Source organism: Neovison vison, chromosome 4 (genome assembly GCF_020171115.1).
Source record: "Neovison vison isolate M4711 chromosome 4, ASM_NN_V1, whole genome shotgun sequence".
NCBI lineage: Eukaryota > Metazoa > Chordata > Mammalia > Carnivora > Mustelidae > Neogale > Neogale vison.
The window spans coordinates 195,140,347-195,212,435 of NC_058094.1; the positions used below are offsets into that span (position 1 = coordinate 195,140,347).

Here is a 72,089-nt window from a genome sequence, read left to right on the forward strand (position 1 = left end):
AAAGATGTATGAAGTTACAGGACATAAAGTTTACAGAAAGAGAAACATATATAAATGTTTACCAAGAGCTTTGGGTAAAGCTCTTGGGTCTTTGGGTCTTACCCAAGCCAGAACTTTGGGTAATCAAACTTTAGCTAGTTAAGACGATTTTTTTTTTTTTTTAAGATTCCGTTCATTTATTTGACAGACAGAGATCACAAGCAGGCAGAGAAGCAGGCAGAGAGAGAGAGGGAAGCAGGCTCCCCGCGGAGCAGAGAGCGTGATGCGGGGCTCGATTCCAGGACCCTGGGATCATGACCCGAGCTGAAGGCAGAGGCTTTAACCCACTGAGCCACCCAGGCGCCCCAGTTAAGACGATTTTATATGGCTTTCTCCACATCCTTTCTTTTCCCTTTATAATTTCTATTAACAGCCACTCAACCTTGGCTTGATATCTAGCCATCAGCTCTGCAGTCCTGGAGCCATTTGATTCTCTTGGAAGGCTCAGTTCAGCCTGGCATTCCCCTTCCCTTCATAGACATTGCCCCCAGTCCATCTACCCCTCAACCCAACTTGACTGGCCCCTACTAGTATTGGTTATGTCCAGGGCTGCAGGAAGGATTCAAGTCTCTTTCCTGTAGTTCAGAACTGAGAAACTCTATTTCAATTCACCCTTGTTAATCATGCGGCCCTAACCCAGGACCTCTCTGCTGGTAAAGATTAATTTTTTGGAGGAGGAGAGCATAAGCATTTGGGCTTTGGAGACAAGACTTAGATTTAAAATCCGGCTCCAATTCTTATTACCTGCTTAACATTAAGCAAGTACTTTTCTATATTTCAACTTTAACCTGTTAGAGCTATAGGGAGGTCTACATGAGATAATTAATGCAATTAACATGGTAGAGACTAAGCACCAATGTACAGTGTTTATTCTGATGCAAGGCAAAAGAGCTGGAGAGTAAGAGTTTGAGCTTTGAATCTAAAAAACCGCCCATCAGTAGTAAGCTATTTTCTTCTCATAGTCTCACTTTTCTTACCTGCAAAAAGGAATGAATAATAGTGCCTACTCCATGGAAGTTTTAGTGAGATAATAGCTCTAAATCATTTGATATTATATGTTATATCTGGAGAGAAGATGCAAGAAAGCAAGTTCACACTGTACTCTATTACTTCCCATGACTTTTTTACTATCCAGTCAGCTTTTCTGTCAGAAGATTGTGTTACTGTCTTGTGGGCCTCCCAGAAGGTGAGTGCATTACCCAGAGCACTGGAGGAAATCTGCACTCATTCATCCATCCACTTATTTATTCTTCAACAATTATCTATTATTAACTATTGTTGTCCTTTCTTTTACCTCTGTGTTAGACTTCCTCCCAGAACTGACAACCCCAAAGTCTCCCATTTCTTACTGGTCAGGCTTAATTTGAAATCACCAACAACTTTCAGTCTGTACTGTCCCGTTATGATTCCTGGAGCCCTATCCCACGGCTACTGGTACCCGCTTAGCTTGTCCTCTCTGCTTATGCCTGACTGATACGACCTTTAATCCAGAACTTTCTGCTTTTAAACAAATGCTCAACCCTTTCCTCCTCCTGAAACTTATTTCTGCCTTATTTCCTTCTTTTAGGTCCAAATTCTTATGCAATCCAACAGGACAATGAATTAATTTGATAACTATTCTGAACTGATGGGGAAAAGTTATTTATCCAACCAATATTCTGAGGATCTACCATGTGCCAGGTGCCGTAGAAGCTTCTGTGGAAGTCAGTGGTGAATTAGATGCATGCAATAGTTGTCTCCATAGATCTTACAGTCAAGCGGAGAAGATGGGCAAATACATAGACAATTAAAATACTGTGTGCTAAAGATTTCTGTAGCCAAGCAAGCCCATAGAATGCATACTTAATCCAGACTTGAGGATTCAGGAATGGCTTCTTGGAAGGAGAAATGTCCTAACCAAGAGAAAGGGGTGGTTGGAAGTCTGTGTTTTGGGCCAAAGACATTAGAAAAGCTCTGAGTAAAGAGAAGGCATGACTTGCTCGTGGTAGTAGGAAACATTTGGCATGGCTGGAGAATGAAGTGTAAATAGGGCTTGAAAGTAGATTAGGTGAAAGAAGTATGCAGCACCCAGTTGAAAGTAGCTTTATAAACTATATCAAGGAATTTAGGCTTTATCCGAAGCATTACGGAGCCATTTAAGGGTTTTAAATAGAGCAGACACACCATCAAGTTTGATTTAAGAAAGCTCATTTGGCTGAAGTTCAGAAAACCATCTGGAAGGAGGGCAATTCTAGAAAGGGTCTATCCAATTAGAAAGTTTCTGCTGTGATTCACGTGAGCAATAAGGTTGTTTGAGCCAGAGAGGTGGAGGAAATAGGCAGGCATTCATGTGTCCATTTATTTATTAATTCAACAAATACATATTGATCCTGTGCCAGGCACTATGCTGGGTTTGGGGCGCTAAATGGTGAATGGAAGAGACTAGAGGTCCCTGGGCTCTTGTCAAGGATTCTGACTGTTTATAATAGGAGCTAGAGCTGAGCACTGAGGCAGCACAAGACATATATATGGCTGAGACCTGGAGAAGTCAACTGAAAGGCAAGTAAAATAAGCAAAAGGCGAACTCAGATCTGCATCCAGTTATTCCAAAAATATTTATTAAATATTTTATTGTGTGCTAAAAACTTTTCTTGGCGTGGAGGATATAGCCATAAAGAAGACAAATTCTCTAGGTCACTGGGCTTACATTTTAGTGTGAAGCTTCCTTTCTAGTCTTCTGATTCATGAGTACCAGTAGGAAGCTAGAACAGGGGATGGAGATAGAGAAATTTTATGAGATAGATTGATAATCAAAGTGAAAAAGATAAAACAAGATGATTGTCTAGAAAATTCAGAAGAAAGAACAGGTCTGGGTAAGAAATGAGAAGCTTTGTACATGAAGAGTCTTTGTACATGAAGAGTTTTGTACATGAAGAGTCTAAGGTACGAAAGAGATGTCAAATAAGAATTTGTCATGTAAAAAAAAGAATTCCTTAGTAAATAGTATTGTAAGATGGTTATACATTTGGGCTCTGTAGGCAGATTGCCTGGGTTCAAATATTGACTCCACTACTTTCAGGCTCCATTATTACTTTAGACAAATTACTCAACCTTCTTGTACCTCAGTTTTCTCATCTGTACAATGGGGGAGAACAATAGTCCCAATCTCATATAATTTTCAAGAGGATTAAATGAGCTACTATATGTTAAATGTATAGAACAGTACATTTCTCACAGTAATTCCTAAATAAGTGTTAGCTATTGTTATGTCTGAAGCTAGAGTTGCATATACAGGAATCATACCCATATATTTGTATGAGTTGTGCATGACACAAATGTGCCACATCCAAGTTGACACCATTAGTATCATAGGTGCTATAGATTTGTATATATGTTATAACAGCTTTCTGCAGAGGTAAGCATGCGAGTATATTTTTCTAGTCTGTACAAGGGTGCTGAAATAGTTAGCTATGCCCTTTACACAGTTGATCATCAGCAGTATTTATGTTATGAGATTGCCAAAGGAGAGAGTGTCCAGAGACAAGCAGGCATGAATGGTCTAGGATAGCACCTTAAGGCTAAATAACAATATTTAAGCAAGAAGTGGAGCCAACAAAGGAGACTGAAAGAGTCCAGCCAGAGAAGAAGGAGGAACACAATTTGCTCATGTTATTGTGAAAGAAACAGAATGTAACATGAAGGACAGAGAGGCAAACTGTGCCGATGGTGCTGAGAAATAAGGCAACCTAAGGATCAAGAAGTGCCACTGGATTAGCAGTCAAGATATTACTGGTGGTGAGTAATACCCTCCTCAAATCTCTAATGGTCCTCATGTACGCCTTAAGAGTGTCCTTCTGGAGGCTACTCCTCTTGTAAGGACAAGTAAGTGAAAATATTATTTTGAGGGAAAGAATCTTGTGGCCCCTCAAATTATACACTGTAGATGGTCATCTACCTTGTGTAAGGTTAGTCGTACTCAGTAGCTGTCCAGATTATAAGCTGACTCCTTGCCTGTAATAAATAGTTCTGCTCTCGGTGGTTGGATGAGTAACATGACTTTTTTTTTTCTTTTTGCTACAGATGATTGATTTTAAGCTTCAAGTCCCATATAAACCTGAAATTGTTTAAGAATTAAGTTACCTAAATTCTCCTATGCCTTCATTGTACAGTTTCTGCTACTCTTTGGTTACTATAACCACAAATAAGATAATAACTGGCTTCCACCACCCAAGTCACCATGGGATCTGAATCTGGATGTGTCACATGTCCCATTCATCTGATATTTTCTTTTAGTCTATCCTTAAAAATGTCAAAGTGACATGATTCACTATCTGCTTCCTAATATAAAGAATATTTCCTCTTCAGTCATTTTATAACTTGAATAACTTCCAGAATATATGTATATAAAATTGTTTTAAGTTCTTTTCTAGGGGCCCCTGGGCAGCTTAGTTGGTTAAGCATCTGACTCTTGATTTCAGCTCAGGTCACGATCTCAGCGTGGTGAGATAGAGCCCTGGGTCAGGCTCTGCCCTGGTGGTGGAGCAGGGATTCTCTCTCTCCCTCTTCTTTTGTCCCTCCCCACCACTCATGCATGTGCTCGCTCTCTCTCTCAAAAAAATAAAATAAAAATAAATTTCTTTTCTTTTCCATACATGGAAGGCTTTATATGTGTAATGTGCATCCTTTATCACATTTAGAATCCCCATAATTTCTTTTAGACCATTCAGATACTAGTTATGGAAATAGAGTTCATTGTTATTACATGGTTCCATTTTTTTTCTTTAATCTAGTTGAAGGAAATAATGCAGTGTATGTGAATTAAATTTCATCATGACAGTCTTAGTAAAATAAAAAAGCATAGTTGAAACCGTGACAGAAACTGGTTAAGTGTCACACCAGAAAGAGTTTGTCTCAGAGGCTATTTTAAGAATGATAAAACAGAACTCCAGTTTCAATAGGTTAGTGGCAGCATCTGAATTAGAATTCATGTCTTTTGACTTACAGATCTGTATTTTTTATCATATTATATTTTGAAACACCTATTCTGATTATTTCTAAAATATGCCTGTATAGCCAATTTAAAAGTAAAAAATATAAATAATAAACATACATTTCTGGCCACATAGTTAACATAGGTTAACTAACATTTTTTTCCCCGTAGAAATTTTTTGTTCTGTGTTAACACGCAAACCAGTGACTTACTGTCCTTTGGTACCATACAGACACTAGATGACATAAATACTTTCAGGGAAGGCTTCTGGGATGACCAACAAAACACTTCCTGCTCCCCTGAAATGTCACTCTATCCAAATGCCTTTGTAATTCATTTTATTTCACTGAAACAATGTGATGTGCTATAATAAGAATTCAATCTGTTGTGGTATTTTTGCCTGGGAATATTCATCAGATTCATAAGCTTAGAACGATTAGGTCTGTCTTCAGAGCCTTTCAGGCTCCCTTTTCCTATTAATTTATCTCTGATGTGGTATTTACTCTTTAGAAATGCCGTTTTATTTCATAGACTTAAAATAGCTATTTGTATTATTCATCCCACTGTGCCATTTATTTCATCAGCAGGAATCACGACCTTTGTTTTGTATTTTTTCTTCTATTATTTTGGTGGGTGCATGAGACTGAGTCTTTGGGCTTTTGAGGGCACTGTTGGGTGAGCAGCCTTGGTTTTTTGGCCTCTGATTTGCCCTTCTATGGGCATCCAGTCACGAATGGATTTATTCAAATTCCTTATACCACAATAACCTGGAAAATCTCAATTTTATGGCATATCCCTTATAGAGAGAATGCATGTAACAATTCCAAATCTGTACAGTGACGATGAGGAAACAGAAATAGAAAATTACACTTTCATTTGTCTTCTTTTAAAGTGAATGCAGCATAATTGTATCAGAATTTCTCAAAAATAATGCTCATTAGTAGTTTATTCAAATAATAAAGAAATTTAAAGTGAAAGCAATACAAATTTAGATGCATGCAATTTTTAAAAAGCAAAATCAATAGAGAAATATCTATATTGGTCATGGTCATTCAAAACATTCATTTGAATCTCGATGTGTTTGGCATTGACCTGATGGAGTCAGGTTAGTATCAGCCTTTAGCCCTTTTATGAAAGGATGGCAGGTGAATTGTAGAATGAAGAGGTAGAGCTAGCCCTAGAGAAATAACAGGTGTTTATAAATTTATTCTGTTTTCCGAAGAGGCTACTTTCTCCCTCATCTTATTGCCATTTCAGTGTTGGCTCATTTGAGTTTCAAAAATGAAAGCTCACCTATCAAGTAGGATAGAAGCCACCAGTGGGTCATTCTCAGTCTCCCTGACCCATTGTACCATAATACCATTCTCAGTGAATTCTTTCCACCCATAGGTCTGTTCCTCTCCGATGCTTGTCCAGCACTGCTCATAATTACGGAAAATGTGGCTTTTGGGGTAAATATTTCTAAACCAAAAGAAAGAAAGAAAGAAACCCATGCAGTCCTTTTTGGCAGCTGTCCTTGCAATTTAAAAACTAATACTAATCAAATCAATAATAATTCTTTTCTTTCCTACTAAGTATAGAATATACCAAATCACACAACCCTGACTGATGAATACTCTTGCTATTTTGCTGAAACTTGACTTGTACCAGGAAGCCTGGGGAGCTGGTCAGCAAAATGACTTCACTGAATCACTGCACAGAAATCATATTCCCACCTGTTGGGAACCACTCTAAGCTTAGAAGCTAATGGTCTCTTCCCCCCAGCAGTGCCTGTTATCTGTGAAATGCAGTTTTATGATAGGACTGATCTTTTGCTAAAGTTAAGAGACACAGAATTCAATGCTTTCTGGTAGGATGGGTCATTTGATTTCTTGATTTGGGAAATAAGCTACTTCAGGTATAAATCTGTGGGGTGATTTTGTTTTTAATTATTAACATTTTAAAGTGAGGGTGAGGGTTGCTTGGGTGGCTTAGTTGGTTAAGTGTTTGCCTTCAGCTAGGGTCATGATCTTGGGGTCCTGGGATCAAGCCCAGCATCAGGTTCCCTGCTCACCAGGAAGTCTGATTTCCCTCTCCCTCTGCCGCTCTCCCGCTTCTGCTCTCTCTCTCTCTCAAATAAATAAATAAAATCTTCTTTAAAAGTGAGGGCGAAAACATTAGTCATGACAATAATTTTTAAGTGGTAAAATTATTTTTGAAGTTGAGATAATCAATTTTTCAGATTAGAAAAACATGTACAAAAACTACTATGTATTTATAAAAAGTGTTCTGTATGAAACATACTGCGTTTGGGTTTTATTCATTATTATGTCATTACACTGAACATGTAGAATGGAACGTAGTGGTGCATAAGTATTTGTTGAATGAATGAATCAATGAATGAATTCTCTTGAAAATGGAATGTCAATAATTAAAACATTCTTTTTATGATCCCTCTTTAAGAAGTAAACCACAAGTCAAGTTCAGTTAGCTAAAAAGAGAAAGACATTAACTTTTGGTTATTCCAGGTTAATAAAGTCAAGGGTTGTAATTATTTGTCTCTGACTCTTAGAATTATTTAACTCTCAAAAGAACCTTTAAACTAAAGGTTTTAGGTTTTTTGTTTGTTTGTTTTTAGTATGAGCTGTAGAAATGGGCTTCTGTAGACATATGCCCATTTTTTCCTTTTTCTTAAATAACTGTAAATCGAGAAATATAGTCATTCAGTTTCATTTATCTTCTCTGAGAAACTAATGAGATTTAAAGGCTCTCTTACTCCCATGCCCAAATGATGCACAAAGTGTCCTCATTTATTTTGATTTAAAACTATTATTTTGATTTAAAACTATTCAAACTATTTGATTTAAAACTATTCAAACTATTCAAAACTGTTATTTTGATTTAAAACTATTAAAACAACTATGATCATGATAACAATAATTTGACAAACTGGGTGCCCTCCCATACCAAATTCAAAAACATTTATGCTATTGTTAACAATCTATTATACATTTGAAATGAAACAAAATTATTCTAAAGTATATTTGAATATACATTAAAATTCAGTTGTTATTAGAAGGTTAATATTCTTAGCACATAAAAAATAGAAATAAAATTATAGGGTTATATTCTTTTTTTTTTTTTAAAGATTTTATTTATTTATTTATTTGACAGACAGAGATCACAAGTAGGCAGAGAGGCAGGCAGAGAGAGAGGAGGAAGCAGGCTCCCTGTTGAGCAGAGAGCCTGATGCGGGGCTCGATCCCAGGACCCTGGGATCATGACCTGAGTTGAAAGCAGAGACTTTAACCCACTGAGCCACCCAGGCGCCTCTATAGGGTTATATTCTTAATGGTATTTCAGAAAGATTTATAATCTCTGCATTTTAATCATCTGATAAAAAATATGTTATTCTAGAATACATTTTACAAATTTATTTTAATTATTGGGGAAGTATACCAATGTTAAAACAATATTTATTTGCACTTGATAAGCCTAACTCTTGTTCCTGATCTTGTTCGTAGTGATGTAAAATGCATTAGATTAGTGTTCAAAAATAAATTTCATTACACTTTAAGTAATTTCAAAATGATGATGTTTTTAAAGTTGTGATGAGTTAGATAACTCATTCTAATTTGAATCCTTATTGAAGCATAGATTAAGAGATATCATTGATTAATACAATATATTCAGCTGTGAATATTGTCCAATGTGAAGAATATTTCAAAATAAAAACGTCTTTAAAAATTTGCAGATATAGGGGTGCCTGGGTGGCTCAGTTGACTAAGCATTTGCTTTTGGCTTTTGGAATATGATCCCAGGGTCCAGGAATGGAACCCCCACATTCCCATATCAGGCCCCCTGCTCAACAGGAGTCTGCTTCTCCATCTTCCTCTCCCTCTGTACCCTCCCCTAACTCGTGTGTACACACGCACATGCTCTCTCTCTCTCAAATAAATGAAGAAAATCTTTTTAAAATTTTGCAGATAGGGACACCTGTGTGGCTCAGTTGGTTAAGTGACTGCCTTCAGCTCAGGTCTTGATCCTGGAGTCCCGGAATCAAGTCCAGCATTGGCATTGGGCTTCCTGCTCAGCGGGGAGTCTGCTACTCCTTCAGATCCTCCCCCTTCTGCTTTCTCTCTCTTTCAAATAAATAAATAAAATCCTAAAAAAAAAAAAAAAAAAAGAAACCTGTACAGATACAGGTTCAATATTGTTAAGCATGTTTATCTTAAAATTATAGAGCTAATATAATAGCTATAATAATATAGAGCTATTATATTAGCTCTATAATTTTAAGATATGTAGAGTTTATATTAAAATTATAGAGCTATATATATAAAACATCACCTAGCCTTTCCGATTAAATGGGCCATTTGTGTGAAACTTATCACAAGGAAGACAAGTGAGAAAGTGTCAATGGTTCAAAATTCATCTCCACTAAAGAAAACTTTAAAGTTCATTGGCTTTTAGAAGATTAGTAGTATATTCAAGTGCAAAGGAAAGAACAAGATTATCTAGATTTGATTACAGATTTTTTCTCTCTCTCTCTCTTCCTGTTTTGGAAATTACATTTGAATTTACATCTCAACTTGGACAAGGACAGAGAGATTTCTAACAAAAAAATTCTAAAATTAATATTTTTGCTCCTCTGTTCTTTTATGTAAATAATATTTCTACTTTTTAAGCAGTTTATTTACTGCCTAGTAGTAAGATAGAGTTCTTTGTGGGGATATAAATTAGATAGATGAAAAAGCCCAGGAGATTCCAATCTTACTAGAAAAATCTGAAACAGTCAGAAAACACCATTATATCAAGTAAAACCACACAGAGATTAAATATAATTGAGGCATGCAGAGGATTGAGGAATTAATGTGGGTCAAAGTGATCAAAGGTGAAGTTTGAGTGGATCTATGGATTGAGTTGGATAGTCTGTGGTGGAAGTATATGTCTATATATTGGGAGAGGTGTCTGTATTTATGTGGCATTTATAAGGAATGGAAAATGGAAAAGAATGAGAGAAGAATGTGGATAGATGAGAACACTGCTGTATCATAAAATGTCTTAATAAATAGTTTTCAGTTTGATCTTATGCACACAATAGAGAGATGTTGCAAGTTCTTGAACAGTGGGGTCAATTTCTAAACCACATGAAATATTAGCCCCATTCTTTCTTCCTATTACTTTCAAACTTTCCTATTAATGAAACCTTTTTTTCTGGTGTCACCTATTCCCAGCATTGGAACCACCTTACCATTTCCTCTCAATTCCTTATGTGGCTTCCCTTTGGTCATTACATACATGTGTCCCTGTTGTATCTTGGTTTCTGCTACTAATGAAGAAATGATTTAACTGTCTTCCGCCATATCGAAACATCTAAGGAGGAACTTCAGTCTGTAATTTCCTTCATATTTCCTCTCTGTACAGTATAATGAATACTCATTAATATCAATAGAAGTATAGTTTTAGCTGGTTGAAAACAGAATAGTTCTTAGTTGAATATTTATGAGGATGTTTTATCCTGTACATATGATTTAAGTCTGTCTTAAAATTACAACAAAGAGCAAATATTCTCCAGCAAATCTCAATACACTAGAAAACATCTTTCTCTTTCATTTTTTTTCTTCTTGAAAATGACATTTTCTCATGCCTATAATGGAAATACAAAGCATTAGAGCTCTGACACTGCAGAAAATGCTCGAGACCTTCCAGGCATAACAAATAATAGCACCACTGAGAAGAACACAGGTTCTTTCTGCATCAGGGAACTGAGTGGCATCATATCTAAAAGCACCGATGCAATAATTGTCCAGAATTCCCAATGCACTGTGGGTATATGAGGGCCACGTAAACATGGGAACATTTGTTTCCTTGAATTATGTATTCTAGGATGCATGAGTATTTCCCCACATTATCTACCAAATTCTTTATTAGTAGCTAAAAAGTTACTACCATGATAAAAAATATTATCTTTTCTAGTTCATGCTTTTAAAAGTCAACAAGCCACCAAATTCAAAATATATTTAAAAAGGGTGTTTTATGGTAACTAAATATTTTTGTTGCTGCAAATCAGAAATTGTAAATAAAAAATGCACCATTAATTATAGCCATTTAAATCTAAGCATAGGGTGTGATTAAAAATAATAGGAAACACTTTTGTACTGGGTGGAATTTTAAAAACCAATGTCTTCACTCATGTGAAGCATAACAAAAACAACTGCAGAAAGAAAACCAGATTTGTGTTCATTTTACAAGTCTTTAAGACTAAAACCTCAGCCAAACCAGTTTTAATAAGATTTATTAAGCACCCAGTACAACTCCTTGCACACAGTAGGTGTTTCTTAAATATCTATTCAAAGATGGATCATCCTATAATTACAACTGTGTGGTACTAAAATATCTTCCTAAATTTTATCTCTCATATATTTGCTACAGGAACTTGAAATACATTTGGTGCCCTCTAAAAGAAGCCATGAATTATTTATAATTAAGACTAGAACATAAAAAGGAATAACAGGGCACAAATATCTATAATTTGATCATTTGAAATGGAAGCAGAGCATCAAGTCTGTCTGATTAAAATTAAAAGTGCTATTACGAACTTAGCACATGAATAAAGCAAGAACCCTGTGAAAGAGTACTTTGATATGCTACAGATATTCTCTCCTGCAGATGTCAACAAGCTCAGTTCAGGTTGGGTCTACAACTGCTTAGGTAAGATCCTAGCTCACTGAAATATTGTATATAGGAAGTGGATCTCTGTGGGCCATAGTCATCCATGGGTCACGGTCATCTGTGGGGAAGCTGTGTTTGTTAGAAATAACCATGTCAAAAAAAAAAAAAAAAAAAAGAAAAAGAAAAAGAAAGAAGGAAAGAAAGAAATAACCATGCCATTAATTTCCTTAGGGCATCAGTGACCCAGATGGACAAACCATAGATTTTTCCAAGCTGGAGGAATTTTAGAGATCAACCCCTTCATTATACTGTTGAGGGAACTAAGAGGTCAAGTGCATTGACAGCAGCCTGTAGCTGGTCAGCAGCTTAGCTCCCGACACTGAGGCTGGCACCCTTTTTCATGCTACACAAGATAATTAAATAAAAATTGTGTTTACTGAGATCACAAACAGCATCAAACTGGAGTTGGGGGGATGACAGCAGCTGTCACTTCAGTAGATGAAATCACTTTGGTACAATTACTGGTAAAGTAAGAGGTCAAATAAAAAGAGTGAAGCTCAGTGGGGACGAACATCGCAGGGGTTCAAGGGGCCAAGCAACAGTTAAAAAAAAAAAAAAAAGCAACAGTGAAGGATGGCCAGATGTGTAGACAACTGACACTGAGTCGATAGTTAGAGAAGTGTGAGGACCACAGGTATGCCTGAATACCACAGGATTTATGAGGTAGTCCTGCCATCGTAGAGTTATGAATACAGAAGCTACGGAAGCCGCCGGAGGAATTTCCAGAGTAGGGAAGTAAATGTCGGTAGTGGGAAAATGGCTGGGAACAGCAATCCTGAAAGGTGGATCTTTAAAGTGGACTTGACCACTGGGCACACCAGGAAAGGCTTTTACCCAGCCTCCAGTAACCATCCACTTAAAATCTCCACGTAGTGTAGACTGGGACAAAACCAATTTAGGACTGAAGAATATGAGCCAGATCTAGGAGAAATTCTCCACTCAGCAGGAGTTGTGTCACCCACTTTGAAAATGTGAGTGATGTAATTTGAGCCCTGTCCTTCTAAAAAGTCATTTGAAAGATGAGATGGGTTCTCCTATTTCTGCAGTAACATGATCCTCTGTGAAAGCAATCAGCTATTGTTCTTTGCTTCCTTTAGATTCTTTGTGGGAAAGTGGGGGGAAGAGGAAGGTGAACCTATGGGGCTGAAGCTGCAGCTGTTTCTGCTGTCCCTTCGGCTCTCATTAGTCAGTGTGTCTAACCTTCCCAATGACTGCGTGAAAATCAACAGTAGCAGCAGCAGCAGCAATAGCCAACATTAATTGAACGCTCACTCGGGCCTGGGTACTATGCTGATGCTTTACATCACCCATGTTTGCTTATTACTAACCTGTGTCAGTTACTTAACTTCTCTGGGCTTCAGTTTCTTCTTTTGTAAAGTATGAATTATAATGGCATCTACTCATTGTGATATCCAAATGAATTAATATATGAAAAGTGTTTAGAACAACCTTTGGCGCATAATAAGCACTTAATAATATCATTATTTAATCTATTTTTAAAAGATTTTATCTTTAAATAATCTCTTTACCCAACGTGGGGTTTGAACTCACAATCCCGAGATCAAGAGTTGCTTGCTCCATCACTGAGCCAGCCAGGCACCCCTACCCTATTTCACCTATTTTTATTATATTATCTCATTTAATCTTCAAGCAACTCTTTAGAAGTAATGATTGCCACTACTTACCATCCCCACCCCTGCCATGACAGATAAGCAAATTGAGACTCAAAGAGTTTAATTAACTTGTTCAAAAGCATAAAGCTAGTAAAAGACAGAAGAAAGACTTAAACTTTCAAGTCTTGTGCGTTTTAACCTCTCTACCACATGGGCCCTCCTCTTACAGGAACAAAAGCTCCAGCCACACAACATTAAACTTCTCTGATTGTGAATTCCTAGGTTGAACACATCATGAGCTTTAGAATCTCTTTGCCTTTTGCTTGTTTTACTATTTCCTCTGTCTGAAATGGCTTTGCCAACTTTGTCAGGCAGAGGAAATTAAAATGGTCCTTCAAGACTGAGTTTAGTTGCCACCTTTTCTGTCTCACCTTCCTTCTGCCATCTTCACAGAGTTAATTGCATTTCTGTGCTTTTTTAATGCTAATCTCTCACAGCACTTATCACATTGTCTCATCATTTGTTTGTATCTCTGCTGCTAGATGGTGAACTATGAGAGAGCCAGTAAAATGTAAAATTTATTTAAGATGCCAGACTCTGTCCTAAGGCCTTCACAAGGACGCACTCGCTGCATCCTCTCAATAACCCCAGGATGTTTGTGCCGTCATCTCCTTTTTTTGGTGAAGCATAGAAAAGTTAAGTAACTTGCCCAAGATCATACATGCAGTAAGCACATAATAAGCGACTGCTGAATTGCATTATGTCTAAAGAAAATGCTTACTAAAAATAACCCAAATTCCTTTTTTTCCCTGGAGAAAATGAATTGTCTCAATTCAACATCCCCCCCCCACCCGCAATGGAGGAGAAACAAACACTTCCTTCATCTACTCAGATTTTTGCTTTCTTAAAGCTTTGAAAAGAAACAACTAATTAACTTTAAACTCGTTGAAGCTTGACTGTTAATTCAGCTTTAAAGTTTTTTTAATATGATAATAACTTTTTCCAAGTATTATAGTAATTTTCCTCCTCATCCCATGATCTTGAATACCCACGTTAGTTAAACATTATTTTAAAACCAAATAAACCAAGATGTATATTATAATATCAATTTTAATATTTGTGTCAAGAATCTATTATTTTTCTAAACACACAGAGGGAGGAAAAAAAAAAAAAAGAACTGCTTTCTGCCTCCAAGCCAAGCTTGAAAACCTGTCTCTGAGGATGATGTTGCCCAGTGGCACCAAAAGGAACTAGGGGCTGGTTGTGAATGTCAAGTGTGAGTAATTCTGAGCCCCACACCACGTGTGGCTTTTTTGAGGCCTTTTTCTACAATCACTCAGAGATAAACACATTCTCTTTGCTCTCTTCCGGAGCTTTTATAGGATTCCAGCCCTTATATTAACAGCCTGATCTGGTGGGAGAAAACCTGGCTTTAAAAAGCCTTTTAATCCAAAGGGTTTGAGCAACTAATGGACATCATCCCTTTGGCAAAAGGAGATGATATAAAAGCTCCTTTTCCATTTTAAAAACTAGGTTTTATTTATATAATCCTTTTATAAAGTTAAAGCCTCTTGGTCTTAATATATTTTTTGGGACCTGTTACATTGCAGTATAAGGCAGTTAGCCAAAAAAAAAAAAAAAAAAAGAAATTGTCCCTCCGTTGCATGAGTTCTCTATAACTTTAACTTACTTGACTAATGGCCAAAAGGAAAAAAAAAAAAGAAAGAAAATCCAGTCATCTACAAATGATACCTTCATTTTCACCACTATTCAGACTAATTATGAGCTTGTGCCTCAAAAATGAAACAATTCTATCATTTTAATATGGTGTAAAAAAGAGTTTCCAAGGGAATTGGGGAAATCACAGAACACTAGCATGCCCAGATTTGAGAACAACAGTAAAAAAAAAAAAAGTCAGCAATAAACAATTATCCTAGTAGACCCTGCAATCTCCTTTCAAAACATTTAGAAAAGAATATTCACAAACATGAAAATGATGTGTTTTTTACATTGAAGAACAAACTGACAAGGTTTTGGAATTGTAAAGAACCCATAATTCCGGCAACCATCTACCTCAATAAATGGGTTTAACCAGTATTTGAAACATTAATATTTATCGTCTTATTTTCTTTCTTTCCTTTTAAATATGGAATCAGTATAAATTGGTTTTTGTTTGTTTAGATAACAATGTGGAGTAAAATAAAGAATGGAACAAAATAAATTTATCTAATGGTGAATACAGAGAAGTGAAGTTTGGGTTGTGTTTACAAACTTTCCTATAGGAATCCCCATTGCAACACAACTCACTATTACATGGAGGATCTTTGCAATATAAATAAATTTTGGAGGCCAAACAAACTTTTCAGATTATGGGCTTACGGAGTTTTATGGTGTCTACCACAAGGGGCATTAAAAACTTTGCAGTGGCATGCTTTAACAGTAAAAGATAGGAACACTGTTTCACAGGTTATTCCCATCTTTGCTTGAGCACCATGGGAAGACCCCAGGAGTTGGCTTCTCAGTTTCTTCTTTGATGACACTTTACCCATTCTCCTGCTACCTTGTAGAAACGTATGAGTATGTAAGAAAAGACATCTCCAAGTTTCTTGAAGGAACTGAAATACTGCTCACATGGAAGTAGAAAATCGGGACATAACAGATTATGCTGTTATTTTTTGTATAGCATTAACAACATGGGAACTTCTGTTCCCAAATGTAATGTGGTGATTCATCTAAATGAAGTGTGAGCAGAATGGGAGGTTCCCTCTGAATTGAGGCAGTATGACATATAAAAGATCCCGAGGAGTACTGGGAAAGATATACGGTAAGGCACTGAAGGAAAAATGGAGAATAGTCCACTTATGGCCATTAATACCAAGTCCATCTTAGAAATGTTTACTGTCATAACATTTGTAACTTGATGTTACTACGTATTTAATTGATTGAATTGTCATTCCCACTAGACTAAAAAAACCTTCATGAAAGAATGTTCTGTCTTGTTTTTCACTGTGTTCTCAGTCCAGGCCCAGGACCCAATACACATTTTTTGAATGGATAAATAAATTAATAAGCAATTCAGGTAGCAGTCACAGAGGTAGAAGTAAATGAAACATATCCACCTGTTAGCAATGACAAGTCAGCTAACCTCTAAAAAATGCTGGTATATAAATATATATTTAATGTTGCTATTGAAATCCAACCAGCTAACACTTGAAGAAGGTGATTCAGTCAATAGGCTGTCCTACAAATAATCTTTTTCTAATGACTATGGTTAATTTTGTTATTTAAAGGGGGCCTCTGTGGGAAACTAGGCAAATTACTCACCGTCTTTTACCTCAGTTATTATCTGCATAGGATTCCACAGTCACAGACTGAATGCCTAGCTCCAGCCAGACATCTCATAAATAAATCCACTCTGCACCAAAGGAACCAGATGAGGCAGGATAGACACATCCATGCGAACATATCATCATTATTAAGGGAAACAATTTAAGGACTGCTCAGCTCAGATGTAATTAGTCCAGGAGGGACACATTATTACTGATAATGGATCTTTCTCACTGGGAAGTTGGACTCGCCAGTGGGAATATTTTCAGGGGTTGAAAATTAATAACATTTTCAAGTTGAATTAGTTACCAACTGTTTTTAAATATTGAATATTGGAATGGGTGCCAAAATAGATAATGCCATTTGGTCATTAAGACACGGAAGCAGACTTTTACATGATTGCTACCATTACTCATTGATTTATAAATGACATAAATGACATCCATTAACACTGGGATGTATCTCACCCAGTGCTTGCCCCTTGACCTGAAATGCCAAGTTAGTCAAAAGTAAGATTCAACAAAATTTACAACAGTTCTGCCTTATTCACTGGTCACTTACCAAGCTGTTGGAATCTGTTATTCCAAATAGCTAGGGAGAGTCAGGCAATCTCACTTTGTTCTTGCTCTTGACTCCTTATTCCCCTACCTTTAATCTATGCCTCAGTTTTCTTGTCTGTATTATGGAGACTAGTGTTGATAATAGCTGATCTGGCAGCAAGACTTGCTGAATGTTCCACTGATTGCTGGTGATATCTGAAGCTCTAAGCCAAGTTCTCTGTAATCATTGTAATTATGCCTCTACTATAACTTTTTTTTGAGTTGGAAACCATGTTATCAGAATAGCTTTTGATAACATTTTTTATTGCATTTTGGAGAATGATTTTTGTACCAACAAGGGACCTTTATTGCTAGATTCAACTCCTATTGTACATTAAACTTTGTCTCAGATCCAGTCAACTTTGGTATAAAGTAAAATGAGGTTAAACACAGTGCTCACTAAATCATGGCTTGAGCTGTCCTTATATGAGCAAAACTGAATAGTTGCATATATCATTGAGACATTCCAGTGATTTATTTTTCCTTATTTATATTTATATTGATAGTCTCTTTACAGAAGTACTGTAGCAGTAAAGAATTCTGTTCCATTAGATTCCTAATCTTATTTTTCAAGTACCAAACAAAACAAAACAAAACAAACAAACAAAAAACAAATGAAAACAATAGAAAACAAAAACAATAACTTTTCTGGTTTTGTCATGTTATTTGTAAACCATTCTTCCTAGATGTTATATATTTAGAATCCAAAATTTCTTCAGTGCTCCAAATTAAAATGTGATATTTATATTAAAATTCTGAACCAATTAAATAAGCAGGTATGTATCTCTAAACATTACTGGTTTGTAAAAATAAATAGAGGGATAACTATGATAAGCTACCAAATAATGCTTTTGTAGATAATATTATTTGTCAGTTTATCATCTTTAAGTTCCCTATCATTTGTGCATTTCCAGTATCAAAATACAGTAGCTACAAAAAAGTCAAAAGCAAAACCATAATAAAGCTAGACTTCCTAGTTTGTGCTTGCCTCCCAGGTCAAAAGAAATTGTTAATTGCCAAAAAAGTAAAATTTATTCCAAGAAAAGTAACAGGCTACACGGGTAAATTTTGGCAAATGCAACTTTATATTGAAATTCACACATCTGTATCTTAAAGAATGAGACTCACAGACTCTAATGTATTTCTAAAATACCAGAAATCATATGATAAGCTTTCACAAGGTAAAACTGAAATAATTTAAACGACCAATACACTGAATGTGCAGAAAGTATAAACAAGACTGTGCCGTCAGTAGAATAAATACTTCTCAAATTGTGCAGGATGTCTTACTAAGGCTGTGGTCTCCCCTTGACAGCTGATTTAAAATATAAACATACATCAACTGCCTGCTTCTTAGAACACACTAGAATGGGAAGCACACCTCAGAAGAAAATCTCATTATCCCAGTGATGTGCACCTTAAATTTCAAACCATGTGAGGAAAAAGGAAAAAGAGTATTAAATGATCGTCCATGCACTTCCAGATGCATGACCATGACCAGTTACTGATTCGATTTCCCTTGACTATTTGCTCCAATGCTAAATAAGATGAAAGATACTAGATAACCCTTTAAGGCAACATGTGTTTATTCTGCATTATTAGAACTGCTCAGTTGTGACCATTTGGTACCATTAATGTTGCCTCCTAGACCAATATCTAGCATTTGTAAAATATAAATGAATTGGAAAAACTTTATACCAAATCAACAAAAACCACATTAATACACTTCAATGCTAGCAATTTCACTAGTAGGTAAGGAAAGTGGTATTTAGAAATAGTAACGTATTAATAAAAAAAAAAAAAAAGAGTAAACTCTAATTGAAACCAATATACTGCTTTGGAATGCTCCCCCAAACTTACAAGGCGAATTTTTAAGTGTGATAATCCAATAATTCATGGCACGTCTTTAGTGGCTTACAGTACTTTAAGTCCCCAAATATTTTAGTTTTTGCAAAACAATAATAGTATGAAATGTTTTAAAGTCTTCAAACTTCTAAAATTAGTTTTTATCAACACATTTACCTCATGTCAACTTAATTTATTAAGATGTCCAATGCTAATTGTTTTTTTGATGTTTTTTCTTTTTTCATAAGTAGTGATATACACAGCATTTAGCACTGATACTTAGCACCTGCTACTTTCATTATCTAGTTTTCAACCACAGAAAGAAACTTAGGGCAGTGGTTCAGTCCTTTCTTAATTACAAACCTTCGCCGGCAGTCAGCAGGATCACTCTGAGATTTAAAATAGGATTATAGGTGAACTATTGCAAATACTGCAGAATGTTGCCCAAATCCTTATAACCGCTGATCCCATTCTTGATTTTCTTCTCAAAATATGGCTACAAGCCACGATTGCTTAGCAGAGAAGGTTAGTGTTTCACAAGGCTAAAGATTTCCAGATGCTCCTTCATATAACACAGTAAGGTTCCCTTGGTAACCTGGATTTTCTGCAGTAAAGGAGGGTTGTGCTGAAACAGCGCCTCAGCTCCCTGTTGGAGAAAATGCAGACAAAAGGATTGATTCCTGCTTGGGCAAAACTCATCCAGACAGCGGCTGTTAGAAATCCCCCTGGTACTACAGGCCCTCTTGCAAAAACTCTCCAATAACAGGCCACCAGGTATGGGCCCCACAAGGTTAGGAAGAGAAAAGTCATTATATAGAACATTCTGCTGATTCTTTTCTCCATTTTGAACTCATCTAGGACCAAGAGCCTTCTTCTGCCCGTGGTGTTTGCATTTTGCCGGATGCCCAGCAAGGTGGGTGGTGTGGGACCCCTTCCAAATCCTGCTAGCCAATTGGCGGCTGCCTGGCCACTGGCTCCAGGGCCATGAAAAGTCCAGTTCTGGCTTACTGCTGCTACAAACTGGACTGGCTTCATTTTCCTTCGGTCGTGGACAAAAAATATCAGCTTGAGGTAGACAAGCTGTGTGGCTAGGAGGATGAGAGCAAGGAGCAGCATAAATCCTAAGGAATCATTAGCCCTGAAGGAGCGGTGTTGGAAGGTACATTGATCTTCCTCCCTAATGAATGAGTAAGTACCCACATCTAAAACTGGGGGGAATGCCATGGCCACAGACAGAGTCCACACCATGCAGATCACAGCCAGACACGTCCAAAAGGTCAGCCTCTTTGTATAGAAGCGGTGATGGGCGATAGCTAAGTATCTGGTGACGCTGATGCAGAAGAGCATGAAAGCAGTGTGGAAACAGGACAAAACCCCCAGAAAGGCAATCACTTTGCAAGTCAGAGTCCCATAAGTCCAGGTAGAGCCATTTTTGACCGAGTTGAATACGAATGGGAAACAAATTGCAGATCTGAGGATATCTGAACAGCAAAGATCCAACAGGAAGTAGTAAGGTGCTCTATGCAAGGTCTTATCTTTCACTAGCAAAATGGAGATCAGAAGGTTGCCCACCACGCTGACTCCTATTATGAAACCCAAGGAAGTCAGTTTCAGAAAGGCTGTTAGAGGAGAGAGATTTTGCAAAATGTTGTCAGCTGCATGGCTATAGTTCGCCATAGATGGATGGAGGATAAAGATACAGCCTCAGTCAAGTCTCATGATCTAGATATAAGAACAAGGATAAGATAGATCCATACATTTTACTGAAAATGTAATCCACAAAGAGAACTGATGTGATCTGCAGTCATGCTTCCTCTTTTCTTCCATTTGATTTGCCATCAGAATATCTGGAAAAAAAATGAGCTATCAGTTCTTAAGTTAACAAGTAATGATGTCAGGCAGTGCTAACATAAAGCTGTTCATTTACGGGGAAGCAAATAAAGTTTTAATTTTGAATAATAATATTTGCTTTAGTAAGTATTTTTGTTTGAGATTTCAGAAAATTGGCTTGTTTAGTTTTCTGAACTAGATGAATTGTAAAATGCCCTTATATTTTCGTAAATTTGATTGGGTACTTTTAGGACAGAAGGAATAAAATGTTCCACAGTCATAAAATATGCCAATCCAGGAATTAATCACTAATGTTACAATGGAATCCACAAGATTGCTGGTAGGTGACAGAGATGAGATTGCCTACATTATCTGAGTTCTGTTAGTATCTGTCAGTGTTTTACAGGCAGCTTTCCTGCTGATATGGATTCAAAGAGCCCTTGCAAAATATGTCTTTTAACTTAAGTGGCACTATTCATGCTGCATATTGCAAGAAGAGTATTTGTTGATTCATCTTAAAGCACAATTTCAACATTAGACTCCGAAATTAATAGGAAGTTATCCCGTATTTGATGTGATTTAATCTTTTGTCTTTCCCTCCGCACCCCACCCCCCATTTTTGGTAAATCTTTTCTCTTTTAAACCCACATGATTATTAAAAACGGTTAATGTAAATATTGGCCAGGGAAACACACCCAGAGGAATAATGCACTTCCATTTGTAGACCTTGGCTGCCTGGATTCAAATGAATTTAACATGAACCTGTATTTCTCCGGCAATTAAGCCTTTCCTATTTACACTGATAATCTTTGTTGCAAATCGCCAGTGGCTTCATTTTAAAACAAAATGCACACTGTCTCCTGGGTGCCTGAGAGCCACACACCAGGAAAATCGGCTTCCTCTGTTATTCCCACGAAGCATGTTTCCTTTGCCACTTCTCACTAGCCCGGAATATACCGATGGAAGCCCAGGCAAAACTGCGTTCGACGATTTTAATTTCCCCACCAGTACATCGCCGGGTAAATACCGATCACATCATGCAACATTACGAAACCTGAAATCCGCCACCCCTGGATTTATAATGTGGGGTGGAGGAGGGGGAGGGGAGAGAGAGACATGCATTACATACGCGAAGATGGGGAGAGAGATTGCTTCTGTGCTGCAAGGGAACTGTTCCCGGTGATTCGCAGTCTGATATTCCTCAGTCTTGCAACGCTTTCCAGAAATGGAGCTCTCAATAAGCCCTACTGAAGATGCATTGTCTGAATGTACTTCCATTATGCAGTTTATTGTCAAAAAAACAAAAAACAAAAAACCTCAGGGAGGGCTCGGTGCCGGTGAACCTGCAGTTTCATCAACACTGTGCGCCCCCCTCCCCCCAAACTTAACCGAGAGTATATCCTCCTACCTGTTGGTGTTGGATATCCCGACAGACTATAGCTTCTTCTTTCTATAAATTGCTGATTTTTTTTTTGCCTTAGTGCCTTGACTGAGCATCCAGGCAAGGCTCGGCGGCGCCTGCGCGCTGGAGCCTCCTTGAGCTCCAGCCGCGTCCTCCCCTGTCGCAGCGGCACCGTCTCCCCCAGTAACGCAGGGGCCGCGGCGGCGGCGGCGGCGGCGGCAGGCGGCGGCGGCGGCGGCGGCGGCGGCAGCGACGAGGGCGGCGGCGAGGGCTGCTTCAGCCTCTGTGGAGCCAACAGGAGCCTCGACCCGTTTCCAGAGCTGGCAGGGTTTATTGACTCTGTTGTCCTGTTGAACTGGCAAAATTAGGCTTTTGTCCCCTTCTGGCTGCCACTGAACTTTTCCCTCCCCACAACTGAAGTGGGGGCTTGGAAAGGCTTTTTCAGGACCTCAGGCCCACCCTCTTCCCTTAGGGCAACGCCAGAAGAAGCCGCCGTGTTGGGGGCGCTCGCCCCCTCTTCAGCTTCCCGGAACCCTAGTCTTCCCCGAACATTTCCTTCCTTTCTCTTTTGGGTGGTCCAGTGCATTGGAAGCTTCTTTTAGATTTCCTTTTTAATGATTTCCTCAGCTGACCTTTGCATTTGCAGGTTAGCCTGGGCGTGGGGGAAGGGGGAGGAAAAAGAAAGAAAGAAAAAGAAATTAAATTAAAAAAAAATTATATATATATATATATATATATATATATATATATATATATATTAAAAAGTGCCGTCAAGAAAACCTTGTCAATGGGGAAAAAGGGAAAGCAGGTTAGGGCAGCCTTGTCTTTGTTAGTCATCTTCTATTCTCAAATGCACGCAAATATATGTTAACTAGGGAGAAGCTAAGTTCGGAGGACAACTGCAAAATGATTTACATCCATTTTACTTTAACGACTATGACTATAGAATCAGGCTTAGAAAAATTTTAAATGACTATTCCTTGCATTCCACCCCACCGAGCAACAGCCTTTCTCTTTCCTTCTTGCAAGTACAGCTGACCGATACATTGGTAATGTCAAAGCGGTTGTGTGTGTGAGTTTCCTTTCCCTCCCCCTCTGTTTTCACGGAAGAAAAATACTAGGAATATAACGAATTCATAAAACTTACACCCATCCAAAAGGTCCGATGATATCACAAGACACCACATAGCCTGACAACTGGGTGCTTAGGGATGCCTCTGGAATCATGCATTTCCTTATTTTACCATTTCCGAAGAGTTTTGTTTATGGGGGTGGTATAAGATTTTAAACAACTCCCCATCTCCAAAAAACAAGCAGACATGCTTTCATTAGCTCCCAATGTAAAACGTCTGCTTCTCCTCCTGCATGCTTATTGCTTTATAATAATCTGTTAATGAAACAGAAAAAATAAAGATCTTCTCTACAGTAATAATTTGATCTCCAGACAGCAGTAAAATACCTCATTGCTGGGTGGTGAGATTGTGACATTCGGGCGAACTCAAACCAATCAGCATACAGATAATATGGGTTAATTTACATATTGTATTTCTATTGGACACACTGAGGTAAAGCTTTGTCTGTTTAAAGCTTAAAAATGAATACTTCACTGTCATGGTGTCACAGTCATTACACAAAGCCCTATGTTGGTAATAGTGAAATGATGTTCCGTATTCCTGATTTGTTTTGGGATATCCTAAACCCATGTAAAAGATAATTATTTGTTTAAAAAAACAGAAACAAAAAAATGAAAAAGAATACATACAAAGCACCTAACTTTTGCATTCCCTTAACCTAGAAAAATCAATCCTACAGCAATACTGGAAGTAACTTGAGGGCATATCATTCAAGTGAGACATTCCACTTTTTTGCAAAACTAATTCAGAAGATCTCAAAACTGTATGATGTTTTGCAAATTCCAAGTTCATTTTTGTGAAACTACAAATCAATTCAATTTGTTCTGTTTTACTTCCCAATTAGGGTCTCAATGTACTTTGCAAAGTTATTATTTCCTGAAATTTTACAGTTTAAAAATCTACAGAATAACTGATTTAAATAAGTTTGCTTAGGATTCATGATTGGCCAGATCTTAGGTTGTACGGATTAGGGAAAAACTACTTAAAAGTAAATTAAAAGGGTGACTGCACTGCCAGGCTGTGAGGCAATAATTTACTCTGCCAAAAGGTATAGGGCCAAGATCCAAGGGTTTAACTCTCCTCATACTTTAAGATGCAGGTATTGATTCCTTAAAAAATAAGAGGGGAATGTGTGTTTCTGCAATATTATTTCATATCTACTTCCTTGGGTATTAGAGTATTATTTTCCTTTGCAATTGAGTGCAGTTACATTCACTAGTTCTTCAGTTTTCCAGCTGTTAGATGAGAATGTCATTTTCTTGCCTCACAAGGAGGCTCAAGAAATTAATGAGATATTTTCCCTTCAGTTCATTAACTCTTCTGGAGAAAACATTGAAGCCTGCAACTTAAATGAACAGGAATTTTTAAAAAAATATATTTAATAGCTGACAAAAATTACCATCCTTAAGTTAATGTAAAGGTATTGCTTCAAATGGGTCAGATTATAACCTTATTTGATCTTAACTAATTTCTTTTTGATTCCTTATATCACCAAACCTATCAAAACTGATTGTAGGGTTAGGACTAAAGGGACAAAGCAAACAACAGCAAAATACTGGACATCCTGGGTTTGAAGGAGTCTAAAGTTTTTCAAGTTCTTTGCATATTACATTAACTTTATTGATCAGTGGATTAGGAAGACCAGTGTAATTTGCTTAATATGGTTCTTATAATAAATAAATACAACTTTATTTAAAGCAGCAATTATCTTCTTTTCAAAATTAATCAGACAGACACATCAGATTTTTGCCAAGTGATGCACATCTCATGATAGGTAAATGCAGTATTTTCATTCTATGCATTGTTTATGTAAAAATATGTGTCAGGAAATAAATAATCCTTGGCAAATGCAGAGAAAGATAGGCTAGGACGAAAATGTTCTAAGAAAAGATCTTTTAGTCATTCATTTAAAGTGCTGTCTCTTCTGCTTTAAGCTTTCTCTAAAACTTTAAAAACACATATCTTTGATATTCTCAATTCTTAACAAAATCTAAAACTATGTATGAAAAAGAGACTTTTTATAAATGTTCTGGAAGTTATTTTGATAAGAAAGCTCTCATCAGGGACTAACATGGAAACATTTTCCAAGAACTTATTTAAAAAATTCATTAACCTGGAACAAGTGGCCAACAGAAAGAGAGATTTTGCATTTATTTTTATTTTTTTAAAGGATTTTATTTATTTGAGAGAAAGAGTGTGCCTGTACAGAGGGGTGGTGTTGGGGGGCGGGAGGGGAAGGACAGAAGGAGTGGGAGAAGCAGCAGACTTTCTGCTGAGCAGGGAGCCTGATCCCAGGACCCTGAAATCATGGCCTGAGCCCAAGGCAGACGCTTAACTGACTGAGTCACCTAAGCTCCCCAATGCATTTATTTTTGATAATGTTTTTCACTCCTTAGTCTGTTGCAAAAAGTAACCTTTTTCACTGTGACATCTAAGTAACTGAGAGTTTCTAGGGCTCTACCTGCTTGAGGAACAACAAAGTGAAAGAATGCTCTAGACCCAAAAACTGCCACTGGGTTTAAAAAATTGTGCCTTAGGAGCCAGGAATCACCGTAATTGTGAACACCTCAAATAGTGAGAGTTCTTCAGAATTTTAATGAGTTCTAAAAAGATAAAGAATCTGGCATGTTCCTTTCCAAAATGCTAAAAGATTGATTTGTTAGATTTTTCTCTCTACTCTGTCACAAAGCCGGTTTCAAAGCGTTGATATAATTCACTTTTTAATTTTAAGGCTAGCATCTCTAAGAACTTCTCTCTCAATTTAAGATCCAGGCTTTTAAAAATATAGTTATTTACCATCTCTAACCTTTATGTTGACAATTTCCTTCTCTCTGAAAACGTGTTCCTTTATTGAATTCATTTAACAAATATTTGTTGAAGTTCTCCTCCGAAGGAGTTATTGAGCTAGATCTCATGAGAAATGAAAAATGAAGAGAAAGGACCCGTGTGCTGGCAGCGACAGCAATGTAGGGAGAGCGTAATTGGATAGAAGCCGAGGGGCTGGGATGACAAGAAACAAAGGGATGGATTTGATTGTTAAGAGGAAGTAGAAGCCACATTTTTTCTTTTTTAAATCAAGTGATTAAATAAGGGAAGCAAGGGAGATGGAAGAGTAAGAGTTGACTCTAAGGTTTGGAGCTTGAGTAACTGGGAGGTAGAAGACATCATTAACTGAGGCAGCAAAAGTAAAAAAAGAGAGGGTTGGTTCAGTAAATAAGATTCTGAGTTAATTTTAGACATATTGAATGTAAAATGCTGGTGGAACATTCCAGTATTGATGTATACGCTGTTGGAAGTAAAAAGCCCAAATTCAGGAAGTACCCATGGATGACAGTAGACCTACGATAAGGGTTGGATGACACTACCAAGGGAGATATTGTTGAGAGAAGAGGAGGCTGAGGTTAAAAACAAAACCAAAACCAAAAACCCGTTCCGCTCCCTCTGGGCAAACTGAAAAATGAAAGGAATGCCTCCATTTAAGAAATAGGAAGGAAAATGGAAGAACCAGAAATAGAACAAACTGAAATGAAGGAGGACAACCAGAGTCACAGACTCTGAGGAAGGAGAGAATTTCAAGGAGGCAGTGGTCATCAAGTGTAAGTTGTATCTAGGAAATTTAAAAGGAAGAGGGATGAGAATGTATCATTGAATTTGGTGAAATTAGTAACTTTTGAGAGAACAGTTTCAGAAGAGCGAATCAGACAGGGATTAATAAGTGAGGGGCACGGGTGTAAAGTTTTATAAAGTCAGGCTAAGAAACAATTTTGCTATTAATGACAGCACTGTCTTGATGATAAAGGTTTTAATGGATTCCCTTGATGTTCCAAGAACAAAGTGGTAGTTATTTAAATCAGTATAGCATGCCTTCTTCTTCTAGAAGTCTTTACACCTCTTCTTTTACACATTGTTCAAATGTGATCCTGTGAATGAAGACAGCAAATACAAGTTTCCCTATTAATGTCTGGCAAAATTTTAGAGTTTTTATCAAAAGTCTTGGTCTATTAAAATGTTTGAAATTATTTCATTCCCCTTTACCTTTTTTTTTTTTTTTTTTTTTTTTAAATAGAGTCAATCTTAACCATGAAAAAAAGCATGACCCAAGTGGGTGTGCATGTGTGTGTGTGTGGGTGGTGTGTGAGTGAGTGTGTGTGTGTGTGTATGCACTGAGAAGAGGTTGGAAGGCAAAGTAACTGTTGGTAAAATAATTAAGGAATGGGAAGTTTAATTTAATATTCAGGTTAATGGAGAGTCATATATATTTTACGTGGATTGCAAATTTTCACAGAATAAAAATGCAATATGATTTTTAAAACTCAGGACACAGAAGTCATTTTTTTCTTTGATTATTCAGAGGTTGCCTCAATCTGTAAGTGCATTAAGGCCATTATTATAAACACCAGATCTGTGATAATATGAGAAGATTATGGTTATTTAAACTTGTATAGTGTTTAGCTTTTTGACAAATGGGCATAATTAAAATATGGCTGAAAGTAAAGAATGTTAACCTAGACTCTAATTTAAGAGCTTCCCCTATTAACTGTCTAGTCCTGCATTCTGATTTTCTTGTTAGCCCATCTACTTTCATTTCTCTTAATTTTTTTAAACTTTGTAATTTTCTCTTCCCATATCTTGTACATGTGCTTACTACTTTAACTTGGTTGACACTTGTCAAAAATAAACTTGTGATGTTTTCTGCCCGATTTTACATTAAAAAGGATTTAAGAGTTAGTCCAGAGGCAACATTATTTCATTCATTCAGCAAACTCTAGTCTTAACTGGAATATGAACCTTATGTGACTACAAATGTTGTCTTATTTTGCCCTGTTCTTCTCTGGTGTCCAGACAGAACCTAGCACACAGAGGACAATATACCCATTTTTGTTGAATGTGAGCTTATGAACCTATTACATGAAGAGTGCTATGCTGGGCACTGTGAGAAGAATATATACAAGGAAATATATAGATAGATATAGATATAGATATAGATATAGATATAGATATAGATAAACAGATATACAAGGAAGGATATACACCAGGAAAAGAAGTAAAAAACAATGACACAGGCTCCAACTGTACTCTGTTTTTCTTAATCTAATAAGGTTGGTATAATTATTTGTATTATAGGCAGAAAGTTTTCTTGGCCAAGGAATTACTCTGGATTTGGGGGAATTTTGTTTTCTTCTTAGGTTTATTACATTAACATTTACATGATTCCTTATTTGCCTTACTATTCAGTAATTTCAAACCATTTTCTAGTAACATAATGTCTCTCATGCAGGTTGTAAGCCAAGAGAAGATATATTATCCTTTGAGCCCCTAACCTGGTGTTCAAATATATGACAGGAGAGGGGTTGAAATAGAAACTGGCCATTTATCTGGAAAAAGACTTCACAAGGATGATACTACTGTTAGGCAAAAATCAGGATTATCTTTCTTGCTTTTTCTTTGTTTTCTTTTTAGAAAATACTTCTTTCCCTGTGTTACCAGGCTTAAGTAAGAGCCAAATATAAAAGGTTCTTATATAAAATAGTGCTGATTCATCTTACTAATTGAATATAATTAAAAAGATACGAGCCAAATCAGTCTTTAAGTCCTCTTAGCTTGAACAGAGGCCAAAACTGATGATAGAGTTTGTAATCTCCGGAACAAGGGGGACACAGAACAATGCTTCCAACAACTTGAGACAGGGTGGTAGCTCATTTTCAGAAGGCAGCAATGACTAGGGTTGGGTGTGTACACTTTCACTGCATAGAAGAACTTGGTCAGGACTGCCTTTCTCCTTTATCGGATATAGAATTATAACGTTCTGTATTGGCCATTGGTATGTGATTGATAGTGGTTGTTTTCTGACATGGCTATTGTTAAGGGATCATTAATCTTTTCCATGGGGCATAAGGTGTGCTGTTGTATGCATGCATTATGACAAATGTGAGTCTTATTTATAAAGATTCAAATACAGAATATCTTACATCTACAAACTTGATAATCTATACTTCTTGCTGTTACCCATCATCTCTTGGAATGTCACTGTGCTGCATGGAGATGGGCAGGTGAGCAGGCTTAAGAAGTAGATGTGGAAGTGGCCCAATGCCAAGAGTTCCAGTATTTGAAATATTTTCTGGCTATGGGTTTCATATCACTTAATCCCAATTAAAATTGTAGAATAGAGGTATGATTCTAACATTTTCTGAACTAGTTGCTAGTTGTTTGGGCAAGAGGTTGTCTGGGTAAGATAGAGAGATAAATACCAGCGATAAGCCACCAGGTAAATAATTTGCCTTCCTGTGATAATACTTAATGCAGACATTTTTGGCAATATTACATATTAGTTTAGTGTCTCCTCTAGTCATTATGGGATTGTTGTGTGCAGGTCTAGGACTGCTGTCATTTTGTTCTGCTTTTATTAAATCCCTTGACAACCACAGCTCTTTAAGCTCCAGGTTTTTTACTAGCAGGTTTCTTCTGAGGGGACCATGGGTTTCTTGCATTTCTTTCCTAGTAAATCTGATTGGTTGATTAAAAACAATAACTCTATCATATAAAATTTAAAATTCTCTATCAGTTAGGTATTTACTCATTCCAATGTGTCTTGTATGCAGGTCCAGGAGTATTGACTGCTTAGCACTCTATAAAAACACTTTCACATACATTGGTCCTTCTTCACTGAGAAAGTTTTAAGATCTTGAACTAGAGACTAAACCCCAATTGGTCTGTGGACTCCTAGCTCAGGGAGTGATTCCACTGCACCATGCAGCCTTTCCAAAATTCAGCTTCTGTTAAGCCAAGTCAGCACATGCTTAATCTGCTCCCCACTTAGAACCTCAGCAGTTCTGAAATTTAACTTTAAAAGCTCTTTTAAAAAATGCATGCAAAATTTGACCTTTTACCTTGAAGGGGTGTCTTCAAGATTTTTACTTTTCAGTTAAGGATATATATATTTTTTCATTCATGCACTGTTAATTCGCCTAAATTCTAATGGGAATTAAGCACATAAACCCTTGGCACTTGGTTGAAAGACTAGGAATCATGTGGAGACAGCACTTTTGTATACAGCCTACTTGTAATCCACTCTATAAATGATTTGTTTTTGTGCCATCTGGCATTGAATAGGTGAGATTCTTGCTGGGGTTTTGTAATGAGTCTTTACTACAGAAGATCATACATACACTGACATTTAGTAAAGAGATGGACTGAATTTTTGGTCCTACTCACAGACTAAGTTCAAAATGGTGTTTTAGTAAAAAGTCAAAAAAGCTCTGGATTGATGCCTACCAACATAACCATCTAACTTGGGTATATACGCATATGTTCGTATGGCAGGCCACCCCGACCCCCCACCCCAGCACAGTTTGCTCAGTAGCTGCTTTCTAGACCTCAGTCACAGAGCCCACTTAGTGCATTTCACCTCCTGCACCTTGATGGCCAAACCAGCCTGTTTCACGCTTCAGGGCAGTACTTGTTAAAATCTATTTGTTTATTTATTTACTGTTGCAAAAAGGCTGGAAACAAAAAGATAGAGCCAAAATGGTCAAATCTCCATGGACCGGGAGCCCGGAAACTCCCTATTTTCGTGTGCAGATGAAATACAAAGTGCGCTGGAAAAGCATATCATCATGAGGTGCTTCAGTTTGGGAAGGAGTCTGGGATCCTAAGGGCTTCAGAAAGTGTGGTCTTGGGGATATACCCCTACTTTATCACAGATGCTGTGGACTCACAGAGGCTTACCATGTTATCCTGCGGACTGTTGGGAAACTCACAATAATTCCTGTATTTACCCTCAATTCGTTCAAATTCTCCAGGTTGCCAGAGCCAGAAATTGTCTAAAGGTGCATAGAAGTAGAAACCCAAACGAGGAATTTCTTTCATTCCTAATTCCTAAATGAGGAATTTCTTTCATACTATCTTAATAATTACATTACCAGATTCCATAGGATTTGAATTTTAGAGTTGAAGATCTTAAAACATCACCTAACAGTGGTTTTTCAAACTTATTTTTCTTAAGGTTTGATACAAGGTTTGTTTTTTGTTTTTTAATGATACAAGGTTTGTTTTTTGTTTTTTGTTTTTTGTTTTTTTGTTTTCCAGATGAGATCATGCTTGAAAGTAACCTACAAACAGATAATAGTGGAGCTGCTCTGGGAAAAGTGGGCCTGGGGGCTGGAGCCATATTCTGTTGGGCTTCTATTGTTTGATTTGGCAGCTGCAAAGGCAGCTCTGTGGAGCCTGGGGGTCTAATTAATACAGGTGAAAAACCCTGAGTAAGTTCATACCCCCACTCCCATTTTTTTTCTTCTTGACAGCAGATGAAAGCCAGAGATTTGCAATTCTAAAATATTTGAATTTATGAAAAATAAGCCCGGGCATGAGTACTAGAGTGATAAAACAGTCAACAGAAAGAACTGTGATGAGAAAGAACAAAGGGAGGTCAACATTATTGCCTGGTTATGGGAATAGAACAAATTCAAGTTTGGCTGGCACACACACACACTAACAGACACACGCATGCATACACACACACACACAGACAAAGAGAAATCAGATGAGGCATTCAGTTTTGACGGGAAGATAAGTTTAATTTTAGCAAATGAACATGAGGTGACAGCCATTCACATGGCATCATTTGTAAGTGCTAGTCAGTCTTGAATTGGAATGTGAAAAGTTGGGGCCAGACATAGAGGACTTTTCTGCTTATAATGGAACCCCGGGGGCCACACTGATGGAGCTGGAATGGAAACACAAGAATTCTCTAAGAAGGAGAATTAGGAGAAGCCAACGCCTGAGACTTGAAGAATGAATGAACATTAAGGCATCAGAAGAGCAAGAGAAACCAGTTAAGAAGATAGTGCAGGAATAGCAGAGAAGTAGGAGGAAAACAACCCAACTGTTCTCAGCCCCTCCCCTGTGGCTGCTCCCTCAACAAAACATTAGCCTCTCTTCCTAAGATCAGTGCAGTAGGCTCCAAATTGGACCAAGTATGCATCTTTCTTTCCTTGCTTTTATTAAAAATAAAAATAAATGAAAATTCATTTTATCCATACAATTCTTCATTGTAGTGGTGAAAGACTCCGCATATAGACACCCCCCCCAGCCATTGATTAACTAACTGCTTCTTGGCTTTTCTGTAATCGTTTGGCTTCGCCCTTCCCCTGTTAGACCCTTCCCCCAGTTAATTGTTTAACCGCTCTCTTGCCCTTCTGTAACCACTTGGCTTTTAGGGGGTGATACTGGTCTCCTGTTTAAACAGGATACCTTATGTGCATAGTCATGTAGGCAAGGGGGGTCGCCTAGGTACGTGGGCCTAGTCACGTAGGCAGGATGTTTCTCTGCTGAGTAATAAGGTCCAACTCCCCCTCCTCACTCCCCCTCCCCACCTTTCTCTTCGCTCGCCGGGGTCCTTCAAAGCCAATCTACAAACACCAAGTATGCCTTACATTCAAACCAGCCAATAAGAACCTTGTAACTATGTTTCTGCTTCTATACGTATGTTTTCGCTTCCCCAAACCCCATAAAAAGGCCCTGAACAAAGGGCTGGCGCGCGAGTCTTCCTAAGACTTGATCGCCCGCAGGTACCTGTGTCAACTCAATAAACCTCGTGCTGTTTGCATCTGATCAGTGGACTCTGCTTGGTTTTTGGGTCCGGGGGTCTCCTCCTGAGAAGGGGTCCATTCCGGGGTGCTTGGAGCCCCGGGGGGATCTTTCATTTGGGGGCTCGTCCGGGATGTGAGACCCCCACCCAGGGACCACCGACCCACTGTCAGGAGGTAAGCTGGCCAGCGCTATATTCATTGTGTTTGTGGTTGTAGTTGGACCTGTTACTTGTGATTTCGCGTTGTGTCTGTGGTGGTGTTTGGATCTGTTACTTGTAATTTCACGCACGCGTTTGGTTTTGGTTTGGGGTTCGATCGGATCCATTTGTATTTGGTGAGGGCCAGAAGGAGCTGACGGGCTCGGACTTCTCCCTCGCAGCCCTGGAAGACGTTCCAGAGGCGTTTGTAGTCCCGCCGGGCGGGACATTTGGGTCCTTCGGGACATTTGGGCCCCGGGGCAGCGGGGCATTTGGAGCTCAGCCTGTATCAGAGAGATACGTGGCCTTGGTTGGAGAGGGGGAATCCGGACCCCCGGGATCTCCGCTTGAGTTTTTGCTTTCGTTTTTGTACCGAAATCGCGCAGCGTCCTTCTTGTTAACTGTTTTGTGTGTCTTACTTATTGTCCTTGGTGTTTTCTTTGACTCTAAAATGGGGCAAACACTTACCACCCCCTTAAGTCTCACTTTAGGTCACTGGAGAGATTCTCAGTTTCTCCTAATAGATGTGGGGGTTTCTCCCTCACTCACTTCCCATGTTAATGGCTATAACTGGAACCAACTGGGGTTGGTCTAACTCGAGACAGAGACCATAAGGAATATTCCCAAGCAGCTGCCGAAACTCTCTTTGTTTCGGGGAAGTTTCCCTGTGTTCTCTGGCCCGACTTGGACTGCTTAACCCCTCCCCCCTTGCTGGTGGGAAAGCATGGCATCTGCTCCTCTGTTGGGGCTTATGAGCTCCAAAACCGGGAATCCTTTCTCTGCCTCCTGGCAGCACTTTGTTTTCCTCTGTTTCCCCCTTATCGTGTTTCTGCACCAACGTGCGTGCAGCCTGCATGACTAGCCTCTAGATCATGCACCATGGCTCCTCTCTCCACTGTCAAGGAGCAAAAAGAGCACCCCCTGGACCTAAAACCCCCACTCCAGATCTTCCCATGCATGTCTCAGGTAAACATTCAAAGTGGAGTGGGCCCAGGTGGAATGTAAATCACTATTGGAACTAAGTTAAGTTTGTTGGTTTAATTAAGATAAGACCTGTCTTTTAAGTTAACAGTAGTAAATGTGAAACTTGGAAGTTTACTGAAGGTCAAATAAGCTTGTGTTACTTGTTAAAATATGTTAGCAAAGAAATGACTAAACTGATGGTTAATTGTCTGTCTCAAAGTTTTAATGGGTAATTGCTGAAGTAGCTTTCAAAGTCTTTGGTAACCTGAAAGTTTTAAAGTTTTACTTGGATGACAAACGGAATTGAATTGTGGACATCTATATCTTAACCAAACAGGATAAAATGCTAAGTCATTAATTACTGGATGTAGATTTGTGCTTTTGACTTCTTAACTGCAAAGAAACTAAGAGTATTTAAATCTGCTGGTAAACTTGTTTTCCACTTAACTGATTCATAAATTTGCCACCTGAAGAATTCTGTTGTAACAGTTCACAAATGGCTAATAACTAAAGGTGTTTCTAACAATACAAAATTCTGCTTAGTGTAACTAAGACTGATGGAAATAAAGGGAAACTGTATGTAGGAAAGTAGGAGATATGTAAGAAAGATTTAAGGAATGGGAATACATTTTGTTGAAGGTAAGGGAAGATAATTTTGTCCTAAATGAGATGGTTGTTTGGAAGGAAATGGCTTGGGATAAAACCTGAATGCAAAGGAAAGTTGTAGAAGGTTTATGAAGGGAAAAGACACTGGTATAAAAAAAAAAAAAAAAAAAAAAAGCTGATTTTCTTTGTTTAAAAAGACAAAGTTTTCTTAGATTAATTGATCAGATAAGAGAATGTAAATGGTTTTTCTCTTTGCCAGCCCAGAAAACCCAGTCTCTATGTTTTGTTTTATCACGTGTTTAACATCCCTAATTATATTTAGGCATGTGCTTTAAAACTTTCTAAGATTTTAGCAATTGTTGACAAGATTTAAACCAATGATAAACCTTGGGTTACATTTGGGAAAATGCTATAATTATTCTAGAGATTCTATACATTTCCTAAAGTTTTAAATGTTTTAAAAGATCATCGCTTGATATTATAATTACAGAAATGTTATATGTCACAGAAGTAACCTGATTTCCTTGCCAGCTAAATTGTAAACTCTTGTCTCATCAGCTCTAACCATATCCATTCCGAGTTTTGTCATTTGTAATTGTTTTAATTCTTTTGTAAAATGAGTTTTATCTTCAAGGAGATTTATATAAAGGACTTCCAGGACAAATACAGATATTTGATATACTTGAAAATCCTAAAACTGAAATGGGTAAGAATTTCCAGAACTAACTAAAGGTGCATTCACCAGATTTAGTAACATGGGATTAAATGAACTACAAGATTATAGTGTTATGTCTCTTAATGTTTTGTCTTGTTTTAGACATTGCTGGTTCTCTAATGTTTGCTCTTCCAGACTAGGGATACTTTTTCTTAAGTTATCTGTAACTCACAGAGATGTAAAAGTGCTCAAGGCATTCAACTTTTCTCTCTAATCTAAACCCTCTGAAACCAAAAGGTCTCAGTAAGTATTCTTTCTTCCATGGCAATCAGTCATTTGCATAAGTTCAATAAGAATCTGTTCTCTTTGTAACAGGACAGCATGGAAACTGGTTATTTTACCAAGGCTTTGACTGGAATGTCATAATTGAAAAAGACATGCATAGACTCAGATATGACCAGACAGCTTTAAGGAACTAAGGTTGACTTTATGAAACCTGGAGCCATAAAGCTCCTTGGGACTATTGGCCTGATACCTTGTTTACAGAGTTCCCAGCAGCCTCACCAGGTGAGTAAAGAATGTCACTCCTTGGTAGGTGCAGAATCTCATGAAGAGGCATATGCCCAAATCGACAGGTATTGCAGGCATGCCTGATGGCAAGTACGTGGCTTGGCTTCTGGCCTGGAGAGGCTACTAGAAGTTCAACCTAGAGATTCCTTATAAGAAGTTCCAGCAAAGCAGATTCTAAAAGATCTATATGATCACACTCAACTGTTCTTGCTGAGCTTATGTAAATAATGGGCCAAGTTTGTTAAAACTGGACTTGTTTCACAAGTGATTTAGTCCTGATTTGGCTATCTCTGGAAATGAGGTTTTTATTTTAGAGAGAAAAATTATGTTTTAGTAACACACCTTTATGGATGTTAAATTCTAGATTTGATGGTCTTTAAATGTTTGTTTACCTAAGCTAAACAATTTGAGGTAAACTTCAGAGAAGTTACACAATAGCTTCTTTAATCGATCTTATTATCTTGTGGGTATATTAACAAGACCCCACGGCACATGATTAAACAACTGGAAAATAGGATCCATTCCCCTATAATTATATAACTTAACTAACACCTTGTTTGTGGCTGGGATAATAAAATTGCCTAAAGGCCAGCCTATTGCACTCCATAGGATTAACTATGGACTTACAGAGATAATGGATGACCCCACTTTCTTTATAATTAGATCGGATGATGCATGGGGGCCTCCCCTTATCTCTTGACAAGTTTTCTCACTTGCCAGTGATCCTCCGTAATCAGGATATTGTTAAGGCTGGACCACTCAAAGGTCTTCTTATTGGTTTCATCCCTTAGTCATATTTATCCTAGAGGCCACCTCTGTTGAGGTGCAATTGCAAATAGATGCTTTAGTGAAACCTAGAACAGCCCTCATAAAAGAGCCTCAAAGCTCACGATGGGACAGTCCCTGACAGTGATGACTTTACATCAGGCCCAGATTTGTCTTAGAAGCCAAAGGCCACCAAAGAATGATGAAGGCCGACTAATTAAATACTGGGCTATACTTACAGATATGCCGGATGAATGACAGTTTACTGATGACAATAGTTTTCATAAAAAAAAAAAATAAGAAAAGCTAGGTATACTGTAGTGCTCACTAGCACTTTCCAATTGCCAAAGCCTAAGAATTAATATTTATACTGACTCCAAATATGCTTTCCTGGTACTACATGCCCATGGAGCTATTTGGAAGGAAAGGAGATTGCTATCAAGCCATAACTCCCCAATCAAATATAGGCCTAAGTTACAAACCCTCCTTATCGCTATACTGAAGATGGCATATATCAGATCTGTGATGCATATCTGTGGCTTACACCCACGATTGGACGGCTCAGTCAGAAGGCAGTTTTATGCTGGGAACAAAGAAATCATATGAGTGATACTTGGGCAAAGAACGCACGATATCTAGGATGGCTATCACTAGAAATGTGTTCCCAAGTAACAGTACTCCAGGCTACTGACTGGTTTGCTACTGACTGGGCAAGGCGACCTGGCATTAGATGGCCAGCTCCAAATGGAACCCAGTGGATATGTGAAACAAACCTGTGGCCCTGGCTTCCTCCAGGGTGGATAGGTCACTGTACCTTAGGATTTGCCTGGATTCATGGGCGCATTACTAAAACCATTACAACTCCAGCTAATCTCCCCAACTTAAAACAAAGATGGATGCGATCTATTTTTTAAATGGTATAATCACTTAGCATCCATTTTTGTTCCATCTTTGGGACTAGAGGATGTCATGTGGCATATGTGCAATTATCAAGACAGAATGTTGTGTGTACATCCCAGACTATCACAAAAATGTCACAGGATTAATAAAGAATATAAATGCCCAGATTAAGGCTCTACAAGATCCCTCTCTCTCTTTTAGTGATTGGTTAAGTTCCTGGCTTGGAGGAGGGCTATGGCCAACTCTCCTTTTCGGGCTTCTCATTCTTATCGCCTTATTAACCTTAACATGTTGCTTTGTTCGCTATTTCTCTACTTGATGCCGAGACTCCATCGCTGCAATGACTTCACCACGACAGATGATCCTTACCATGCGCAAAGATACTTTTTCACTGTCAGCACTGGATTCAGCTGCCTCCGCCTTTCGTAACTCCCCTATACATTCCTCCACTGATCAATGTTGACCTGAGTAGGTAGGGACAGCTCTACGCCCCTATTCAGCAGGAAGAAGTTACAGAAGATAAGACCTTCCACCTTCAACCACCTTAAAGATTTAAGGGTCAAAATTGTTCAGGAGGCTGGCTGAAGAGGGAGCAGGGGCTGGCGCCTTGCACCCCCTCTCCACCCACTCCCCTTGGTAATATGTATGACATTTCACAGGCACCCCTGACTGCCCTGAAAAAAAGAACAAATGTTTATATTGCAGAGATCACAGTCTTGTAAGGCAGGAGTCTCCCTTTGTTTGCAAATGTCCTTAAGATTTACAACAAAGAAGTTACCTTATCAATAGCCCAATTTCCAAAGACACATAACTCAGTTCCTCAAGCCCATCTGCAAGCCCTGTAGCTAGTACAAGAGGTCTGAAAACCCCTGGCACCTGGTGGCCTGACCTATACCCTAACATCTGCAAGCTAGCAATGGGAACTCCAGCCAATTAGGACGTAGAAAATTACTTTGACCTACAAAAGCCGCCTTCACAACCATCCCCCCCCCCGGGGGGGGGACTCAGGTTAAACCCTTGGGGAAGCTATGGGGACTGAAGTCAACAAATGTTAAGAACACTTATGCCCCGGGTTTCACAGACCCAGAGAGTGGACCTACTGTAGTGGGACATCCCACTTTTATTGTCGCTATTGGGGCTGCAAAACCACTGGTGACACAGCAATATCAGCTAATTCGACAGACCAGATCCCAAACTGACCTGGTACAGGACCAGAGCGAATGGATATAAGATTCTATCCATGATAAAAAAAAGGGGGGAATGAAAGACTCCGCATATAGACACCCCCCCAGCCATTGATTAACTAACTGCTTCTTGGCTTTTCTGTAATCGTTTGGCTTCGCCCTTCCCCTGTTAGACCCTTCCCCCAGTTAATTGTTTAACCGCTCTCTTGCCCTTCTGTAACCGCTTGGCTTTTAGGGGGTGATACTGGTCTCCTGTTTAAACAGGATACCTTATGTGCATAGTCATGTAGGCAAGGGGGGTCGCCTAGGTACGTGGGCCTAGTCACGTAGGCAGGATGTTTCTCTGCTGAGTAATAAGGTCCAACTCCCCCTCCTCACTCCCCCTCCCCACCTTTCTCTTCGCTCGCCGGGGTCCTACAAAGCCAATCTACAAACACCAAGTGTGCCTTACATTCAAACCAGCCAATAAGAACCTTGTAACTATGTTTCTGCTTCTATACGTATGCTTTCGCTTCCCCAAACCCCATAAAAAGGCCCTGAACAAAGGGCTGGCGCGCGAGTCTTCCTAAGACTTGATCGCCCGCAGGTACCTGTGTCAACTCAATAAACCTCGTGCTGTTTGCATCTGATCAGTGGACTCTGCTTGGTTTTTGGGTCCGGGGGTCTCCTCCTGAGAAGGGGTCCATTCCGGGGTGCTTGGAGCCCCGGGGGGATCTTTCAGTGGAAGGTCTTTAAAATAACTACGGATTCCCTTAAATAGAGTAATTTCCTTCCTCCCTTTCTTCCTTTCTGCCTTGTTTTATTTTTGTTTTTTAAAAGATTTTAATTATTTATTTGAGAGAGAGAGCGAGCAGGGGTGGGGGAGAGTGTGAGTGGGAGGAGGGTAGACGGAAAGAGAAAATTTTAAGCAGAATCTGGTAGAGCTCAGAGTCCCATGTGGGGTTTAATGTCACGATCCTAAGATCATGACCTGAGCAGAAACCAAGGGTCAGACCCCCAACCAACTGCACCACCCAGGTGTCCCCTTCTATTTTTTGAGTCCTGTCATTTGAGTACATTGTGGTGTAAGCTCTCTTATCAAGCCCAAGGTGGGAGGGGAACCTCTTTTTTCGAGTAGGAGTGCTGCCACGCAAAAAAACCAATATAACAAACATTTTATGCCTATATAGAAAAATAAAATATAGAAACAAATTTGCAACAGCCATCATAGGATCATGCAGTGTTATTTCCTAGTTTTGATTTTATATTTTTATGGTATTGGTACTAATTTGAATTTTATTTTGATTGTATTTGGTTTTTGTCATGATACCAAAGTAGATTATATTTTTTCCTATCATATCCTTTATTTTGTCATTTAAACCATTTGGGAAGTTCTGTGGATAGAGTCCTTAAATCAACCTACAAATATGTATTGAGTGCCTATGGTATGATAAGCTTCATCTTGGGTGTAATAGAATAATGCAAAATAAAAAGACAGGTTTTCTGCTTTCAAGACTGTTGTTAGGTTGACATGATTAATTTAATAGACTGCAAGGTAAAATTAAACACTGCTGCTGTTGTTGTTATTTTAAAGATTTTTTTATTTATTTTGGAGAGAGAGAGAGCATGAGTGGGAGGGGCAGAAGGAGAGGGAGAGAGAATTGCAAGCAGACTCCACACTGAGCCCGGAGTCTGACCTGGGGCTGGATCCCATGACACTGAAATCATAGCCTGAGCCAGAACAGAGTTAGACACCCAACCAACTGCGCTCCCAAGGTGTCCCCCAGATTAAACATTGTTGTAAGCAGGACCAAACCCTGGTCACACAGTTCAACTGTCTATATATTTGGAGGTATTTATCACCCTTATCCTTTCTCCAGGAAATTTAAAAAATATATATTTTATTTATTTATTTGAGACAAAGAGAGAAAATGAGAGAGGAGAGGTCAGAGGGAGAAGCAGACTCCCAGCTGAGCAGGGATCCTGATGTGGGATTCAATCCCGGGACTCCAGAATCATGACCCAAGCCGAAGGCCATCACTTAACCAACTGAGCTACCCAGGTGCCCTTCTCCAGGAAATTTCATCCATCATTCTCTACCTACTCTCCATTTCAAGAGTCCAATCCCAATTTGGAGTTCCATTTGGAAGTTCTCATTTTTTATTTTTTTAAAATATTTTATTTATTTGACAGAAAAACACAGCAAGAGAGGAAACAAGCAGGGGAGAGGGAGAGGAAGAAGTAGGCTCCCTGCTGAGTAGGGAGCCTGATATGGGGCTCCATCCCAGAACGCTGGGATCATGGCAGATGCTTAACGACTCAGCCATCCAGGTGCCCCTGAGGGTTCTCATTTTAGTTAAAGGTATAGACTTGAAGTCATATTAACATTCAATAGAGGAAGACTTCAAGATGTACAAGAGGCACCATTAACAGTGGAATTGCAGATAGCACAACAAAACTGAAGAGTGTATAGCACATAGGCATTTTGGGTTTTAGAAGTTTCCCACTGGCTTTCCTTAAACCATGTCATCTATCAAGGACCTACTTCTGTCTTTTTTCAAGGTTGGCCCTACCTGTGGGTAACCTGTTTGCCAAGGCCTTACTTTGACTTGTACATTCTTCATTAAAGAGGAATTCTTGACTGAAGTGCCTATCAGTGGAATAGGTGTGTTAGTTAGATTGACCATTTCTACTCATTTGTATTTTCCTTTACAGACTGAGAAAATGAGGCCCAGGTTAACTTGTAAGTGATTTGCCCTGTGCCCCATGACCTGTTTGCTGTGTAGCCAGAACTAGGACTCTTATCTCTTTGACTTCTTGTTCAGTGTTCTTTTCATTATATCACACAGCCTTTCTGAGCTGTGTTTTCATAAACTTCTGTCATGGAGCAATAGCACTGAGGAAACACTTCATCATGTGGTTTGGTACTTATTATTTCAACAATGATTAAGTTAATATTTCTCAATAGTTATCATTATTACTGACCACTAAGAATAATAAATGCAGGGATCAATGGACAAGTAACCCTTACTTTCACTTGTGAAAACTGTAAGAATAATTTTGAAAATGAATATTCAAAAGAACATATGATGATTTTTCTTATCACATTTATAGACTGCTTATCATACAAGTGCAGAGTGACTCTGAGCCTTTTCTCTAGTAAGAGGTTTGTCATCCTCTTTCGCTGCATAGAAATCTTCCTGGGTGGCTCAGTGGGTTCAGCGTCTGCCTTCGGCTCATGTCAGGATCCTGGGACCCTTGGACTGAGCCCTATGCGCCCATACATTGTCAGGCTCCCTGCTCAGGGGGGAGCCTGCTTCTTCTTCTCCCTCTGCCTGCAGCTCCCCCAGCTTGCCCTCTCTTTCTCTGTCAAATAAATAAACAAAATCTTAAAAAAAAGAGAAACTTTCCTTTAAACACCTAGAGTTCAAAGTCTTTTATAATCCTAGACCCCTAGCATTTCTAGCACAGTACTATATAGTAAATGTAATAGTCCTCTAGTCTGGAAAACATGGCTTCTTTAGAGGATCAAGATGACAGACACTTTATAAATGTATTTGTGTACATATCTGTGTCTGCTGAATTATGATCTAAAAGTAATATTTAAAAATTAATTTCTAGGTTGGAACCATAGGTTCAAAGCATAGGAATGTCTATTTGGCACTTAGCAAGAATGACTTATTTCATTTATTACAGTATAGTGTTGTCAGTAATGGCAAGGTGATGGAAAGCATTGATAGGTCCAGCATTATTAAATGAACACATTTTGACTAAGTGATGGCAAGTCTATGGGATGGAATATTATTTGCTTGTTAAAATACCCATGAAATACTTAAATGTTTAACAAGAAACTAGAAAACAAAATGGTATGTATGCCCTATTCTAGTTTTGTTAAATTTATGCATGTGGAAGGAGACATGCCAAAGTGAAAGTAAAGTTTTACTGAGGGCAGATAAGGGATGGGTCATTTTGTTATTATGCTATTTCATTATTCAGTTTTATTTCATAATATCTTTAGTAAAAAAATAGTGCATTATATAGTGGAATAACCAGTTATTTTGACTTACAACTTGCGGAAAATTTTTTTGTTATTGTTACCTTGAAGACACTTATCAATTCATTTATCAAACTGTGTAACCACTTCTCTGAGTAACTTGACCTCTCCAAGCCTTAGTGTCTTCATCTGTAAAATGAGAGACTGCAAAGCTCCCATACAATTTGAGAATTAGTTTACCAAGCAGTTGTTCTTTCTATTTCTAGTCACACACCTTATTCATACATAGGCCTTAGGTCTGATCTACTTCTGGTTCATTTCCCAAATCAAAAGTTCGATGACAAAATCTTCCCTTCATTGGGAAGATCCAGCAGGACAGACAGCAGGGTGGAATTACAGAGTGGCTCCAGGATAGACCATTCACTACGGATAAAGATGAGAAGGGGAATCCTATTTGGGGCTCTTTATTTGAGAATTATCTTTGGAAATGTAGAAGGACTGGCAGCTCCAGGTATCTTTTCTCCCTTAATTTTTTTTCTGATAAAACCTTCTCACCTGAATGAAATGTGGGCTGGTAGGCCTGAAATGACATCATCTATCATCTAACATCACATGCCACTTCACATCACCTGTAGCATCATCTAAGAACTACAAATATGTTGACAACTGTCTTGTGCTTACTTCACAGTGGATTTTTTCAATGGATGACATTTAGAGTAAAAATGAATTGTCAACTGCTTTCCAAAAGGTAGATTTCACACATTTGTGTGTAAAAGGAAAACTCTCAACCTGTAATGTTATTAAAAAGCAATAATATTAGCTTCAATATTATACCTCTGTCACCATATAGATCTGTTTATTCAGTGCTACTATTTTAATCTGTTCTTCAGGAGTTTTCAGGCACTAAATTCAATACACAAAGAAAGAAACAAGTATCCACTGAAACATTTAACAGCAAGGGCAGGGGGTGTGAGTACTAATAAAAAGACACAGTCTTGATTTTAAGGTCAAGATATAGGTGATGGGGTAGAGGTGGACGGAAGGGAAGGGGGCTGGGGGTGGGGATGTAAAAGGGACAGTGAGTATTTAAATAACCATAAAATAAGGTCTCATGAAATATATTAATACAGGTATAAACAATGCACTGCAGATTCTGGAGGATAGATATTATTAACTTCTTTTGGGAAAGGCTTCTTGGAGGAGATGACATTTACAAAGCAAATGAAATATGAGCATAGAAGTATGGCTGGAGTAGAGAATGAGTAAAGAATGAGGAGGAGACTAAGAAGATCATACTGTGTTTCAAAATGGTGGATCATTTCTAAACAAAGCACTAAATATATATATATGTAAAGCAAGTTTTTATAGTGTATGTAATCAGCTAACTAGATTATATGTTAATTTTTATTAAGCTCATGTTCCATAATTATTTAGATGTCCAAGAAAATGGTAAAATCTTGCATTGAATCTCAGACCAACCCATGGAAAATCTGAAAGGTTGGTAGAGCTGTACTGAGGACAGGAAGGCACATACAGGCTCAATGAGAGGAAGGATCCACTGTGTATCCTAGGCTGGGGCATGCCTTTGCTATGTTAATTTTGTATCATATATTCATTCTATAAAAGATCGAGTGACCAATAATTTCTATATGCCAGGCATTGTGCTAGAAGCCAGTAGTATAATAGTGGATTAGCAATTCAGTTCCTGTCCTCACAGAGCTTAGAAGCCTGAGATGGCATTGGGTTTGGTTGAGACAAAAATCAGTCAACAGAGATTCAAATCCAGAGTGGTATGTACCTGATAGGAGATGTAAAGAATGCTAGCGAGCAGAATATGTGTTTCAGATAGGAAGGGCCAGGGGAGACATTCTAAAGATGTGCAGTTCAAGCCTAGGAATGTGAACTTGAGGAAACCAGAGGCAGAAGAAGGAACATGTAGATCTAGAAAGCAGGGGAAGTAGGGAAAATGAGAGAGGGAGAGGGAAAAGGGAATACACACGGTACTTTCTAGGAAGTGAAAAACCATATGCCTGAAAGCGAGAGTATAAGGTAGGTTGAAGGTCATGGACATAGATTAGACTAGAGAAATAGAGGTCCTGGTTATTGTGTTGAGAAAAGATCCCAGAGGGTTAAGATGGGAGGTCAGAAGACCACTCAGAGTGCTGCTGTGGATCTCATCCACATCATGATGGTGGTCTGAACTTGGGTAGGAGCCATGAAGATGGAGAGAAGTGGGTGAATCCTAGGCACAACTTGGAGATGGATTCTGTAAGACCAAGGTATGGGTTGGAGGTGGAGTATGAGGGAGGAAGGTGCTATGCATGCTCTCAACTGTCTGTTGCCGCCACCAGGAAGATGGTTCCTTTTAGCTGAGTTCCATCGGTAGTGCCAGAAAAGACTGAGCTCACAAAACTGCAAGGTTGCTTCTTTCTGGATACTACCAGGAGAACATCAATTAGCGTGTGGGATGTTTGCTTTGAGTGGGAGTGTCAGGGCTATGGTTTGTTTTTATTCTTCCTTCTTGAGACAATCCCTAATCATACTCGTTCAGTACAGAAAATGAGCTTCACCCGCTTCACTCAATTGAAATCCAAAAATGTACCAAATGACTAGGCTTACGGTTTTTAGTGAGAAGTTCAAAGAGGAAATCAGCTCCTTGAGCTGACGAGTGAAAATGGGTAATTACAATATTTTTAACACATTAGACTTTATTAGTTTTGAAATTAGTAAACCTCCTTTTATGGAACCACAAAATCTAATCACTAGGAAAACTTTCAGAGATTACTGAAGAAATCGTGTAGGTTAAATTATTGGCTCAAGGACAATTGCCTGGTAGTTATTTTTTTCTCTCTAAATTGCAGTGATGATTCTTGAAAAATGTTGATTAAACAAGGGAAAGTGGTTATATGTCATCATAGGATCCGTAAAATTGTTTTATGTTGCTATCGAAATGCTCTGGTAATTTTTGTGGTAAAATGAAAGGGTTGTTCTGACAAATCATCTGAAATAGAATATGGTATACTTTCTGTTCTTGGTGATCATGCCTGCTTTTAAATTCTTTGTTAAGTGATTCATGCACATTTATCCAAAGCATAATTATCTTGATTAATATTGAGAAATATATTTATAATCCCAATGTTTAACAAAGTGCTACATGATTAGTCCTTTAAAAAAATTAACCCTCTTGTATATAAAATTTCATAATTTCATTTCAGATTATCAAGTGCCAACTTGATACAATTTTCAAAATTTTAATCACCCATATATAATGGACTCAGTGGAAATATGTGAGAGGGTATAATAACTCTGATCCTACAAATCAGTGGAAAACTAAACCACATTTTAGTATTTTGCAGCAATCACATTTTTCTGGTCTTCTCCTTTTGCCTTTAGTTGTTAGATGTCTACTATTTAATCACATAAATGATTTAGAAAAATGAAGCTATTAAAAATTAAAAAAAATTTAAACATGTTATTCTACACACACATTTACTTATTTGACCCTGTTCTTACCTAAGAATAAAAATTCTGTCTGGGTTCAGTAAGTCTAAATAAGGGCTCCCTCTCTACTCCCTATCAGAGGAAACAAACATTGAACAAATTTTATGTTGCTTATATGTTGATGACTTCCAAGGAGATGAGAATTGTCAGAGCACTTTTCCTAGTGGAACATAGACCCGATTTGCTATTTTCCTGAACAAGCAGAACCAAATTCCTGTATCTCTTTAAATGAAGAAGCAGTTACTGCTAAGCATTGTCAATTAGTAAGGACCTATGGTCAACCCATTGGGAATTACGAAAACAGAATCAATTCTTTTCTTTCTTTCCCTTCAAAATTTGGGGAAGCTTTAGGGAAGCCAAATTTTCTTTTATTCACAGATGTCTTTGAGTTTCATCAGTTTGTAAGCCTACAATGGTAGAAGAAAAATTATGATAAAAAACAAATACTCAGAGAAAGTGTCAAAATTAAAATATAATGACTGCTAATATGGGATTTGCGTCCTATATAAATATAAAATTGATGCTTATCAAGTAGTTATTTTTCCCCATGTCTAGAAAATATCTCCAAATTCCAGTAATAATGACCTTAAGCATGCCAAACCTTTCACGCTTATTATTTCATGTATTCCTTATCTATCTATGAGGAAGGTACTGTTATCATCCCCATTTAACAGATAGGGAGACAGAAATTTAAAAGCTGTGACTTGCCAAAGATAATTTTTTAAGTGGTGGAGGCTGGTTATCTACATCTGTTGGATTTCAGAGGTTAGGCTCTTCACCCCTATTATGATACCACAAAGAGAGTTTTTGAGTCCTTGGGAGAGAGATGGTTTGTACACAGAGAATTCTTCTCCCTTCATTATGTGTCTCAGGCTATACAGCTACATTATCTTTCCTATACCCAAAGTTGGAAATGGCATTTTGTCAAGCTTCTGCAGAGCTTAGAAAGCCTTTAAGAGGGTGAAGGTGCACGTGATGTTTAGCTTTTGAGATTTCCTGGGCCTAGTTCCTTCACAGTTAGTACATTTGGTATTACATCTTTTTTCATACCAGTTTTTCAAGAAGCTGTCCTCACATTCTTGTTGCTGAGACAAAATATGGATACAGCTCACTTTTTTCAAATTTCACCTGCTCTCCTGCATTCTTCATTGTTAGTCATACTCCCTGAGGTTACTGAGTAAGAACAGAAATAAATAATACGATGGGTGGGTGAAGATGGGAGGGCAGACGTGGATCACGGGACAAAGGTCTGTTAAGGGAAATATCTTGAATCAATGCTTTACCTGGCATTTTTTTTTTTTTCTAAAAAATTCACTCTTTAAATATGCACTGAGGAGACTTCTGCTTCCAGGAAGATGGGAGTAGACATACTTTTTCCTACGTCTTTCACTAAATACAGCTAAAAACCTTGGAACAAAAGAAGATTCTGAAAGGAAGGGTGTTGGGTGTCTCAGTCAGTTGGGTGACTGACTCTTGGTTTTAGCTCAGGTCATGATCTATAAATAAATAAATAAGTAAGTTTCTGAAAGGTGGAAAGAAGGCAGATCAGCTAGGACCTCAGGACCAGAAGACAGTCATAGTAGTGTGTTTTCTGGATATTCTTTTTCCTCACAGGTCTCTGACGTACTAGGTACTCTGAACCTGGCAACCCAGAAATGCCAAAGGCCATGGGCCAGTGGAGACCATGTAGAAAGTCTGGACCCCGCTTTCGGGGTCACTAGAGGGCATGTGGGACACAGTAATGGGGTGTTGCTGGATATCTACCTCTATCTGGCAGTAAGGAAGCAACAACCTCCCTTCCCTCGAAGGCCTGCTAAAATACAACCTTCTAAGATGAGCCAGCTTTTTAATATGATACCCCAAATGTCCAGGTATTTTTTTTTTTTAAGATATTATTTATTTATTTGGCAGGCAGAGAGAGAGAGGAAGGGAAGCAGAGAGCCTGATGCGGGGCTGGATCCCAGGATCATGACCTGAGCTGAAGGCAGAGGCTTTAACCCACTGAGCCACCTAGGCGCCCCCAAATGTCCAGGTATTAATGGAAAATCATTCCAAGGAAGATCTCAACTTGAATGATATAAGACAATCAAGAGATGCCAATAAGATGTTAGAATTATGAGAAGCATTTTGAAGCAGCCATCATAAAAGTTTAATCAACAATTATAAACATGCTTGGTAAATGAAAAAATAACAAATCTCAGCAAAGAGATGGAAGCTACAAAGAAAATCAAATGGAAAATTTAAAACTAAAAAGTACACGGGCACAATCAGCGAACTTGAAGATAGAACATGAGAAATTACCCAGTCTGAATAGCAGAGAAAAAATACTGAAAAGATAAAAAGCCTAGGGACAAGTGAGACTAGAACAAAAGATTCAACAACTGGGTCACTGGAGTCCCAACAGGAAAGGAAAAAGTGGATGGCGCTAAAAGAGTATTTGAAAAAATAATGGCAAAAAATTACCTAAATTTGGGAAAAGACATAAACCTACAGGTTTAAGAAGCTAAGCAAACCCCAAACAGGGCCCAAACATACTCATGCCAAAACACATCAAAGTCAACCTTCTGAAAACAAAGAACGGAGAAAAAATCTTGAAAGCAGCCAGAAAGAAGTGATGCAGGAAACACACCGATTTTGGGTGTTAGAGGAATGGGTGGGTTACCAGAACTTCTTGTTGATTTCAATTATTAGTCTTTTGTCTTCGTAAGTGAACTTAACTGAGCTAACATGTACAGAGCATTTACCAGACATCTGTTAATTATGCTGGCACTTGAGGGACATGTGTCAATCTCATTCCTCCTATAACTGCTCCACAGCAGATGTTATCCATCAGAGCAAATCAAGAAATTCTAGAATTTGGAAGAACCTCAAAAAAAAAAAAAAAAAAAAGAAAGAAAAAAAGACAAGCACAGAAATTTTAAATTCGGAATTTCTTCCTGGGCTTCAGCTCTGTGAGCTACTTGAAATTAATCTAAAAATCCCAGCATGTATGTGCATTTTTCCATGGAAAGGATCATAGTTTTCATCAGATTCTCAAAGGAGGTGGTGACCCTAAAAAGGTTAAGAGCCACTGTTAAGTTTCTGTTCTTTTCAGAACAGAAAGGATAAACCATATAATGCAACCTAGGTAAAAAAGAATATAAAAATAGAGAAGGTATTCCTCAACCTATCTGTCAGAATTCCTGAATACTACCTCATGATAATTCTCTACTTTTAAGGGAAAAATAAGAAAATGGCAGTTTTCTAGTTCCTTCCAGGCACTTCAGGAAATACATCATTCATTAAAGAATGTTTGCCTGTAGCCTTATTTCGATCATTTTAAAAATAGTACCTGACTAAGGCACTGTGATTTAGAGTGTGCTTTAAGTTTTATTTCTCCCAATGCCAGTGAAAAAGTTCAGATGTATAAAGAAGGAGCAGCCTCTCTATGCTAGTATCAATGGGCTGGTTTATGAGCTAAGACAAACTATTCTACAATCTGCTTTCCTTTCTCCATCTTTCAGAAAAAAAAAGGGGGGGGCATATAAAATTAAGTTCTAATTACACAATGTGTAACTGCCAACTTATCTAACAAAAAAATGTTAGTGCATTCTCTTGTGAAAAAATAAAACAGCTACAACAAAAACAGATCTATTCAGTTTGTTTGTATAGCTGTCCCTCACTTATTGTACCCTCTACCCAACCCCTTCATGCAAGCCAGGTGGGCTCACCTGCAGGACCGCACTATAAACAGAATTTTAGGTTGCTGCTGCCTGTTCTTCAATCAAAATTAAGACTCCCAATGTCACCTGGAGAGCTAGAGATTGGATAATGTATTATTTCAGTAAAAAACTTGATTGCCTGCTTCCAGTAGGACCCTCATATAGTCTGATTTACTCAGATTATTCTCTGCTGGTTTATATCTACAGAATCAAAAGAATCATGAGGGCCTTCTGTTAAACATAGAGTTCCAGGCCCCAACTTAAAATTACCATAATGCAACTAGGAGAAAGGTTTGGGAATCTGAAAATTTTTTCAAGTCCTTCAGGTGACTGAGTTCAAACAGTGTAAAAAAGTCTTCTTAAACTTGAAAATGCACACAGATTACCCTGGGCTCTTGAAACAAATGCAGATTATGATCCAAATGGTCTGGAGGGGGTCAGAGATTCTGCATTTCTAACAAGTCCGCAGATGATATTGCTAGTTTGAGGACATTTTGAGATCAGATATGGTATGTTTCGTCTGGTTAGTGTGTAAATCAGTGTAAGCTATTACCTTTTCCTTCTGTATCTGTGAATTCTCTATCAGGGACTTCTACCTCGAAACTGCCCATTTCTCATTTATCACTGACAGTGTAACTATAAGCTAGTGTGATCACTTTAGGTAAGGAATTCTGCCACTTAGCTGGCATAAAAGTCCATACAAAGATAAAAACAACCTGAAATAAACAGAAATGAACATCACACATTAACTTAAAACATAATAGTTTATATTTAATATAGTACTTCTCATTATGGAGATATTATTCAGTTAATATAAAGGTTTTTTTTTAACATTAAATCTCTTCCCCATTTCAATGTCCATATAAAGTATTTTTTTACATTAAATATTCTCTAAATTGTAACATCAGATACATTGAATACATTTTTATTACCTCCTCCACCAAAGAAATAAAAATTTTAATTTCTGACTGTATTTGATTTCTAAATACAATATTAAGTTGGGAATTAACAAAACAAAAATCTAATAAAAATATGAAGAAGACTCCTCAATGATGGAGGAACTGGCAATTTCCTAGGATTCTGGGCAAGGGTTTCCTTGTTCCTATTTCATGCACTTTAAGAATTCTGAGAAACTATGAAATAATGTGTAAATTTCAGTCATCTAACTTCTTTGACCCTTCTATATATGAATTATAGACTGCTTTTTTTCAGTGCACTATTTTTTTGTGGGTTTTTTTCCCCCCATTTAACATATATTAATTTGTTCCCATTTATAGGGAGACAAGAATGTGAAAATACCATGTTTCTTGGGAACTTTTAGACTTTAAAGCTCAGTTTTTAACCTCAGTAACACAAAGGTTTTCCGGGCAAGGTTCGATGCAGAAGGCCCATCACAATCACATCTGTCCATTCCTCTTTCGTGCATATACCCCCAAACAAGCACAAATGCCTGTAATGCTGAGAGCCACACCTAGCAAGAGAGCGATTGCATCTCCAGCTTCTACTGCTTCAACAACTGGCAGCACCAAAAGCAGTGAAATGAGGACCAAGAGCAACTGTGTTGAAACTGAGGTCATGATGTTGGGATCTTCAGGTATCTGGATCTCAAGGACTGGATTTCCAAGGTTTCTGGAAATAAAACGTGGAAACAAAAAGGAATCATTAAAAATTTGCACCTTTTCAAATGACAGTATGAATACATAAATAACAACCCGCACACCTTTTAAATTTAAGTTTCTGACCCATATTCTCATTTTATGGTAGAAAAAACAGGTTAAGTTTATAAAAGGTATTTAAGGATGGTCATTTGAGGCTCATCTTCTTTTCATGTTAATTCCTTGACTCCAGCAATTTTTCCACACTCTTTCATGCCGACACCGTGTGACTCAACTAAGCAAACCGAACAGAACATATTAAGAACAAAGAGAAAACATGCAAGACACTCGGAAACTTAAAATATCCCAGTGAGTAAAAATTACATTTCCTTAGAATTTCTCCCATCCAGGAAATGCAGACAAATCTGGCAAAAGTCACGCCAACACGTAAGTCTGTGAAGTTGTGGGGAATTAGTAAAACTTACCAAAAAAAGAAAAAAAAAAGATTTACGTATAATCCTCTCTTAATTCGAAATCGTTCCTTCCTGGAGTTCCGGATCGCTGAGGCTAAGAGGTTTCACGTGACAGAGCCTATTAATCAGAAGAGGGTAGGATTTAAGAATTATTCACCATCACCATCATCAGCATTATTATTATTAAAGAGGCAGGCATAGTCAGTGCAGAGCGAAGAGGTCGTAGGGAAGAGAGAGGAATGTCTTAATAACTACAGAAAACAGTCTGTTCAAGCAGGGGAACTAGATTTAAAGTTGGTCAGTTCGCCCGCCCAGGAAAATCTAAAAATAAATCAAACCCCGAGACAAGTTCGTGCCAGGACTTGAGATTAAGATTTTAAAAAGAATCCCTGCTTTGTCCCGGCGAGGTGCAAATATTAACCCTGTTTTACAAATACACTGAAGCAATCTTAAGTATCCTTTGGAGACGAGTTCCTACATTACCTTCCCGGAAGCAGCCATTAGAGGAATGGCGAAGAGGGCGGGGTCTCCAAACTACACTTCCCACAATCCCCGCTGAGGTCGACTCACGGGATGCGCCGGCGCGCTCCCCTGTAACTGGCTGAGAGAGTGACGGGCACGCTGCGCGGGGGACGAGGAGGAGCAAGCCTGAGAGGCTTCCTCACGCCAACATTTTACCGGTAAAGTGGTTTAGTGTATTTGTACAAACGCTCTCTCAAAAATGAGATAAAGAAATGACAGCAAGTGGCTTTTCCCCTATTTAAGGTTTTAAGCGACACAAATAGTTATGTCTTTTTTTCGACTGAAATGACACAGCCGCGGAAGATACCACCCGAGGACAGCCATCCGTTTCAGACCGTTTTAAACTAGCGGCTTCCAACGTTCTGGAGCAGGGAATCCCCTGTCACCACCTTCCAAATGTGCCTTGTGACGTTTTGTTCATTCCCTTTAAGCAATGGGGAAAACACGTTTAATTAAACGTTTTTGAAAAAATATATTTTTTTAAAGATTTTATTTATTTATTTATTTGACAGAGAGAAATCACAAGTAGGCATAGAGGCAAGCAGAGAGAGAGAAGAGGAAGCAGGCTCCCTGCTGAGTAGAGAGCCCCACCGATCCCAGGACCCTGAGATCATGACCTGAGCCGAAGGCAGTGGCTTAACCCACTGAGCCACCCAGGCGCCCCACGTTTTGAAAAAATATTAAGACCATTTGTAGGGAAACACAAAGTTCAGGAAAAATGGTTTGTAGGAAGATCTTTTTTATTCGGGTTCTGGAGTTAGGGGAGTCCCCATTACCTCAAGAGTGCAGTGTCTGGTACACTTAGTGATTTCTTCTCAATCATGTCTTTATGATACCACACTATTTGCTCCCAAATATTTATGAAAAGATGTGAAATTGCTACTTTTAAGTCATAAGTGAATTATTTGCCTATGTAAGTCAACCCTTTCTGAAAGGCACCCCTGAACTCCAATACCTGTGCAGTCCTTAAATGAAACTTCTAGTCACACCTAGCTTTCTGTACTCCCATGTACTGACTCGACAATTTATTTAGCAGCCTCAGAGAGTAAGTTATTAGTGTTGTAGGTTAAGGATAAAGTCACCGCCCTGTCAGAATCAGTCGGTCTCAGCAGATGCACTCGGCTCAGTGCCCATATCTGGTACCTTATCTTTTTTCATAAATGTTACTAATCTCTCTAGACTGACAACAAAGGTTTACATTCTTGTATCCTAACAGGCACCCAGCAATAAAGTTGGCTAATCGTAATTATTTGAATAAATACACGTGCCAACAAGATTTCATGAGACAAGTGCCAAATAAACCAAAGTCTCTTGCGTGTTGGAAGTCTGAGGCTAACTACATAATAATATTGTTAGCGTTGCTTCTCTAAATTTGATTGTTTTAACAAACGTCTGTCTTTGCCTCATTTGCTTTGAACTTTTAGTTTTCTACCTTTCCAATCAAGTAGATTTGAAATATATTACTAAATATTATCTTGTATTTTAGTGTGAACATTTTTTTGGGATTTTATTTTCCCCTTTATGTTTATTTCAGTGAGCTAAAGTCAGCAGAGGCTGCTTTAAAGTTAGCGTTATTATAGGCTTGTTTCTAAGTGTGTCAACATTGAAGGTAGTGGTTTGAAGTTTGAAGAGTCTGTGGAGGGGAGAACGCTTTTTCTTTAAAATAATAAGATGTCAATTAATGATCCGAATCATCTGAAACAGTGTGTCAGAAGTTTGTGCAGAAGGGTTTTGGGCCCAAGTAGTTTTAAAATAAAGTTGATTAGATTTCTCTAACTAGCACTCACCCCATTCAGACAATTTAATAAATGTATTGCTATATATGCTTTCGTGTACCTTATCCCAGGCCTAGTATCTAAGCTGTATGGTATACTAGTTCTCAGCTTTTTCTTACTACCCTCGTGATTAAAAAAATTAATCACGGGGGCACCTGGGTGGCTCAGTGGGTTAAACCGCTGCCTTCGGCTCAGGTCATGATCTCAGGGTCCTGGGATCGAGCCCCGCATCGGGCTCTCTGCTCAGCAGGGAGTCTGCTTCCTCCTCTCTCTGCCTGCCTCTCTGCCTGCTTGTCATCTCTCTCTGTCAAATAAATAAATAAAATCTTTAAAAAAAAAATTAATCACGTATTCCTTTGCTTAAAACTATCCAGTTTCAACACATTAAGCTGAAGTCCAGACTCTTTATCTAAACTCACAAAGCTCTATACATTCTGGCCTCTCTGCTTCTCTGATACCAGTCCATCACTCTTCTATGCCTATTCGATTCTAATCACATTCACCTGTTTGCTATTTCTTAAACATGCGAATTTTGTTGTTTCCTATTGAATTTGCCCTTCTTGTTGTCTCTGCCAGTAAAACTTTTCCTACGGACATTTTAATGGTTGTTTTCTCAAGATTCTGCTTAGATGTCACCTTCTTCCCTGAGCACCTCACAAAAGATATCTCTCCCATTACAGTCTATACACTTTCTTGCCTTACTTTTTCTTCATAGAGTCTATCACTGAGATTATATTATTTATGTATTTGTTTATATGTGTAGTGGGTAAACCAATACAGTAAACTGAAAATTCCATAAAGGACAAGAAATATTCCTGTTTCATTCATACTGAGTTCCTAGCTACTAGAACAGTGTCTAGCATGATGGGTACTTAGAAGGTATTTTGTGAATGAATGAACATTAATATAAGACTACAATTTGATTAATATTTACTTACCTTTATAGTATTCATGGTAGAAACTACCTTATTTGTAGGATTGGCTTTTGGGCCAAGTATGAAGATACCTGATGATCTAGACTGATCTTACTTTAAGTCTTCATTCAAAATTTGGTCTTACATATTTAACTATAGTATTATTAACAAGAATTTACATTTATGTACCTATAAGATATAGTAGCATCTAAAACAAGAACATACTTCGTTTAGGAAGCTGTCTATAATGTCCCTACTTAGCTCCTCTATCCACTTGAAGCATCAGGATTTTGACAACAAAAGTTGATTAAGTCTACCTGGATCACGTGTTTTTTCCTTAACAATATTGGAAAGGTTGACTTTAAATACTTATTAATATTGGATGAACAATATTGACATTTTTGGTGAGAAAGTGCTTTATTGTGCAGACACAATACTTCAGGATGTTTAGCGTCCCTAACCCATGCCCACTAGATGCCAGTAGGATCTCCCAGGCACAAGGACTGGCCTCACAGCTGCTCTCACACATTGCTAAATACTCTTTGGTTGTAGATACTGTCCCTAGCTGAGAAACACTCCAGATTTCATGAACAAAATGAAGGGTATAGTTGAGAATGGAATAAAACCGAACAGCAAAGAGTTTGCACACATGGGTGTATGTGTATATACACACACAAACATATATACAAACACTCTAACACTGCAGGGTCTTCATAATTTAGATCCTCTTCCTTTAAATATACTGGTTTTATGTTTTGTGTTATTTACATATTCTTTTCTTTTTCCTGTTAGCAGCTGTACCAGACAGGTTCCACTGGTCATTTTCTTATAGCAACCCTGATATGTGGATTGAAATGAGATTTCTGCTTTTATATCTGCCACTCATCTTAGTCTTTAAGCTACAGAGAGCTAGTATGATATAGTGTAAGGAATATTAGTTTTTTCCCTTGGTAGCTTTGTGGATTTGGGTATTTAACTGAGCCTCTCTCTGAGGCTCAGTTTCTTTTTACAAAATATGTTGTGAGAAGATTAAAGAAATATTTTTAAAGTGACTGAAGTTAGGGCTTCTGGGTTAGACTGCTTGATCAGAATTCTACCTCTGCTGCTTACTAGCTGTATGACAATTCTAAACCTTTATAAGACTCAGCTTACCTATCTATAAAATTGGGTATAGTAGTATCTACTTGTTATGTATAGTAGGAGGATTAAATGAACTAGTTCCTGGAATTAGTAGCTGGCATATAGTAAGCCTTCATTGAATATTAACCATTTAATTTGATACTTTTTTATGATTTTATTTATTTATTTGACAGAGAGAGAGAGAGAGAGAGAGAGATCACAAGTAGGCAGAGAGGCAGGCAGAGAGAGAGGGGAAAGCGGGGTCCCTGCTGAGCAGGGAGCCCAATGTAGGACTCCATCCCAGGACCCTGAGGTCATGACCTGAGCTGAAGGCAGAGGCTTAACCTACTGAGCCACCCACGTGCCCCTAATTTGCTACTGGTTGCTTTTAATCAAATCCATGAAATATGAAGTCTTTAGGGTGTGGTTTCTCTCCATTGTGAATGTGCTCTTCTGCATAGTAAATAGCAAATGCTTGTGGAAACGTTGGATGCAGGCACATTTTAGGCACCCTAGGCTTTGGGTTGAGGGCTAATAAGAAACAGTCTCCAAACTCTAAATCTGTGGTAGTTGTGATAAAAAAGCATCCAGTTGTTGCCTTGATGGCATTTTCTATTTAACTATTTCATACCTATTGGGGGTTATATTTATGTTTAAAACATATTCTCCACCTAGCTGGTGGTACATCATTAATTCATTATATTGAGTCCAAGAAATTTAGAAAAAAATGGTTAAGAGGGCCTAAATATAGGTGAACAGCCTCAAGAAATCATTTGGCTTGAATGATCTCTTGGATAACCTCAACAAAACCCAACAACAAACAAGCGCTCTTAATTCCTTTTGAATTCTGTTTCTAATTACAGTAGCTGATCTGTAACTCTGCACTGCTTTCCCCATAAACTGCAGCAAAGTAAAAGGCAGTATTAGAAGCTTTGCTAAAAGGGAATTATAATAATTGAGACTCTGGACTCATGAGGAATGTATTACTTTTGATAGGTTGTTATGGGATGATTAATTGCAGGTCTTGTAGGACAGATAGAAATCCTTTTATATTATGATTGAGAGATGGCACTTCACACAGTGGTTGAACATGGTACCAAGATTTTTACCTTACTCACTTGGCTTCAGTAAGGTTCCCTGTCTGAAGAAGACAAATATTATTCTTCTTGTAACCCTTACTTAGAACTTGTTTGCTTGCATTCCACAGATGAAAGGGCTATTTATTTTGTCAAATAGCTTACAAAAACAAACACAAACAAACATGATTGTTTCTTTTTAAAGTTTGACTTATAAGTCAAAGGTCATTATAAATGGTTTTCATTAGTTTATGAGATACACTGTAATTGGAAATGTAGACCCAGGGGTTACTAGTATTAAATGATGTAGAGGCAGGGATTAATTTCTGGAATTCAATAAATATAATAATCTCTTCCACTCTTTTGACCCAAACTTACTTTTTGATTTTTTTATATGTCGAAAAACCATCCTAATGAACTATTATTATCTAGCTATAATTCAGATGTAGATATTTTGTCTAGGTCATAGACCAGGACAATAACTGCCATATTGTATGTATACAGTCCCTTTTCTAGAAGAGACCATCATTTCCTTAGCAGTGCTAGAGAGATGAACAGCTTCTTCTGTGCCCAGCATCTGCCAGCAAGAAGTTCTCCTTGTGAATATATTTGGAAGCCACATGAACCACAATTCTTCTGAAGCATTACTATATTCCATTTTATCCCTCAAGCTGTCTAAATGCTCCTGCAGGCTTCTATATAGTTCCCCTTTAGCATTAAGTATCTAGGATTATAAAATCCAGAATTTAGTTTTCCAGTTCAAGAGGAGCTAAGCCTATACCACCCTTCACTAAAATAGATACCACAGATAGCCAATAATATTCAGAGACAAAGAACATTATTTTAGTCACTTATCTGAGTGGTAGAGGGCAAAATTTACCAAGTCAGTTGTTACCAAGAAATGGTTTCAGAAAAGAATGGAAAAATGGTTCTGCTGATAAAGATTAGAAGTGAGTCATTGGTAGGCCCTGAATTAAGACACTTCTGGGATTCATCAGAAGAAGCACAATGGGCTGACATTGGGGTTTTGCAGTGTGTGTGTGTCAGGGAATTCATAAAAATCCAGCGTTTCTCATTAGTAATTGAGCCTAGCCAGGTGAATAGAGACATTTTATTGGAGCTTCACAATTTAAAAAGACCAACCCAGAGCAGGTCAGTATTTCCCATAAATAATAGGACATTTATCACTGGGATCATTACATTAGAGCTAACTAATCATTAGGCTAACAGGATGGGATAAGCTGTACTTTCAAGAGCTGTGCAGCCACTGCAGGAAAAAATACCTGCTGAGGCTAAACTGATACCAGCATCTTTCAGAGGTATTTGGGCAAGCTGCAGTTGTCACTGTTGACATGGTTCCAGGCACCATCTAGAGCCTATTACAGATGTGGCCCTCCCTTCTACCCATGAACCTCTGTAATCTGTGGATTCAATTATACACACTTCTGTGGTGTCCAGGGAAATAACCCCTCCACAGATCCTGGCAGATTCAAATTTTAACTACACTGCTAGGCTTCCAGGAGTAGGTTAAGAATTCTTGGATGAGACAAATTTATAGTTTTGAAAAGTTGTAAGGTTATCTCTTTATTTAGCACTTTATTCACTATTGTATTGGACTGATTAAGAACATTTTCTTTGGAGATGCCATTGACGGGCCCCAGATTTATCTCTCCACTTACTAATTCTGTGAGTTTGTACAAATGGCCTACCTAACTTCTTAAAATATTTTGCTCCTTAAAATAATTCTCTGAAGCAGATAGTATTTTATATCCTGTTACAGATATGGAAATTGAGACATTGTTAAGTAATTTATCCAAGGTTATATAACTAGTGAGTGGTAGAGTCAGGATATGGACCTAGGAAATCTGACAGAGTCTGTACTATTAATCATTGCTCATGTGCTTAAAAATTTTTTTATGGGATGGGGAAGAGAGAGAGTGGGATAGAGAATAGAAAGAGAAAGAGAGATTGAGAGAGAGAGAGAAAGGGGAAGAGGACCAAAGGGAAAGGGGCAGAGAGAATCTTGGGTATGATTTATGCTGGGCGTGGATCCATCTCGCAGCCCTGAGATCTTGACCTGAGCTGAAATCAAGGGTCAGACACTTAACCAAGTGAGCCACCTAGGTGGCCCTAAAAAATTTGTAATTAAAGTATAGTTGATGTAAAAACCTATATGCTTTTATATGGAAAATGTCCACAGGATCAAACACCATTTTAATTTTCTTTGAAATAAGGTGCTCTAGTGTTGCTTAGGAAACCTAACCATGGTGAGTCATTGAGGAGTTGTTTGTGTTTGTATATTCTTCTCTAGGCCCTAGTTTGATGAATGAGTGAGTACCATTATTTACCTAATTTGTCAATTGATTTTGACTTAGTTTAAATAAATATGTATGTAAAAGTTTTTTTTTTTTATTGAATTATGTCTAACTCAGGCTGGGAAGCACACTTACTGATAGATACAGATATGACATGTCAGAGAATATAGATTGTGATATGTTAGCAAATCTCAACTATCATAAAACTACTGAAGTCCATATAATGTATAGAACTCAAAAAGAAAGAGAAGAGAATGAAAAGAAGCTTTTGAAAATCTTTGCTTACAGGTCAGAAACTTAAACTAGTCACTGTCAAAGTATAGAGAAGTTATTAACAATTTAGTATATGTAGTTCATAAGGAAATATTAATTCCTCTGTATAGACCAAGAGTTCATTATGATTAAGAGCTAGTAACTGGAAACAGCATAAAATTAAAAATTACAGATAGAGAATGCAAATAACATAAGAGAATGAATTATGCCCCAATTGGTCTTAGCTTGATTTCCCTTGAATCTGGAAATTTATAAAATTTACATCTGGAAATTTTCTGAGTAAATCACTCATTTTTCAGACCCTGAACTTCTTCTTTAGATATCTCAATTTGTTCATTTGATAATGCCTTTTTTCTAGAGTCAATTTATACATGATAGAATAAAGGGCTGGAATTTTTATAGTAAGCAATAGTTAGGAAGTGGTGACTTTAAACTGAGCTTGGAAACTTGAATGAGTATCTGAACATTTTATGAAGATATTTGTTATGAACTTTAAGTTGACATATTGTAATTGGTCACTTTTAGTTTTTTTTTTTTTTTAAGTTTATTTATTTAAATAATCTCTACACTTATCCTGGGGCTTAAACTCATGACCCTGAGATCAAGAGCTGGATGCTCTTCTTTTTTTTTTTTTTAATTAAATTTTATTTTTTTATTGTTCCAAGAGTCATTGTTTATTTTATTTTTTTATTTTCAGCATAACAGTATTCCTTGCTTTTGCACCACACCCAGTGCTCCATGCAATCCGTGCCCTCTCTAATACCCACCACCTGGTTCCCCCAACCTCCCACCCCCCGCCGCTTCAAACTCCTCAGATATTTTTAGTTTTAAATCTGTTTTTTTTTTTTTTTTTTTCTAAATCATATAGATGGTCCACGTGGAGAGCTTTATGGTATAACATCAGTCATTGTGTCATGGAATGATTTATCTCTCTATGAAATGGTGAGCTGGAGAGCAAGAAATAAAGTTTCTTTACTCTTGCCTATAATATTATGATTGTTTATAAATCTATTCTGTGAGTCCATTATGCCAACAGGCTACTTGTCTGAAGATATCCCATAAATAGTATTATTAGAATTAAAATTCTTCATAAAAATTATCACAAAATAATCTTACTTTCTGGATGTTATTTTATTCAAGGAGATTGGCAGGTTTTCTCTTCAAGGGAAAATTCTTTATTTTAAAAGTAGAATAAGTTATTTAAAAAAAAAAATGATTGCAACTGGTTCAGTTGAGGAAAAAGCCCCATGCAATGCTATTCACAGTTTCATTTGATTGTGATTTGGACCTGTTCTCATGCATTTTAAGCTCTCATTTCTCAGGGGAGTCAAAATAAGTGGCTGACCTCAATCTGACAGTCATAGCGAAGCCCTGCTTTTGTGAGCATGCCTGTCAACACTAGAATGTATAAAACTGAATGTGGTGTGCTATATAAGAGCAGGAACATAATCCTTTTATCTTCTGTGCTTTAGTAGGACCCTTGGTAAGAATATTTTACTTACCTTTGGCCACCAGGCTTTAAAAGGGATCTAGAGAGACAGCAGAGAGCCCAGGGATGAGTGGCAGAGTTAATTAAAGTGATCCAAAAATCGGTCCTGGAAGAGTGTTCTCAAAATGTGTTCTGTGGTCCACTTCCCGGTTACACAGTGAGTTTATGTAAAAATACAAATTTTTAAAACAAGTTCTCAAGATAGTTTTTAGGATCATCTGATCTTAGAATCTTTTTCACTGGGGAAAATAAGTTACTGAGGCTGATTATTTGGGAAGAGGAAACATAAAGACAATTGAAAAATCTTTAACTTAATTAACAATAAATATTTTTTTAAATTTTTATTTCTTATAAACATATATTTTTATCCCCAGGGGTACAGGTCTGTGAATTGCCAGGTTTACACACTTCACAGCACTCAGCATAGCACATACCCTCCCCAATGTCCATAACCCCACCCCCCTTCTTCCAACCCCCCCTCCCCCCAGCAACCCTCAGTTTGTTTTGTGAGATTAAGAGTCACTTAAAGAGAATGAGAATGAGAATTATCTGTCTTACTCTCATGGACCCCTTTTCAGTTATTGAAACAGAAAATACAAATATTTCTAGCCTCTTGTGCATATATCAAATAGCATTTTTCCTCATTTCTTTTAGAATTATCTTTCTCAAAAACCTATTTTAAAAAATGTATAAAACCATTCTGATTATTTCTACCTTTAGAAATGTAGAAATATCCCATTCCTCAGAAAAAAAAACAAAGAGTAAAAGGGATTCTGAGACATAAAATGGACAATATCCTCAATTTTAAAACATAACCACTGTAGTTGTGTTTCACATGGTTACATCTTACAACAATCTTCTGTTAAAGATTAGGACAAAGCATTAAATGCAACTCACTGAAGGTGACCAGAAGGGTGTTGTGTGGTGGGTTGCTAATATGTAGCTTTCTGGCGATTCAAGATTAACCAAGGATTGAGTTTATAAGGCCTTGGACCTATTTTCCCTAAACATTTCTTCTCTCAGTAGGTAATTGGAAAGGAGCTAGATAACCTGGAATGCTGGTATTTCTAAATTGCTGGCTGAAGGCCCATCCATATGCTTTGGAATTGAGACCAGCAAGCAAGATAGTTACTCTGTTAGGGAAATTGAGTTGCTCTAAGTAGTATTCTTGCCACACAGCTACATCTGGATAAACTGGGGCTTGGGCCCAGGGTCTTATGTGTTTCAGTTATATCTCACTGATTTTTCTTACTGTCCCTAATATTATAATATTCTTGTAGTAGCACTCCATAAATATATATGGAGTAAATTAACAACTAAAACTTCATAGTTTAGTCAACATAAAGCCCAGTTTGAATCAGCATGTGTGGCATAGCTATGAAACCTCAGGATAATCTTGGATTGCAGAAATAGATGTGTAGTACCTAGAATGGGGAATATATGTTCTGCTTTGCTCTTTCCAGTTTAGGACGTACCTGGCAATATGATGTTCTTTTATGGAATCTGCACTTTCTTTCTTTCTTTTTTTTTTTTTTTCCTAAAGATTTTATTTATATTATTTGTCAGAGAGAGAGAGAGACAGAGAGACAGACAGAGGCAGCACATGCAGGGGCGGGGGCAGCAGGCAGAGGGAGAAGCAGGGTCCTTGCTGTGCAAGGAGCCCAATGTGGGTCTTGATCCCAGGACCCTGGGATCATGACCTGAGCTGAAGGCAGACACTTAACCAACTGAACCACCCAAGCAATCCCAGATTCTCCATTTTCAGAGAAACGTTAACAAACTGGATTTTAACCAGGACTGTGATAAGACTAGAATTGTAAGTTGAAGAACATAGTTGAAAAACTATGGGATATAAATGAGAAGACACAGTGAAGGTTAACTACTGTTTTTGATGATTCATTCCATAGGAGAGATACTAAAAGAAAAGAACTGGACTTCTGCAGGATGGTCAGTAGGTGAAAGTGATACAGAGACAAGTTTTAGCTCAATATAAGGAAAAGCTTTCTAATGTTCTAAGAGGGAATTGGCTGCCTCAGTGAGCAGTGAACTCTTCTTGATCAGAATAGGTTGGCTTAATGAATACTTGGCATGATGTTGTAGAGAGGATTCAGACTTCAAAAGGATGATTGGCTTAGTGGATGTCCTTGAAGGTTTTCTCTGAACTTGATATTCTCTGATTCTCTTATATCCTCCTCCCATGACCCCCAAGTCTTAATGCTAGTTGTCTGGTACTTATTACACGGGTTTGTTTCAAGTCTCTGAGACACTGCTATTTATCTTTCTGAAAGCATTATTCTTAGTATTTCTTTCTTTCTTTCAAAATGGAAGGAAAAAGTGGACTATTTTTCTATTTCTGTAAAGGAAACCTTTGTTAATAATTTGTTAACATTTATAGTACATAAATATACATGATATATTGTTAATATTATTCATATTTTCATTAGCCAGTATAACTGATACTATTTCATAAATGATAAGGTAGGCTAAAGTGAACAGATAAAAAATGGGTTCTATATATTTTATTTAAACTAGCAAAGGTTTATAGTCTGAGGATCAAGATATAAAATTAGTCAAGGTGTTATGATGTGTCCTGAAAACAGACTCATTATGGAATACCTACAAAATGCTTCCTGCCATCAGTCAGAATGATCTTAACAGACTTGTGAATGTCCAGTCATTGTACTGTAAATTTTTGGATGTTTAAATCTTAGACCAAAGTAAGTTTTCACATTTCTTACTATTCTAAATTTCATACTGTGCTTTTCTGTGAAATTAACTATTTTTATTTAATTTCTGAATGAGTTAATCCCTTAAACATTGAACATAAAAGTCTTTTGATTTTTGAGCATGTGGGTACCAAAATATGTGCAGTGTATATAACTTGAAACATGTTGATACTGTTTATCATACTGCCTAGGTGCTTAGCTACTCAGGGAAGCAAAATCTCAAAAAAGATATAGGTTAAATTTGTCGTATCTTCTCTTCTAAGCAATTGCCTGGAATCTGTTCTTTAGGTTGGAGATTTTCTACCTATACTGCCAGGGAGTTTGAAAAGAAATATTCAAAATCTTTTTATAATTATTATCTCCTAGATAATAAGTGATACATATTTATTAAAATTTACCATATGGTTTTACTCTGGTGTCCTATACTTCCCACATGTCAAATAGTCATGTGCTCTGAAGAGTCCCCTGGCTATTTTAGGGAATAATGGGAGTCAACCGTAGAGCCCATATTCTTTAAATCTCAGTGGCCCCCTGAGCCACCAGGTGCCCCAGAACTAGACTTTGAATCACAGCATCAATAAATGTGAAGCAAAGATCAAAAGAAATGATGTACACTTGAATGCATCAACATTTACTTTTAAGATTATTAATAAGAATGTGAAGAAAAAATTGTGGGCCATTAATTAGCAAGCCAAAGTTATATAAAGTTCAAAATTTTCTTTAAAAATTTAAAACATTTCTTTCTTTCTTTCTTTTTTTTTTCCCAAGATTTTATTTATTTATTTGACAGAGAGATAGACAGCAAGAGAGGAAACACAAGCAGGGGGAGTGGGAGAAGGAGAAACAGATTCCCCAATGAGCAGGGAGCCCGATGCTGTACTTGATCTCAGGACCCTGAGAGCATGTCTTGAGCTGAAGGCACACTTAATGACTGAGCCACCCAGGCGCCTTGAAATTTAAATTTCTATTAAATAGAAATTTAAAATATTTCTATTGTATGTTTTAAAATGTGTCTGCTAGCACAGCAGAACATGGATATAATTTATATATTTTATGTATATATGTGAATGTTGAAAATATTCAAACACATAAAGGTGTATAGTGTAAAAGTTTGGAGACACTGGTCTAGCTTTGATTCACTGGAAGCAAAAGGGAAGGACATGTCATTTTATTTTTTCCAAAAAATTTGTAAAGAATGGGTCTTTACAGACAGATGCCCCTATTTGCATCTGTTCCTTTCCTTAACAAGAGCAGGGCTCTGTCATTCAGTTATAGGAAGCCACTGTCAAGTTAGTGATTTTTCTGTACTTGGCAGAAATGTCTATTTAAACAGAAGGCTTGGGATGCCTGGGTGGCTCAGTTGGTTAAATGGCTACTTTCCGCTCAGGTCATGATCCTAGCGTCCTGGGATCAAGTCCCACACCTAGCTCCTTGCTTAGCAGAGAGCTTGCTTCTCCGTCTGCCTCTGACTGCCACTCTGCCTGCCTGTGCACTCTCTCTTTCTCTGACAAATAAATGAATAGAATCTTAAAAAAAAAAAAAATAAACAGAAGGTTCAATTCTGTGGGCAAGTTGCCTTTACTATTTGGCAACCTCCACCTAAATATACAAGTTATATTTTCTTAAAGGGATGGCACATATGCATTTGTTTGCTATTGTACCCTGATCTATTTAGCAGTTTCCTAATCCATATGCTCTGGAAGAGAAGCTTTAGTCTGAGACAAATGAGACTGCCATTAGGTGGACCAAGTGATTTGATTTCTACTCTTCAAAATGGTAGTGCCAAAACAACAACAACAAAACTCAAAAATACAAAGACTTCCAAGCCTAGAATCCTTTCATATCATTTGGATTGAGGAGTGATATTAAGGTATGTTCCCTCTACTCCTGCATGGTGGAGAGTTTTTATCAAGAAAGGATGCTGTTGGGGCGCCTGGGTGGCTCAGTGGGTTAAGCCTCTGCCTTCAGCTGGGGTCATGATCCCAGGGTCCTGGGATCGAGCCCCACGTTAGGGCTCTCTGTTCGGCAGGGAGCCTGCTTCCTCCTCTCTCTCTGCTTGCCTCTCTGCCTACTTGTGATCTCTCTTCCTCTGTCAAGTAAATAAATAGAATCTTTAAAAAAAAAAAAAGGATGCTGTATTTTGTCAAATGCTTTTTCTACATCTATTGAGAGGATCATATGGTTCTTACCCTTTCTTTTATTAATGTGGTATATTACATTGATCCATCTGTGGATATTGAACTGCCCCCGCAGCCCAGGAATAAATCCCACTTTGTCCTGGTGAAAAATCCTTTTAATGTACTTTTGGATCCTATTAGCTAGCAGAAGTGGATGGGGTAAAAGTATCAGTGATTCAATGGCAACCTTTCATTCATTTCAAAAGGATATCTTAAAAGATTGAGAACATGAGAAGTAAATGCTATTCTAAGTCTTTTTATTTTTATCAGAAAAGACCTGAGTCTTTATAAGTCCAACAAAATACATTTCCCATATCTTTAAGAACATAATGATCTTCTGTGGTCAAATAATTTTTATTCTTTTCTATTTGTGCTGTTTCACTTAGAATTTTATCTAGACTGTTACCCCTCTTATAATGATGATGATACTGATAATGATAAAATTATCCAACAACTTTTGCCAAACATTGAAAATTGTTCAGGAATTAAGGGTAGAAATCAAGTGTCTTTAATATCAATTAGTTTCTAAATTTTATTGCAGTTAAAAGGGAACTAGATAAGAAATGGGCAGAAGACATGAATAGGCATTTTCCAAAGAAGACATCCAGATGGCTAACAGACACAGGAAAAGATGCTCAACATCAGTCATTATCAGGGAACTACAATTCAAAACCATGATGAGATACCACTTCATACCCAGCAGAATGGTTAAAATTACTAACACAATAAATAACAGATGTTGATGAGGATGCAGAGAAAGGGTAACTCTCTTACATTGTAGGTGGGAATGCAAACTGGTGCAGTCACTCTGGAGGATAGTATGGAGGTTCCTCAAAAAGTTAAAAATAGAACTACTGTATGATCCAGGAACTACATTTCTAGGTATCTATCCAAAGGATACCAAAAGACACATTCGAAGGGGTACATGTACCCCAATGTTTATAGCAGCATTATTAACAATAGCCAAAATATTTAGAGAGCCCAAATGTCCATCAACTGATGAGTGAATAACGAAGAGGTTGTATGTGTGTATATACACACACACACGCACACACACACACACACACACACACACACAATGGAATATTCTTCAGCCATCAAAAAGAATGAAATCTCGCCATTTGCAATGACGTGAATAGAGCCAGAGTATATTATGCTAAGTTAAATAAGGCAGTCAGAGAAAAACATATCATGATCTCACTCATATGTGGGATTTAGGAAAGAAAACAGGTGAATATATGGGAAGAGGGAAAATAAAAATAGGAGAGAAGGAAACCATAAGAGACTCTTACTGATAGAGAATAAGCTGAGAGTTGATGGGTGGGGGATGGGCTAGATGGGTGATGGGTATTAAAGAGGGTGCTTGTTGTGGTGAGCACTGGGTGTCATATGTAGGTGATGATCACTGAATTGTACTACAGAAACCAATATTGTATTATATGATTACTAAAATTTAAATTAAAAAAAAAGGTAACTGGAGTTAGCTGGGATAGATAAGTTCTAGATCTTGCCTTGGCCTCAATTAATAGGTTCACATCTTTAATAGAAGACCAGGACAAGGTTATAATAAGTCAGCAAATATACTGTATACTGCTATATTTGCATTATATAATTATTGACTTGAGTCTTAGATTAGGTTGTCTTGGAAATTGATTCTGAGATGAAGAGTTGCATGTAGAAGGTTTTTTGAAAAGTGACCTATCAATGGACCTGTAAGGAAATGAGAAAAGTAGGATTGGGAAGAGGGAGAAGATGAACTGCAATGCAGCTGAGGCATCAGTGGAGCTTATAGAGAGCTTTGTTGCTGGGTTGTTCCTCCAGAGTTGTAACAGACTGAAGCAGGGGAGTCTTTGTTCCTACTATGAATTGGCCATTGACTGTTGGCTCTCCCCTGGGAGGGGCCTTAACCTAAGTGAGATAATTCCTTGTAGCCAAGGATCTTTCTTTGTGAGGGACACAACTGTGAGCTCTCAAAAGATGGTATTTCTGATATTGGGGAAGGCTGCTTTAACCCTGAGGGGGAAGCCTGGGTGGAGCTTCCAGTACCAACCATACTTGATAAGGTAGCACAGTATTATGCACTCAACATACAGAATATAGAATAATAACTTGGCAGGAAAGGTAAATCTTCGTGGATTATGTTTTCTGTTACTAACAAGATTTATTGAAACTGTGCTTACCAGATGTGTTGCCTATGAACGATCAGAGCAAGCCGAGCATATTCACACATTACCCCCTTCCCCACACATCACACTTAAAACTAAAGCTTAGATATTGTGTTTGGGAGTTGAATCTTTGGCTTCTTATCCAAGAGAGTCTTGTAAATTGGGCACATAGTTTATCTTAATGCCAGCTGGCTCATCACAGAATTAAGCTTTAATGTTATAAACTTCTAAGTTTTAAGTCACCTCAAATTAGGTCTACAATTTTTTGTTATTCTAAAATAAGGTCTAAAAATTTTTTTGTTAGATAACTGGTTTCATGTTAATCATTAAGACAGCAATAATGTTTCTTTTGATTGAATTTGCTTCTAGTTATCACACTTGCTTCGATTTGGATAACAGTAAGTGTGTTAGAGCTGGGTGATTCTCTATCCTCTGTTAATCTGGCAGCTCCTAACTACCATGGAAGGAAGCAGTTGACCAGCTTTCAGGTGATTATGTGTCATTGGGATGATCCTGGAACAATAAAGGTTGAGTTTTATATTAATAAAGCTAGAGATATCTCCTAACAAATTCAAACCGTGGTTTTCTAGATGTATAAATCCGTGTATTTTTATATTTATAGAACTTAGATTTGATGTTATCAGGGTCTCTGTCAATCTTGAGTAGTTTACAGTTAAAATGGTCTGGGTGTATGTGTATATCTAAACATTTGAATGTGGGATGCAAAGCTGAGGAACTTAATTCATTGTTAGTTATCTTAGATCTTTATGCACACATGCTACAGTCAAACCAGGTGTGCAACGGAACTTGAAATTTTTTTCAACAACCACTGACTTTGGGGGAAGCTAAGAGTGAACACCTACTGTAGAAACATCAAGCAGGTAGGATTGAAGGTATCCTGGAGGAACTAACATTTGAGATGAATCCTTTAAATCATTTAAGAGTCCATCATGTTAAAGGCAGGGAGCATTTTCTAGTAAAAGGGGCAATGGGTGCAAAACCTCAGAACTTGTCTGTAGTTCATGATACCTAAAACAGAGATAGTTTTTGTAAGAGTTGGTAATGAGAAGGGAGGTTATGAGATAAGCAGAGTTATTATAAAAACGTGTATTGTGAGCATATAAGACTTTATGCTAAGAACATGGGGAGCCATTGAAATGACTTAAGCAGATGAGTACTTTGACAAGATTTGCATTTTAGATTGATTAATCTAGCTGCGGTGTGGAGAGCAGTTGGAGGGGCCTATAATGGAGGCATGAAGACCACTGAGGAGACAAGGAAGAGATTGTGGGGGCTAGATTTTGTAGGCACAGGGAAATGGTGGGGAGTGAATGGATTTGAGAGGCTTTTAGCAAGAATGTTGAGTTTTGGCAAGTTACTGGATGTGGGAGGATGACAAGCAAAGGTGACCTGCCTAAATTTTTGATGTAGGCACTGAGATAGACAAGAAATAGAATTTTTTTCTTGCTGGGGACAAATGGGGTGGAGAGGTGATAGGTTTATGCTATGTAATGATCTGTTGGTATTCTACTGTGGCTTGGGGTAGAGACTGAAGTACATGTAGACCTACTAGCACCCATTTTTTACTATTGGGCAAAAGAAAAGACAAGATGGAGAGATGGAGAAAGGAAGAGTGTGAGGGAGAAAAGAAAAAAGGAAGGGGACCTAATTAGAGTTTACATGAAAAAAAAAAAAGCCTTATTCCAACATGTCAGTTGGAGGTACTTAGGTAACATTAAATAAGTGGATCCATTATATTAATGTTATCATTGGTATCAGTAGCGTTTAGCCTGCATGACACAGAGAGAGGGTTTCTCATAGATAATGCTTTACTGTAAAAACAGTCCTACTTCTATTTCTTTTGAACCCTGTTGCTTTGTGAAAAAACCTCAGTTTTGTGAGAAGGCATTGTAGGGAGCACTTGACTTGTAAGGTATGCTGGTATGTATTTCAAATCCTTTTAGCAATGGGAAGAATACTGCCTGTTTTGAGGGCTTTCTATGACAAATGGAGTCTCTGATTTCTTTTTGTATGCTTAAGGAAATCTGTAGGACAATTAAAAATACATTTTTTAAAGCAATAGAAATAGCACCACCACTAAAATATCTGGTATAATTTATTACCAGAAATTATTTCTTTCTATGTTGAGGAGAAAGCAGTATTTTCACTCTTGAAACGTTTATGAGATCATTAATTTCTCTTACATTAATTTGTATTTTTTCAGTGTTGAAGCTGGTCAAATGGTACTAGAGTCCTTTTCTTTCGCATTTATGTTACTTGGAATATATGCACCATATGCTAAAATGTTTGTGTAAAAGTTTATGATACATACCTTGTCATTTTAATATATAACTGCTATAGAAACACTTATTTCCCATTTTATCAAACTCTCTTGCCTCATTCCATCATGACTACTGCCCCCACACTTAAGATACAAGTAGCAATCCACAAGCATTGTTAAACCCTCATAAGCTTCTCAAAAAGTTTTAGGGTGAGTCATCTTTCCCAGTTGAAATTTCAGACACTTTATTTTCTGTCTGGGCACTGGGGAGGTACAGTGTGATTAATTAATATGCTATCATGTGTGAAAAGGCAGGACTTAACTTTAACTCTTAGCCTACTGTCTTCTGCTGTCATAACCTCAGTTTATTTTATTACAGGTATTGAATATGTGAAAGTTCTATAGCTATCTATCTTCAGTCTGGCATGTAATCAGAGCTGTTGATCCTTCTGGATGTGGTAATTGGATGGGGCATGGCTGATGGTGAGAGATAAGAGTTTTGGTTCCCCATTCCAAGCAAGTCATCTTCATATAATGAGAACCTATTATTTTATCGTGGGAGATACAATCTTTACTAAACAATTTTAAAATTACCCCAAATAATTACTGACTTACATGTTTTCTCTTATCTGTTTATGTTCTATTATCACTACAGGTTTCATTATAATAGAGAAGTGTCATTGCAATTATTCTGCATAATTTCATGATTAATGTGTACATCTAATTAAAATAACTAAATTAAATATTTCCCACTAAATAATTTTATTTTTCTTAATGAAAAATGATTTTCATTAAGTATTTTATTGAATACGGAGATTATTCAAAGAACTTGATTTATAACCTATGCTGCTGTATTGAAGACAGTACATTTAATGATCTTGAAAGTCTGTTACCAGTTTTATTAACAAAATTTCCCTTCTTTTTAAATTGATTATTAGGGACAGCAGTAGAAATTTGACTTTGAAAGGGCATAAATAACCATTTCCAGGAAGATTCTTAAATTTAGAAGTGTTTGCATAGATGTTGTATATTAAACAGGATAAACGAAGGTGTTCTTTTTCAAGTCTGAGGGTTTGTATTTATAAATAATATTGTCCTTTAGGCATTAGGCATTAC

General features: G+C 37.7%; 2 protein-coding genes across 5 annotated transcripts; both read right to left on the reverse strand.

Annotated features, from left to right (window-relative positions):
- Window positions 1-18,323: 18,323 nt before the first annotated feature.
- On the reverse strand, window positions 18,324-22,432 carry GPR85 (G protein-coupled receptor 85). Of its 4 annotated transcripts, none has more exons than XM_044244577.1 (3): window positions 22,345-22,432; window positions 22,066-22,180; window positions 18,324-20,953 (listed from the first exon to the last, which is right to left on the reverse strand). In XM_044244577.1, the coding sequence occupies exon 3, from the start codon at window positions 20,781-20,783 to the stop codon at window positions 19,671-19,673; it is 1,113 nt and encodes a 370-aa protein (XP_044100512.1). In that variant the 5' UTR covers window positions 20,784-20,953; window positions 22,066-22,180; window positions 22,345-22,432; the 3' UTR covers window positions 18,324-19,670. The 4 variants fall into 4 exon arrangements, with proteins under 4 accessions (XP_044100512.1, XP_044100511.1, XP_044100513.1 ...); XM_044244576.1 differs by having other exon boundaries at window positions 22,066-22,183; XM_044244578.1 differs by lacking the exon at window positions 22,066-22,180.
- Window positions 22,433-50,823: 28,391 nt separating this feature from the next.
- On the reverse strand, window positions 50,824-52,673 carry SMIM30 (small integral membrane protein 30). The gene is made up of 3 exons (XM_044244580.1): window positions 52,625-52,673; window positions 52,154-52,259; window positions 50,824-51,702 (listed from the first exon to the last, which is right to left on the reverse strand). The coding sequence occupies exon 3, from the start codon at window positions 51,648-51,650 to the stop codon at window positions 51,471-51,473; it is 180 nt and encodes a 59-aa protein (XP_044100515.1). The 5' UTR covers window positions 51,651-51,702; window positions 52,154-52,259; window positions 52,625-52,673; the 3' UTR covers window positions 50,824-51,470.
- Between the last annotated feature and the right edge of the window lie 19,416 nt (window positions 52,674-72,089).

Coding starts and splice junctions, on each gene's coding strand:
- GPR85 (XM_044244578.1), bottom strand. CDS start 20,783: ATGGCGAACTATAGCCATGCAGCTGACAACATTTTGCAAAATCTCTCT.
- SMIM30 (XM_044244580.1), bottom strand. CDS start 51,650: ATGACCTCAGTTTCAACACAGTTGCTCTTGGTCCTCATTTCACTGCTT.